Genomic DNA, 72089 nt, shown 5'->3' on the forward strand with positions numbered 1-72089 from the left:
GATAGGTGCAGGGTGAAAAGCATAATCAGCAGAGAGATAAACCCTAGTTGGAATTTCACTGACTGGCATATACAACGGCAGTATGGCTGGCCATCCAAAAGAATATCACCAGCAGGAAATACCCGCAGGGATAAAGTATATATAGCTGCACCCGGAAGGTGATTGGGCAGACAAAGGAATAAATTAAAACAACCTGTTAACCTAAAAAGACTAAACCAAGGATAGCAGACAATAAACGCCAAGAAAAAATGTGTATCTGATGTGGCTCAGCAGATAGAGAAGCCAAGCAAAAAGCACAGGCTCAAGGGTACGAACCCAGAAGCATGACCTTACCAATGCAGCACCACTAGTTTGTAGATACCTTCCTCACTACAAGTTGCAATATATTCTTCCTTAACCAAGTGGTAAAGTTTCAGTTACTTGTCTCGAATAGTCAATCATATAATGCAGGGATGCACCAGACCAGAATTTCCCAAGGACTAGGCACAGTCACATATTATACAGAAAGTCTCCGCCACTAAACCGGCTCCAACTTTGTTTTGTGTAACTTTGTACTTCGTTGCCCCCTGAATGCTTATTTTCCCTATTTTGTGTGTTCAGCAGACCACTATAATTGGGGTCAACTATGGCCGCTTTCAGGGTTCATGTCCATCAGTAAGCAGAGTTACTTATAGTTAGTAGGATGAGTCTGTTGTTAGCGAAGGCCCAAGTAGAGCCCAACATTGACACAATTGATTGTTTGTCAATTTTTTCCGTCTTTTACGTGGGTCTTAAAATTATCATTGCTCAGCAGTAAATGCCCAACAATATGGTGGCTTTATGGGGACAAACCATTATAGTAGCAACGCCTCTGGGTATATGAGGCAATTCATTAGATGTCTGGATTATGTAAGCTCCTTCACTTTACATGGGTGTAACTTAATTCACTTACTCAATCTTACTCTCACCTCCTACTCAGGTTGATACCCATCCTGGAAAACATAGCTTGGATAAACATCTTGCCGCCACCACCTACCGAGCTTCGAGCCAAAGTGTAGCCAACACCTTCTACACTGATGAACGGGCACGTAATTTGGGATAGTTGCTGCACAATTACTTTAATACAAAAGGAATTTAATTCCTGGATGAGGGATAGTTCCAAAAGCTTGAGGTTGTACTCATACTGATCTCTGTTAGAAGCAGAATTGTCGTAAGCACTTTGTGTAAATCTTATTAACCAAAAGCCCAAATATATAGTACTATGCAAACATTTTAGGCAGCTATGGAAAAATGCTGCCAATTTATAATGCTTTAAAAGATCTAATAATATTGATAATACATGATAATAGTTTATTTTTATCAATTAACAAAATGCAAAGTAAATGAAGAACAGAGAAATCTAAAAATGAATCAATATTTGGCGTGACCGTCTCATTGTCTTAATCATTTCTTCTTTGTACAATGGTACAAAGTCAGGGATTTTGTAAAATGTATGAGTGACCAATTATACCAAACTGGTGACAGTGATCATCATCTTAATACGGAGGTTGAAACACAGTCAGAAACAGAAACAGCTGTGTTGGAGGCTTACTACTGGATAAAGAATAGCCAAACCCTGCTACCAACAGAGAGGTTGTGGTTGACAGTCTCATATTACAGGTCATACACCATAGCAAGACTGAGCACAGCAACAAGACACAAGGTAGTTATATTTCATCAGCAAGGACTCTACCAGGCAAAGATTTCAAAGGTGACTGGGGTATCAAGATGTGATGTTCAAACTCTTTTGAAGAAGCACCAACAAATGGACCATGTTGAGGACCACAGACAGAGAGGAAGCAGTACACTTTTTGCTTACTTCCCTTCAACATTGGAAGATGTTCAGCAGTGCCATCATCTCAGAATTGGCAGCAACCAGTGAGACTCGGCTGCACCCATCTACTGATCGGAGGAGTCTTGTCAGAAGTGGTCTTCATGGAAGAATGGCAGCCAAAATGCCATACCTTCGAAATGGAAACAAGAACAAGAGATTCAACTATAGCACAAAAACACAGTAGCTTGGCGATATTTTATTTTGGGTCCTCTATGACGACATTGTACCTGACAGAAATCATACGTGGACATGTTGTCATCAGTTTTTCAGTATTCTGTATGGTAAACTACAGCTCATCCTGCAAAAAAAACAAGCCCTCATGAAAAATTTATAAAAAAAAAGTAATTGCTCTTGGAAAAAGGGGAAGAAAAAAATGAAAACCCATCTGATCCTTAAACCCTATTTGACATGAGGCGTAATAATTAGTGTTGAGCGAGTATGTTCTATTAACCCTTTCGCCGAGTATGTTCGGGCCGAGCTCCGAGTATTTACAGCTGCTCGGTGATATGGTTGAATGGCTCCCATGTGCATGATTTGCAACTGTTTGACAGTTTTATTACATGGGAGGAATGTCTATTTCTTACACATTCCTCACATGTAATAAAGCTGTCAAACAGTCGCAAATCATGCACACGGGAGCCATTCAACCATATCACCGAGCAGCTGTAAATACTCGGAGCTCGGCCCGAGCATACTCGGACAGAACATACTCACTCAACCCTAGTAATAATATGTCTCTGTGCCCTGGGCCTTAATAACCAGGTAAATATTATTACGCCTCACGTTTAATGCCGTACCGCAACCGGAGTCATTGTGATCACATTAAAATTCCGGCACCATTTTACCTCAGGGTAGATGGCATCATCATCCTGGGGGTGTCGCAACCCCCCCCCTTCCCCGCAACTACGATCGCTGTGATTGGCTGTTCAATTCTGAACAGCCAATCGCAGCATTTCTCAGTGTTTCAGGCAATCATATTGCCTGAAACACTGATGTCCAACCTAGGATCGGTGCTGTAAGAGTACCAATCTTAGGCTGGTGCCTGGCGATGCCAGGCCTTGTCTGAGCCAGCTCTGATTGGTGCAATCGACGATGACATCGATAGCACCAATCAGAGCGTGTGACCGCCGTTTGACTGCCCTGTGACCTACCTGTGACCACCCTGCACGTCCTCATAGTAGCTGAGGATTTGTACAGGGCCGTCACGCTGCTAATCTGCACTGTGCTGGGCCTTGTGGTGCCACAGAAGCCTGTGACACCACAATCGCTCTTCCTGCTGCCTGCTGCTGCATGTAAAGAAAGAAGATAGAAGAGAGAAGACATCAGTAAGAAGATCCCTGCCTGATCTCTCCTCATTCACCTCAATCCCCCTCTCCCCTCTTCCTCTCTCTTTTTACGCCCCTTCCCACCCCCTCTTTCTGTCACTGAGCGCTGATCAGTACTTGATCGCATGATTTTTGGCAGTTTTTTTTTTCATGCAACCTACAGCGGCCGAGCACTGATCAGTGACGCAAATCACTGATCAACGTCTGTGCTCGCTGTTTTCCAGGACTTTTCTGTCCATTCCCCCCCCTTTCATCACCTCTATGCACACATCCAGCAGCCTCCGAGCATCGTTCAGTGACGCAAATCTCTGATCAGCACTCGTGCTCGCTGTTTTACACCTTTTTTTTCCTCCCCCCTGTTTGTACCACCTTCGTACACACATCCAACAGCCTCCGAGCATTGATCAGTGACACAATTCACTGATCAGCACTCTTGCTCGCTGTTTTACACTTTTTCTTCTCCCCCCGTTTGCACCACTTCCGTGTGCACATCCAGCAGCTGCCAAGCGTTGATCGGTGATGCAAATCACTGATCAGCACTCATGCTCGCTGTTTTACACCTTCCCCCACCTGTTTGCACCTCCTCTGTGCACACATCCAGCAGCCGCCAAGCGTTGATCAGTGACGAAGATCACTGATCAGTACTTGTGCTTGTTCGCTACACTTTTTTTTTCACAAACATTTTTTTGTACAGGGCGGTCACGCTGTCTGATCGTGTGCTGTGCTGAGCCTTGTGGTGCCACAGAAGCCTGTGACACCACAATCACTGCTCCTGCTGCTGAAGAAGACAGAAGAAAGAAGACAACGGTAAGAATATTTTTTAATCCCTGATCCCTGCCTGATCTCTCCTCACCCCCCCCTCTTTTTACCCCCCTCCCCAACCACCCTTTCTGCCACCAAATTCTGATCAGTATTTGATCACTGATCAGTACTTGATCGCACAATTTTTGGCAGCTTTATTTTTTGTGCGCCCTGCAGCGGCCGAGCGCTGATCAGTGACCCAAGTCACTGATAAACGTCCATGCTCACTATTTTCCAGGACTTTTTTTTTGTCCTTGTCCATTTTTCTCCCTCCCATCCTTTGCACCACCTCCATTCGCACATCCAGCAGCCGATGAGCGTTGATCAGTGACACAGATCACTGCTCTGCACTCATGCTCGCTGTTTTACACTTTTTTTTTCACTGACTCCCCTCCTTGCACCACCTCCGGTTGTTGCTTTTTTTCTTTTCAGAAAAAAAAAGTTTACACCAAGCACTCTTACACACACAACTGAATAGAGTACTGACAAACACCACATACATAAAAAAAGATGTCATCCCGCTTGTCGCAAACCTGCTATTCAGTGGAGGAGGCAAATGCTTTCCTTGCCTCTGAAATAGACATTGAGGGAGAGGATCCCACCTTTCTTTATTTTTCTGACTCCTCGTCCTCGTCCTCCTCTTCCTCTTCAGGTGATGCTGAACCGCCACGAAGACGAACAAGGACAGAAGATAAACCAACGCCCCCTATCACTGACCTCGTATGGACCTCGCCCCCGAAAATTATGAGCCACTGATTCCTGATTTTGTGGCACAATCAGGAATCAAGTTTGACACCACCGGCCTCACAGAAATAGACTTTTTCAAGGTATTTTTCTCTGAGGATTTTGTAAACCTCATGGTGGGCCAAACGAATTTTTAAGCTCAATAATTTTTGGCACAAAACTGCCCATCATTTTCTAACTGGACTCCTGTAGATGCAGTAGACATGATGAAGTTTTTGGGCCTGGTCCTTCACATGGGGATACTGAAGCCAGAGGCTCAGCAATACTGGAGTGTTGACCTTTTGTATAACACTCGTGTTCCGAATGGTCATGACCCGGACACGTTTTGAGGCCATCCACAAGTTCTTGCATTACAACGATAATGGACGGTGTCCACATGAGATGACCCCAACTTTGATCGTCTTTTCAAAGTTCGGCCAGTCATCGAGCACTTCAACAAAAAGTTTGCTGAAGTGTACAAGCTCCAAAGGGACTTCTGCGTGGATGAGTTCCTAATTCATTTTAAGGGGAGGCTTGGATTCCCACAGTACCTGCCCAGTAAGAGGGCCAGGTACGGAATTAAGCTGTACAAACTATGTGAGAGTACTTCAGGGTACACCCACAAGTTTAGTGTTTATGAAGGAAGGACTCCCGTATTGAACCCCCTGAATGCCTCCCTGTCCTGGAAGTGAGTGGGAAAATTGTGTGGGATTTGGTGCACCCAACTGCTGGATCAAGGTTATCACCTCTATGTGGATAACTTTTATACCAACATCCCACTCTTCAAGTCCGTCTCTGCGCAAGGTACCACAGCCTGTGGTACTGTCCGCAAAAATCAGAGAAGATTCCTGAAGATGCTAATTGGGCAGGTGCTCAGGGGGTGAGACCAGAGCCCAATGTAGCGACAACATGCTGGTGGTCAAGTACAAGGACAAGAGGGATGTCCTCCTCTTGACCACCATACATGGTGATGGCAGCACACCCAGCACTGTACGAGGTTCCTCTACACAGGTCGTCAAACCAGACTGTGTAGTGGGGTACAACAAGTACATAGGGGTAGTTGATCTCTCTGATCAAGTCCTCCAGGCGTACAGTGCCTTGAGAAAGGCCAGGGTGTGGTACAAGAAGCTGGCCGTGCGCATCGTACAGATGGCGATGCACAACGCTTTCCTTCTATCACGATGTGCAGGCCAGACTTCTACGTCGTACCTTCAGTTCCAGGAGGTAGTGATCAAGGCCCTGATATTTGGCAGAGGTGGAGGAGCAGGCCCCAGGACTTCCGGAACTGAAGGACCTCCAATCGTACCATGCCAGCAATTCCCGGGGGAGATTCCTCAAAGCGGAAAAAAGGTAAGTCAAAAAAGAGGTGTCGAGTATGTTACAAAAGGGAAATACGCAAGGACACCATTTATCAATGTGACACCTACCCCGACAATCCTGGCGTGTGTATGAAAGAATGCTTCAGACTGTACCACACATCCATGGACTACTAAATTCAGAGTCACACAACTGAAGTATGACAACCTGACAAACACTACACAACTGACGTATGACAACCTGACGAACACCACACAACTGATGTATGACACTTCATTATAAAATTCATCAGGAATCAGTAGATCAGTTCCAAAATGGCGGGCCTTGTTGGGCATTTTCACTGTTTAGGCACATCAGGGGCTCTGCAAACACGACATGACGCCCACAGACCATTCCATCAAAGCCGGCATTCCAAAACGTCACTCCTTCTCTTCCGAGCCCTGACCTGTGCCCAAACAGTAGTTTTCTCCCACACATGGGGTATCACCATACTCAGGAGAAATTGCACAACAGATTTTGAGGTCTACTTTCTCCTGTTACCCTTGTGAAAATAATTTTTTTTTAGGCTTAAATAACAATTTTGTGGAAAAATGTGATTTTTTTTATTTTCACAAGTCAACGTTACAATTTTCTGTGAAGCACCTCTGGGTTCAAGTGCTCACCACACATCTAGATAAATTCATTGGGGGTCCAGTTTCCAAAAAGGTTGCACTTGTTGGGCATTTCCACTGTTTAGGCACATCAGGGGCTCTGCAAATGCGACATGATCCCCAATGACTATTCCATCAAAGCCTGTATTCCAAAACGTCACTCCTTACCTGACGTGCACCCAAACAGTAGTTTTCTCCCACATATGGGGAATCAGTGTACTCAGGAGAAATTGTACAACAACTTTTGAGGTTCAATTTCTCCTGTTACCCTCGTGAAAATAAAATTGCAGCTAAAAGATGATTTTTGTGGAAAAAAAGTGATTTTTTTTTCACGGCTCTACACTTTTGAGAAACACTTGGGGGTTCAAAGTGCTCACCGCACATCTAAATAAGTTCCTTAAGGGGTCTAGTTTGCAAAATTAGGTCACTTGTGGAGGGTTTCCATTGTTTAGGCACATCAGGGGCTCTCCAAATGCGACATGGCGTTCGCTCTCAATTCCAGCGAGTTTTGTGTTGAAAACGTTAAACGGTGCTCCTTAACTTCTGGTCCCTGCCGTGCACCCAAACAATGGCTTTCCCCCACATATGGGGAATCAGTGTATTCAGGAGAAATTGCACAAAAACATTTGTGGTCCAATTTCTCCTGTTACCTTTGTGAAAATAAAAAAATTGGAATCTAAAGTAAAATTTTAGTGAATAAAGTTTAAATGTTCATTTTTTCCTTTCACATTTGATTAATTGCTGTGAAACACGTGAAGGGTTAATAAACTTCTTGAATGTGGTTTTGACCACCTTGAGGGGTGCAGTTTTTAGAATGATGTCACTTTTGGGTATTTTCTGACATATGGACCCCTCAAAGTGACTTCCAATGTGATGTGGTACCTAAAAAATGTTTTTTGTAAATTTGGTTGTAAAAATTAGAAATCGCTGGTCAACTTTTAACCCTTATAACATTCTAACATTCCAAAACTGTGCTGATGTAAAGTAGATGTGTCGCCCCTGAGGGTTCGACCGCCACAGGGATACTGCACTTCTTTAATGGAGTGTAGTGTTCCTCCTCTGAGGTAAGAACAGTGCGATGGTCAGGACCCTTCCTTCACATCCAACATCACACTTCTCCCTCCAGAGGGGGCTAGAATGCACTAGGTGCTGCCCTCCTGGTTGCCGGGAGACTGGGGAACCAAGAGATAGGGGAACCATTTAGTGGGTGAGGGTGGAGGACTCACATTTTAGTGACACTTAATAATTGATATTTAATACACAGCCATTTTGGTTCATTGTCCTTTTGATGTCCTTTTCTGTCTTTTGATGGTTCTTTGACTGTTCTACTGTGACCTCCTACCCTGTAAGCGGATCCTGTGTGGGCCTGCATCGGATGGAGACACAGCCCTCGTACCTGGGCCTTGGGTCGAGGGGCAGGTTGCAGATAATGAATGTCTCAGCCCGGTCAAGGAACATGACCAAGAAGGCCCGGAGCTCAGGAGTGTAGCTCCACAGCAAATGGATCCCAGGGAGGATGCAGACGGAGCGTTATACGCCACCTGTCCTCGCCAACCTGATATATTCAGAGGGATTCCGGCTGCAAGAGGGGTACCGGCCCCCGACACCTGATCTTGCTACTCTACGTCCTGGTCAGGGAAGCCCGGTAGGCCCTGAGGATCCCACCAGGTATCGGAAGGAGTGGAGCTGCCACCCGTACCCTTTTTCTGAGAGAAGTTCAGAGGGAGACCCGGCCTATCTACACACACGCAGACAGGAAAGTACCTGGTCTGAAGTCTAGGAACACTTTGGTGCAGGGTCCTGATTTAACACTGGACTTACTCGGAGGTTGTCGGACCCCTTCGTCTCTGGTGACCGCAGAACTCCGCGAGGAGCAGGGAGTCGCCTTCCTACTTCCATCTCTTTCGTGAGTAAAGCCTTGGAAGTTCACCCCTATGGCCTCCGGACTGTTTATTCTGCACTACACCGCGCTACGCAGCACCAGATCTCCTAGACTACTACCCCTGTCATCCTGTCCCTCTGCCCTGAGGCCCTGCTCCGCCTGTGGGGAGTAGTAACAACGACAGCCGCCATAACACCATGCCTCAGCGGACTGCAGCGGCGCTGGTGGCCTTCACCAGGTGCCACAGGTGGCGTCGTCTAGATCAGCCACTCAACCCGGATAAGCCCACACCATCTCTTTTGTTTTAGTGTGACGGCCCTGGGCACGGGTCGGGTCCGGGCCACGGCTGCACCCCATCTCTACATCACAGGACCCGACTCCGAGTCCCCCATCTCCCAGGGTAGGGCTTACAGAGGACACGCGTGAGTCACACATAGACATGTGGGAAATGTTATTTATTAACTCTTTTGTGTGACATATCTCTCTGATTTAAGGGCATGAAAATTAAAATTTTGAAAATTGCAAAATTTTCTAAATTTTCGCCAAATTTCCGATTTTTTTCACAAATAAATGCAAGTGATATCGAATGAATTTTACCACAATCATGAAGTACAATATGTCACGAAAAAACATTCTCAGAATCAGGGGGATCTAATGAAGCATTCCAGAGTTATTACCTCATAAAGTGACAGTGGTCAGAATTGTAAAAATTGGCCTGGTCATTAACGTGCAAACCACCTTCGTGGGTAAAGGGGTTAAAGGGAACCTGTCATGTAAAAAAAACATGATTAACCTGCAAATACAGGTTTAATTTGCAGGTTAATTGCGTTCTGAAGCTTCCCGGCGCTGCCACTGAGAGCCCCGCTGCCTGGGAAAATGAAATTTATTCTTCCTGGCAGTCTCAGGATTTCAGTTAGGCTGGCGGCACCAGGACTGCTTCAATCACTGCTCAATACTGTAACTGCGCCCCCGGCACTGACTGACTCCCAGCTCGGCTGTCAGTCAGTGCTGGGATGTGGAGAAGCAGACACTTTTTTCAAATGATGAACAACCCCATTGAGGTATATAAAGGTCTATGATGGTGGTCAATGCCCGCTTCTACAACTACAGACAGTCCCTCTCACTCTGAAGGACTCAGCACGACCATGCATTAGTTGGTTGCACGTTGATTTACATGGTTACTGACTCATGTGTAGGCATTGCACACCCTGGCAATAACCTTAGTGTCTCAGGGGCTGCCACCAGAATGGGGAATGTCCTCACATGGCACTTGATGATTTCCTTTCATCAATGGAAGGGAACGAATAACTACTAATCTGAAACACCATCAAATAGGAAGAAGAATCAGACTCTAAATTTAGTTCATACAGAGTTGCACAGAGTATTTCCACGCAATCTGCTCCATTTCCGTTCTCAATTCTGAAGGTTTCGAAACTTTAGCAATTACACCACAAAAAAGGTTCCCTTACTTCTATTAATACAACGAGAGAAAAGCCTGTCCTCTCAGCCACCTTGTAGTTCTTCAAGAAAATATTTTTCATATTTTCCCCCCATACTTCCGCAATTTCACTTCGTTGGAATCTCTGTCCTGATTAAATTCCCGGTGATTTGGTTTCTAATAAATAAATTGTATGTTGAGCGCAAATTTTTGGATTAAAAATAAATACATTTTTCTGATAATTGAACAAAAACTTTTGAGAATATCTGTAATAATTAATTAATATATTCTTAAAATGACATTAGGCTGTATAAAGTGAATATAAAAAGTCTACACACCCCTTTAAAAATGTCAGGTTTTTGTCGTGAAGAAGAATCATACCAAGGAGAATTGTTTCAGGACTTTTCCACCTTTAATGTCTCCCATATTAATCCGTTGAGAAACAAACTGAAATCTCTTTGAATGGAAAAAAGAAACATACAGAACTAAAATAATGGAGTTGCATAAATCTGCACACTTTTATGGCACAGTCAGGCAGCCATAAAAATCAGACCGAGATCGGAACGCAATACTGGACTGGACTGGTCGCAGATCTCCCAAAATATCTGAAGCGGTCATGCTCGGATCGGGAGAGCCGCCGGCCAGTTGAAGCATTGCGGTCTCACCTTGGTCCAATTTATATGGCTATCTGGCTGCGCCCTTGAACCAATACTTTGTTGAAGAACCCCTTGAATTTCTGACAGCATTCAATCATTTTAGGTAGGAGTCTATCAGAATGGTACATCTAGAATTGGTGATCTTTGCCGGGACAAGGATATTCGGTGCAGAAGTGATGACTGGCCACCATAGAGGACCATCCTAGATGCCGGACCAGGGCAGCATGAATTGAATTACCCATCTGTACATATTATACCTTAAGGTGGCAATACATCTGAGATAGCTCCTTCATCCTTCAACTTCCTTTTCCACATGCTCTCTCAATGCTGCTTTGAAATAAAGGTTTGGGAATGTTGAAATCCAAAAAGTCATCCTGTCTTTTCTTTGACGTCAGCCATTGGGGGTTACGGCATTCCATACACATTAGAAGTAATAACTGGTTGATTGATGGGGGGCTCAACCATTGGAACTCCTACCAATCCCCAGAAATGGGCATCTGAAATGTTCTTCCTTTATTCATTGTCTATAACTGCCGGAGGTAGGTGTAAGTGTAGCACCCTGAGGATTCGGCTGCTACAGGGGTATTGCACCTCAACCCAGAGGTGTGATATTCCACTCCCGGGTAAGGATGGAGTGTGGAACTGAGCTCAGTCAGCTGCATGCACTACACACATCCCATTTCCGGAGGGCAGACCAACGGTACTCCCACTTAGAAATGTGCAGGTACGACCGAGTCTGTCCTTGGCTGGAGTGGGAGGGGGGTGGTACATCCCAGTAGTGTAGGGGCAGATAGGGGGAGCAGCCTGGGTAAAGATAGGAGCTCATTGGGTGCTGGTCACCTGAGCTCACACATAGAGGGAGTATAAAAGGTGGGAACCATCTAAGATCAGGGTCAGTCTGTCAGAGTGTAACCTGAAGAGAGCAGAAGAGCAGAGCAGCCCCAGCCCAAGAGTGAGAGAGGAGAGCAAGAAAGACCCAGAGGGGGAGAAAGAAGGAACTCTGAGACCCCAAATACAACCACAGGGTGAAGAGTTGGCAACAGGGTACCGGATCCCAAACTGGTGGGGGCTACAGCATACCTCAGCCAGAGACCGGAGGCCGTGGGCAGCATCTGCCACGGCCACCCACCATATCCACCCGGAAGGCAGACCACGAATAGGGTCAGAGAACCCAGAGGCAAAAGGGTTCGCCAACAAGAGGCCCGAGGGAGCCGGACATAGGTGGATCCCTGGTGGGGAAGGCCAGAGACGAGGACAGGACAGAACGGGAGCTCAGAACCACGCTCCAGAACTACTTGGGGGTTGGCCGAGTCCAGGACCTGGTGGACGCAGCATGGCTCGGGTGGTCACTCAAGGCCGGAGTGACCGGAACATCTGCAGTAAGTAAAGAACCCTGAACTGCACAACCCGACTCTGACTCTCATTACCATCATCCCTGCACTTCCACAACCACCATCCTCTGCACCTGACCCCCTGAGGCTATACCCCTCCCGTTGGGGGTTATACTACCTAAGCTGCACCAACACCATCAGCCTCAGCGGACCCTGCTGCAGCGGCGGCCGTAGTGACCGCAGTTCAACGGGTGGCGTAGTCGACATAAAGAACTTTAGTAACATCAGTAAGGACTGCCACACACTGAGTTTGACACCCTGGGCACGGACCGGGTCACAGCCACTCGGAGACTACAACCCCCATCTGATCCGGCTCCGGGTATTCCCTTAAAGAATATGGCCCAGGGGGCGCGTCAACTTTGGCGTAGTCGGCAGGATTACGTGCCCGCAACACCCGGGTACTGCGTGCCTGAAGAAAAGAACAAGTTTACCTCAAAAAGAAGTCTCCTGCCGGTTCCGGAGGGTCCCTGCCATCGGACTCCATCACAGATCGATTCCCGCCGGTTGTCCGCCATTAACAGCTTTTTCCCGCCATCTGCGGAGTTTCCCGCCACTGGGAGACGATTCCCGCCATTTCCAAGGATTTCCCGCCTTGGGGGAGCGGACGCCATTATGGGCGTGCCAGAGGGTGGTAAGAGGCCGCCTCCCATCGTGGGCCAGGACCGAACATGGCGCCAAAAGTGGAAACCGCCCCCACCAACAGAGACTGTGATGCTAGAGGTGTCTGTCAGCGTGAAAGAACTGCCCCTGGAGCTGACAATCACCAAGTGGCCCCGGGACCGCCCTCGAAGTGGGAGGACTGAGAACAAGAGAACAAAGATGGGTGTCGCCTGGAGCAGTCTGGAGAGAGCGCACCCGGAGACAAGAAGCCTGGAGCAGAGTCCAGAAAGAGCCTACCCGGAGATGGAGGGAGAGCCAGGCAGCACCGACCCAGTGGTCAGGAGCCTGATGCGAGCCGCTACTCCAGGCAGCACCGACCCAGTGGTCAGGAGCCTGTTGCCGGTCGCCATTCCAGAAGGCCGGCTGGAGACAGCGGGAGGAGAGCAGAGCAGCACCGACCCGTTGGTCAGGAGCCTGCTAGAAGCAACGACCCCACTAGGCTTAGTGGAGGTCTTGGCACAGCTCCCCCGAGATCGGGAGTGTGCACAGACCGCGCTGGAGGGCCTCGCACGGAGGATGGCCCGGGTGCAGCGAGAGACGTTGGCGGAGTGGAGCCGTGAGATGGCCCAGCAGACAAGAACTCGTCAGCGGAGCACGCCACCCGAGACGAGGAGACAGACCGCCTCTGAGGATGGCGCAGGAGGACTCAAGGCCGGAGACGGCGCCGAGAAGGGAGCCGAACGAATGGAGGCAGGTAAAGGGGACGTCTCTACCCCAAACCGGGAAACCGCGTACCTGCCCCAGCTCCCCGTCGCAGAGCCCGAAGTACCCCCTGCCGTGCCCGTAACCGCAACGTCACCGCCACAGACTAGGCCTCAACCGGAAGCCGCAGCCGCGACCCCTGTGACGTCACACGCCTCGACCCCGAGCGTGACCAAGCAGGAAGTACCACCAGCCTGGTCGCAAGGCCTAGTACCCCCGGGCGCCGCAATACCAACAGCGCCCCCTACCTCCGCGGAGCCACCGGCCTGGTCGCAGGGCCAAGTAGCCCAGGGCGCCGCCGTCCTTACGGTGCCCTTCACTTTCCAGGTGCCCCAGGCCTGGCCGCAAGGCCTGGGCAACCCGGGCGCCACCACCACTGCGCCCATAAAACCAAGAGCGCCGCATCTGGGAGAAGATCTGTTCGCCCAACACACATGGCCGGACGGGCAGCCCTTTGTCTGGCCCAGGGAGTACTACGAACAAGAGCTCCAAAAGAGGGCAAGGCCCATGTGTGAGCCCCTGATCCCGGCTCCAAAGCCCATAAAGAGGATCTCGCCCCCGCTAGAGGAGGCACAGTTTGAGTGGGACCCCACCGGAGAAGACCTCATGGGGTTCACTCAGGAGACTCGGGCAGCCGCAGCGGAGCGTGCAGAGTGCTGCCGGCAACAGCTCGAGGTCTTTGAGAGGGAGCGGAGAGAGAGGCGGGTCCGGGAACAACAAGCCCAAATAAAGAGCGCGGAGCAGAAGAGCCGGGCCAGGAGGAGTCCCCGTGCAGCCCATGGTCCCCCTTCCACCGGGACTGTGATCAAGTTTAATATGCAGCACGGGTGGGGCTTCATCCGAGATCACCGCACCCCAGGCGACGTCTTCGTGACAAGAAGAGACGTTGAGTCCCACCTACCGGAGGGACACAGAGGTCGTGACCTTTATATAGGGAACGAGGTCACCTTCACCCGGCACAAGTGTGCCAAAGGACCCTACGCTCTCAATGTGCATCGCCTGACGGAGGAGGAGCTACGGTGTGAGGAGGAGCAAGAGGACCCGGACGGGTCTGAAGTTAAAGTTAATCACAAAGAAAGAGCAGGAGGACGTCGTCGTTGAGTACAGCAGAGTAGAAGCTGTATATAGTTGCCCGTCGGGGCACAGTGAACTGTTACTGCTGCTAATATAGTCCCCGTTGGGACCAGAGAACTGAACTGTTAACCCGTGTGTCCCCATTCCCACTGACCGAGGACTGAGAGCGGTCATCCCTTTCCTAATACCTGGCCGAGGACTGAGAGCGGCCACATCCCTTTGTATATAGTTGCGCTTCCTAAAGCGCCCCCTACCGGTTTTATAGGAAACCATTTTCTTTAAGAGACTGTAGCACTTTACCCGGTCACAAGTTGCACCGTGACCGGAGGAACCAGAAGATAAGAAAGTTTTATATGAAAAGTTTATGCTGATATATATGGTGTTTTATATGTTTTATTATGTTGTTTATGCAAAAATTGTATGTTTTGGTGTTGTTTATATCTTGCAGCCCGAGGACGTGCTGTGATTTACCAGGGGGGAATGTAGCACCCTGAGGATTCGGCTGCTACAGGGGTATTGCACCTCAACCCAGAGGTGTGATATTCCACTCCCGGGTAAGGATGGAGTGTGGAACTGAGCTCAGTCAGCTGCATGCACTACACACATCCCATTTCCGGAGGGCAGACCAACGGTACTCCCACTTAGAAATGTGCAGGTACGACCGAGTCTGTCCTTGGCTGGAGTGGGAGGGGGGTGGTACATCCCAGTAGTGTAGGGGCAGATAGGGGGAGCAGCCTGGGTAAAGATAGGAGCTCATTGGGTGCTGGTCACCTGAGCTCACACATAGAGGGAGTATAAAAGGTGGGAACCATCTAAGATCAGGGTCAGTCTGTCAGAGTGTAACCTGAAGAGAGCAGAAGAGCAGAGCAGCCCCAGCCCAAGAGTGAGAGAGGAGAGCAAGAAAGACCCAGAGGGGGAGAAAGAAGGAACTCTGAGACCCCAAATACAACCACAGGGTGAAGAGTTGGCAACAGGGTACCGGATCCCAAACTGGTGGGGGCTACAGCATACCTCAGCCAGAGACCGGAGGCCGTGGGCAGCATCTGCCACGGCCACCCACCATATCCACCCGGAAGGCAGACCACGAATAGGGTCAGGGAACCCAGAGGCAAAAGGGTTCGCCAACAAGAGGCCCGAGGGAGCCGGACATAGGTGGATCCCTGGTGGGGAAGGCCAGAGACGAGGACAGGACAGAACGGGAGCTCAGAACCACGCTCCAGAACTACTTGGGGGTTGGCCGAGTCCAGGACCTGGTGGACGCAGCACGGCTCGGGTGGTCACTCAAGGCCGGAGTGACCGGAACATCTGCAGTAAGTAAAGAACCCTGAACTGCACAACCCGACTCTGACTCTCATTACCATCATCCCTGCACTTCCACAACCACCATCCTCTGCACCTGACCCCCTGAGGCTATACCCCTCCCGTTGGGGGTTATACTACCTAAGCTGCACCAACACCATCAGCCTCAGCGGACCCTGCTGCAGCGGCGGCCGTAGTGACCGCAGTTCAACGGGTGGCGTAGTCGACATAAAGAACTTTAGTAACATCAGTAAGGACTGCCACACACTGAGTTTGACACCCTGGGCACGGACCGGGTCACAGCCACTCGGAGACTACAACCCCCATCTGATCCGGCTCCGGGTATTCCCTTAAAGAATATGGCCCAGGGGGCGCGTCATAAGCGCCGTACTTGGCTATTTTTGTCAGTCCAATTCAGAATAACCCTTTACGGAGCCCTACTTTCACACTTTGTGGCTGGGTCTTTTTGTCTCACCTCCTGATATTTCACACCTTTTCCTTTTTTTGGTCACCGATTTGGCCCTCAATCTGTGGGTTGTCTCCCTGTTCCTTGTTTTATCACCATTATGTTTGGAAGTGTTTTTCTACTTGAATCACAATCAACAAAAGAGTATGTGAGGATAGTAAAAATCATATTACCTTCTCCACCATGGAGGAAGCAGTCTACAAAAGTCTAATCAAAGAAGAGAACAGTAATAATACCACACCCTAATTGTACATTCTGAACACCCACAAAAGTGGAAGCATTTTTATTTATTCCTGTCATGGAGACTTTTCTTTATCTTGCAGAAGTGTTGAGCAGTTGTGGAGAAGACCTCAGTCATTATCTAAAACTTATTTTAAGCATGAGATTACATATAACACTTGAGAACTTCCATTGGCATGAGTTGGCCTCAACGGAGAGTTATTATGGCTGCATCCAAAAAGTACCTTCAATGTAGTTGGTTGTTATTCCACATTGGAGGTTTATAAGCCATGGAATATCAATGGTTGGACTTTGTTGAACATCAGAATTTATCTTCAGATTGGGTTTTCAGGTTCCACATTTCTTGGAAAACATCAGCATTTCAAAGTTTAGAAGACTAACTTAATTTTGGATGACATCTCGTACTGGGTCATTTGCCACCCTCTGCTGGTCATTCTCAACTCCAGTCCTTAAAGGGGTTGTTGGCTTTGGGAAGGAAATTTTGTTTTAAATTTGTGCATTTGGGGCTAAAAATCTATTTTGAAATTGTGTTTCATCAAAAATGTTGCCTTCTAATTTCCCTGTTTTGTTCTGGCAGTCTCTTAGACAATCAATGGAGCAAAGGCCAAGCATGCGCAAATCTGCTCCATTCAAGATGGGGCACTGCACAACCGCATTAAAAAGCTCTGAGTTAGGGATCAAGGGGGGATCCAAGAGATTAGACCCTCAGTGGTCAGTACATGATCCGCTATACCATTAACAGGGGTTACCTTAAAGGAGTATTCTCAAGATTAAAGTTATTTCCTATTGACTGGATAGGGGATAATTTCTCGGACGCTGGGAGTCCAACCTCTGGGATACCCACTGATCCTGAGAACCGGAGCGGGGAAGAGCCCCATGTGAATTGAGCAGTGGTCAGTCATGCTCATTGCCATTCTTAAAGGCCGACAGAGAAAGCCGAGTGCTACTATAAGAATGAATGGAGCAGTAGTGCACATAATTGACCATTACTCTATTCACCTGGGGGTTGTCAGGATCGTCAGGGTTCCCAGCGTTCAGACCCTCAGCGATCAGGAAGTTGCCCCCTATCCAATTGATAGGGGGTAACTTCCAGATTTCAGAATACATCTTTAATACTTTAGGAATAGCCCATTAGGTCCTCCAGTCTCAGGTGTTTAAAGGGCTTAAATATCAAATTATTTGCATGGATGATGTTTGTAATATGTAGCCAATAGAAATAGATTTCTGGCCTGCTATTCAGGGAAGGAGCAGTCTTTGCTGTAGCGTGGTAGTGTCTACTAAATTGCTAACTGACAGAGGGGGAAGGAGACTGATTCTATCCCAATCCTGCTCGGCTCTTATTCACATTGTGGTCATTTTTGACACATGTAAGGTTTTAATACTAGAGGTTAGGACTGTCCTCATTGGGTACAGCTTGGCGCTCAAGGGATGACTTTTACGCTTTTTTTTAATTAAAAATCGTCATTTCTATTATTTATATGCACTATTGCTATTTACTTACTTACAGCAGGATACATGTTCATTTTGTTCCTATTTTAGGCTCTGTCGGTTTAATAAAGAGTGTGAACACGCTCCTACATGACGCATGTATACCATCTTATACTCCATTTAATCTTTTTCGGTTTTGCTTTGCAGTACATGTCGCTTTTACATGGGTAGCAAGACTAGACTTTATTGCTAACTGCCAGAGGGAGAAGGACACTGATTCTATCCAGAGCCCGCCCCCACCAGTACATACTAGTAGAATCACTAAAGAGGACAAATGGGAGGGGGGGGGGGGGGGGGGGCAAAAAATGATGTAGTATGTATGTATACATTTTATGCTAGAAATACAGCAAAATACTTGACAGCTATTATTTGCATTTCAGGACTTTCTGTGTTAAAATGATTAATAAGAAGATAACCCTTTAAAGGTTAGGACAGCCTGATCTGTTGTAGGGGAAACCTATAAATAAATCTGTATTTTACCAAAATATATAACACTTTAATATAAAAAAAAAAAACAGAGATTAAAATAGAAAAAGTTCTTTGAAAAGAAGCATCAGCAGATTTCTTAGAAATCTACAATAAATTACGAGTGAGATTAGATAACAGCCAGGAAATGGTTAAGGAAGAGTGGTCAGTAAAGTGGTCAAAGAGCAACATGGTGTGAGAAAAGAGGCATGAAAGAAATGTATCATCTCACCCGTCTGAAGAAAGTACAGTTATTATTATGTCTTACAAAAAAAAAGAAACTATGTCGTTCGACTTACTGATAATCACCTGATTACTGAGGGGCCCGAAGCTGAAAATCCAAGCGTCCAGCTATTAGAGGGGGTTGTCCAGAAGGGTGAACCCTTTAAACAGAGGACATGCATAATCTGTATCATGAAGGTAAGAGGTGTGTTGTGCGGCCTCCAATGTTTATACGGCTGAGCGGCTCCGCGTGGGCGGGGCTTCATTGTGATTGACAGGTCTGCGAAGTTACAGCCACAGCGCTCTGTAGTAAGAGAATCAAAGACAGACATCTGAATCCTTAAAGGGGGTTTCCCATCACTCCCCAATGTCTAACTACCGATCCTTAGAATGAAGGGGCCACAGTATTAGTTTACCAGGCGCATATTTTTGTTTTTTTTCACAGTTATCTCATGTTTCATCGTTTTCTGACATAAGTTCCTTTGTTGCTCATTGTGCAAAGTTTCCTAGGAAGCTGAATCTTTACTATGATGAAATGTCAAAAGTAATGTAAATCTTAAGAAAGATGTCCTTCCTCTTCATCAAGGCCCCTGTTTTTAGTTTGGGATTCCCTCTATTAGGGATATTGCAGGGAGGACACAATTTGTGTCTTCCCTGCCCTTCCTAAATTAGAGGTCTGTGGTTAGAGGGACTAAAGCCAGCTGATAGAGGAGGATACAGGGGGACTCAGGTCACAAACTTCTAGAAAAAAATCACCGTATAGTGCTATACTTATTACAAGATAGGATAAAATCACTTTTATTAGAAATAACGCTAAAATGGAACAAAACTATTCACCCAAGTGACATATGAAATAAACTATATTATCCCTAAAAAAAAGTCTACTACTTTCACCTGCCTAGCATCGGAGGTTGGCACCCTAAAAACCTACGCCAGTGGTGCCCCCGCTCCTCGACGGCTGTCCCTTCTTGCCCTATTAGGCCCTACTGATACTAAGGGACATAAAGTGCTTTGGTGCTGTAAATTCTGGGTGCAAAAGAATTTCTATTTGTCTGATAAAGTGAAAAAATGGTATATAATAAATAGCAGACCATAATATTTCAAGTGCAAAAAAATGACAATGCATAATCAGATTGGGAGAATACGTAATCTATGGCTTAATAATAGCAACAGCTACAAATAAGAATGGTGCATTCTTGCTAGGGGATATAACCCTATTAGATCACCTGATACAGCGCTACCTGACAGTAGAGGACGGCACCCTAGTTCCTGGCCCTACTAACCCTTATCTGGCCCTCAAGGGAAGGGAACCCTCCTAGATCTTTTGATAAAGTACCATTCTCACATTAATATATATATATATATATATATATATATATATATATATATATATATATACACTGCTAAAAATAAAGGGAACACTGAAATAACACATCCTAGATCTGAATGAATGAAATATTCTCATTGAATACTTTATTCTGTACAAAGTTGAATGTGCTGACAAGAAAAGCACACAAAAATCATCAATGGAAACCAAATTTATTAACCAGTGGTGGCCTGGATTTGGAGTCACCCCCAAAATTAAAGTGGAAAAACACACTACAGGCTGATCCAACTTTGATGTAATGTCCTTAAAACAAGTCAAAATGAGGCTCAGTACTGTGTGTGGCCTCCACGTGCCTGTATGACCTCCCTACAACGCCTGGGCATGCTCCTGATGAGGCTCAGTATTGTGTGTGGCCTCCACGTGCCTGTATGACCTCCCTACAACGCCTGGGCATGCTCCTGATGAGGCTCAGTATTGTGTGTGGCCTCCACGTGCCTGTATGACCTCCCTACAACGCCTGGGCATGCTCCTGATGAGGCTGAGTATTGTGTGTGGCCTCCACGTGCCTGTATGACCTCCCTACAACACCTGGGCATGCTCCTGATGAGGCTGAGTATTGTGTGTGGCCTCCACGTGCCTGTATGACCTCCCTACAACGTCTGGGCATGCTCCTGATGAGGCTGAGTATTGTGTGTGGCCTCCACGTGCCTGTATGACCTCCCTACAACGCCTGGGCATGCTCCTAATGAGGTTGCGGATGGTCTCCTGTGGGATCTCCTCCCAGACCTGGACTAAAGCATCCGCCAACTCCTGGACAGTCTGTGGTGCAACGTGACGTTGGTGGATGGAGCGAGACATGATGTCCCAGATGTGCTCAATCGGATTCAGGTCTGGGGAACGGGCGGGCCAGTCCATAGCTTCAATGCCTTCATCTTGCAGGAACTGCTGACACACTCCAGCCACATGAGGTCTGGCATTGTCCTGCATTAGGAGGAACCCAGGGCCAACCGCACCAGCATATGGTCTCACAAGGGGTCTGAGGATCTCATCCAGGTACCTAATGGCAGTCAGGCTACCTCTGGCGGGCACATGGAGGGCTGTGCGGTCCTCCATAGAAATGCCACTCACACCATTACTGACCCACTGCCAAACCGGTCATGCTGAAGGATGTTGCAGGCAGCAGATCGCTCTCCACGGCGTCTCCAGACTCTGTCACGTCTGTCACATGTGCTCAGTGTGAACCTGCTTTTATCTGTGAAGTGCACAGGGCGCCAGTGGCGACTTTGCCAATCCTGGTGTTCTGTGGCAAATGCCAAGCGTCATGCACGGTGTTGGGCTGTGAGCACAACCCCCATCTGTGGACGTCGGGCCCTCATACCACCCTCATGGAGTCGATTTCTAACCATTTGTGCAGACACATGCACATTTGTGGCCTGCTGGAGGTCATTTTGCAGGGCTCTGGCAGTGTTCCTCCTGTTCCTCCTTGCACTTGCACAAAGGCGGAGGTAGCGGTCCTGCTGCTGGGTTGTTGCCCTCCTACGGCCCCCTCCACGTCTCCTGGTGTACTGGCCTGTCTCCTGGTAGCGCCTCCAGCCTCTGGACACTACACTGACAGACACAGCAAACCTTCTTGCCACAGCTCACATTGATGTGCCATCCTGGATGAGCTGCACTACCTGAGCAACTTCTGTGGGTTGTAGAGTCCGTCTCATGCTACCACAAGTGTGAAAGCACAACCAACATTCAAAAGTGACCAAAACATCAGTCAGAAAGCATTGGTACTGAGATGTGGTCTGTGGTCCCCACCTGCAGAACCACTCCTTTATTGAGGGTGTCTTGATAATTGCCAATAATTTCCATCTAGTCTCTGTTCCATTTGCACAACAGCATGTGAAATTGAATCAGTGTTGCTTCCTAAGTGGACAGTTTGATTTCACAGAAGTTTGATTTACTTTGAGTTATATTCTGTTGTTTAAGTGTTCCCTTTATTTTTTGAGCAGTGTATGTATATATATATATATATATATATATATATATATATATATATATATATATACTGTATATATATAAAAGAGTCTCTCTATACATAAAGTGCCACATATATAGTGCTAGAGAGTTGATATAGTTCAGGCCAATATCAAAAGACTCTTAATAGCCAAATGTCTCCCAATCACCCGTTCATACGTATGTATATTAGTAAAATGAATCAGGTACTACTTTCTGCTCCCATTTATGGAGCTGGCCCCCTATCAACATCTGATTGGAGCATCAATACCAGTCAATACTTATCAGTGCTCCTTATGATGCACCTGTAATCAGACTTGTGGATATTATCAGTACTCCTTATAATGCAGCAGGTAAAAAACCTGTCAATACAATTTACACCTGTAGTAAACTCGACGCGTTTCTCCTCTCCATGAGGTTCATCAGGAGTAATAGAACAGGTAATATATAGAGGAATAACAGAAATAGCTTATCAGGAGTAATAGAACAAGTCAAAATTTACTAGATCAAGAGGATAATTTATCTAGTCAATGGTCCTTCACATGGACTCTCCATATGGGAAAGGAGGCTGTGCTCAAAGGATAGGGATGCACATATGGCAAGGAGATTGTCCAGAAGGGTGAACCTTTTAAACACAGGACATGCATAATCTGTATCATGAAGGTAAGAGACGTGTTGTGCGGCCTCCAATGTTTATACGGCTGAGCGGCTCCGCGTGGGCGGGGCTTCATTGTGATTGACAGGTCTGTGAAGTTACAGCCACAGCGCTCTGTAGTAAGAGAATCAAAGACAGACATCTGAATCCTTAAAGGGGTTTCCTATCACTCCCTAATCGATGACAGTCTAACTACCGATCCTTAGAATGAAGGGGCCATAGTATTAGTTTACCAGCGAGACGCATATTTTTGTTTATTTCCCAGTTATCTCATGTTTCATCTTTCTCACTAAGGAAAACGATAATCTTATGTTTCCATACACCTCACGCTTTCTGACATAAGTTCCTTTGTTGCTCATCGTGCAAAGTTTCCTAGGAAGCTGAATCTTTAGTATGATGAAATGTCAAAAGTAATGTAAATCTTAACGAAGTTGCCCACTACTTTTACATTGATGCCCGCACGCCGATCAGCTGTTCTCGGTGCCCTGCTGGCGGGAAGTGTTCACCTGCGGGTCTCCGCCGTCAAGTGGTAGTGGCCGCCGCCATAGGCGGATTATAATGAGGGCAATCCGGGCTACCGCCCGGGGCCCCGAGCCGGCAGGGGGCCCGCGGCTCCAGGCGGGGAGTCTAATGCCGGATTGCCCTCATTATATGTGAGGGCCGCCACGGCACATAGCGGTAGCAGTGGCGGGATGGGGGGGGCCCGAACCGCTCCCCCAGCAGCGGCCGCCGCTACTTCTTCATCGGCCGGGCCAGCACTGCAGCAGTTAACTTCCCTGTGCTGGCCCAGCCGCGTCACTGCTAGGAGACACGGCCCTGTGCGCGGCCGTGTCTCCTAGCTGTGACGTCACACAGTGCGCGCCCGGCCTGTACTGCTACTTACCACCGGAGAGGAGAGAGAGCAGGCAGGAGGAATGGAGACGGGGGATGGTGAGTGTGTGTATGTGTGTGTCTGTGTGGGCAGATGTGTGTGTGGGCAGGTGTGTGTGTGTTTGTGGGCAGGTGTCTGTGTGGGCAGGTGTGTGTGTGTGTGTGTGTGTATATGTGTGTGTGTATATGTGTGTGTGTGTGTGTGTGGGCAGGTGTGTGTGTGGGCAGGTGTGTGTGTGTTTGTGGGCAGGTGTGTGTGTGTGGGCAGGTGTGTGTGTGTGTGGGCAGGTGTGTGTGTGTGTTTGTGGGCAGGTGTATGTGTGTGTGTGTGTGTGTGGGCAGGTGTGTGTGTGTGGGGGGGCAGGTGTGTGTGTGTGTGTGGGCAGGTGTGTGTGTGTGTGGGCAGGTGTGTGTGTGTGGGCAGGTGTGTGTGTGTGGGCAGGTGTGTGTGTGTGTGTGGGCAGGTGTGTGTGTGGGCAGGTGTGTGGGGGGGGCAGGTGTGTGTGTGTGTGTGTGTGGGCAGGTGTGTGTGTGTGTGTGTGGGCAGGTGTGTGTGTGTGGGCAGGTGTGTGTGTGTGTGTGGGCAGGTGTGTGCGTGTGTGTGGGCAGGTGTGTGTGTGTGTGGGTGTGTGTGGGGGGGCAGGTGTGTGTGTGGGCAGGTGTGTGTGTATATGTGTGTGTGTATATGTGTGTGTGTGTGTGTGTCTGTGTGGGCAGGTGTGTGTATTTGTGTGTGTGTGTGTGGGCAGGTTAGAAAGTCTTGCCCTGTTGAACACTACACCTGACTTGAGGCCACCACCTCTTGGTTGTCCAATGTTCTTGCTTCTCTAGGGCTCTTCTCAGATATTCATTATACCAGCTCCCCAGAATACCAAAGCTAGGGTGGGTGACCGCGAGCCCTGGTGGTGGTCATAACTGCGGCCACCCAGGGGCAATACTCCATAACAACTATCCCCTGAGGTGGTGTAAGATGTAAGGACCTATTCACACTACATTCAGCGCTGCATTCAGGTCTTTACACAAGGCTTACAACTGAATCCCTGAAATTCAGGATTGTGCTGTCTGAAATGAGACATCTGAAAGCAGAGCAAATAGAGCCTAAAGATTCAGACTTTAGCCTCGGTTTGCCTTTGTTCAAATCAATGGCTATGTCAAGGCACATCTGAATGCCATTTTTCAGGGATTTAGATAGAAGCCTGGAAAGAGGAGATGAATGCATTGCAAAATTCAGTGTGAATAGGCCCTTATATCTGGAGTCTTGATATTGATGCCACATGCATTTTACTTGTTTTTAACTTAAAAATAAAATACACACACACAAATTATACACACACACACACACACACTATACATACACACACACTATACATACACACACATTATACACACTATACATACACACACTATACATACACACACACTATACATACACACACACTATACATACACACACACTATACATACACACACATTATACACATACACACACACAGATGTGTGTGTGGGCAGGTGTGTGTGTGTGTGTGTGGGCAGGTGTGTGTGTGTGGGCAGGTGTGTGTGTGTGTGTGTGTGATGTCTGTCTGTTTGTGTGTGTGTGTGTGTGTGTGTGTGGGCAGATGTCATTTTGTGATGTCTGTATGTATTTTTGTGTTTCAAATGTGTTTATGCGTGTCTGTATATGTTTGTGTGTGTGTATGACTGCATGCGGCCTCCTGCTGAGTATAGTTGGCGCCGTGCGGCCTCCTGATGTCTCTGGGGGGGGTGCCGTGCGGCCTCCCGCTGTGTATAGATGGCTACTTGCGGCCCCCCGCCGTGTATAGATGGCTACGTGCGGCCCCCCGCTGTGTATAGACGGCGCCGTGCGGCCCCCCGCTGTGTATAGATGGCTACGTGCGGCCCCCCGCTGAGTATAGATGTCGCCGTATGGCCTCGTGCTGTGTATAGATGGCTACGTGCAGTCTCCCGCTGAGTATAGATGGCGCTGTGCGGCCTCATGCTGTCTCTGGGGGGAGCGCCGTGCGGCATCTATACTCAGTAGGAGGCCGCACGTAGCCATCTATACACGTATACTCAGCAGGAGACCGCACTTAGCCATCTACAGTACAGACCAAAAGTTTGGACACACCTTCACATTTAAAGATTTTTCTGTATTTTCATGACTATGAAAATTGTACATTCACACTGAAGGCATCAAAACTATGAACTAACACATGTGGAATTATATACTTAACAAAAAAGTGTGAAACAACTGAAAATATGTCTTATATTCTAGGGTCTTCAAAGTAGCCACCTTTTGCTTTGATGACTGCTTTGCACACTCTTGGCATTCTCTTGATGAGCTTCAAGAGGTAGTCACCGGAAATGGTCTTCCAACAATCTTGAAGGAGTTCCCAGAGATGCTTAGCACTTGTTGGCCCTTTTGCCTTCACTCTGCGGTCCAGCTCACCCCAAACCATCTCGATTGGGTTCAGGTCTGGTGACTGTGGAGGCCAGGTCATCTGGCGTAGCACCCCATCACTCTCGCTCTTGGTCAAATAGCCCTTACACAGCCTGGAGGTGTGTTTGGGGTCATTGTCCTGTTGAAAAATAATAATAAATAATTATGGTCCAACTAAACGCAAACCGCATGGAATAGCATGCCGCTGCAAGATGCTGTGGTAGCCATGCTGGTTCAGTATGCCTTCAATTTTGAATAAATCCCCAACAGTGTCACCAGCAAAGCACCCCCACACCATCACACCTCCTCCTCCATGCTTCATGGTGGGAACCAGGCATGTAGAGTCCATCCGTTCACCTTTTCTGCGTCGCACAAAGACACGGTGGTTGGAACCAAAGATCTCAAATTTGGACTCATCAGACCAAAGCACAGATTTCCACTGGTCTAATGTCCATTCCTTGTGTTCTTTAGCCCAAACAAGTCTCTTCTGCTTGTTGCCTGTCCTTAGCAGTGGTTTCCTAGCAGCTATTTTACCATGAAGGCCTGCTGCACAAAGTCTCCTCTTAACAGTTGTTGTAGAGATGTGTCTGCTGCTAGAACTCTGTGTGGCATTGACCTGGTCTCTAATCTGAGCTGCTGTTAACCTGCGATTTCTGAGGCTGGTGACTTGGATAAACTTATCCTCAGGAGCAGAGGTGACTCTTGGTCTTCCTTTCCTGGGGCGGTCCTCATGTGAGCCAGTTTCTTTGTAGCGCTTGATGGTTTTTGCAACTGCACTTGGGGACACTTTCACAGTTTGCCCAATTTTTTGGACTGACTGACCTTCATTTCTTAAAGTAACGATGGCCACTCGTTTTTCTTTACTTAGAATTTGTATTATGGCAAGAAAAAAGCAGCTAACAGTCTATTCAGTTGGACTATCAGCTGTGTATCCACCTGACTTCTGCACAATACAACTGATGGTCCCAACCCCATTTATAAGGCAAGAAATCCCACTTATTAAACCTGACAGGGCACACCTGTGAAGTGAAAACCATTTCCGGTGACTACCTCTTGAAGCTCATCAAGAGAATGCCAAGAGTGTGCAAAGCAGTCATCAAAGCAAAAGGTGGCTACTTTGAAGAACCTAGAATATAAGACATATTTTCAGTTGTTTCACACTTTTTTGTTAAGTATATAATTCCACATGTGGTAATTCATAGTTTTGATGTCTCCAGTGTGAATGTACAATTTTCAAAGTCATGAAAATACAGAAAAATCTCTAAATGATAACGTGTGTCCAAACTTTTGGTCTGTACTGTATACGGTGCCATCTATACACAGCGGGAGGCCGCACGGCGCCATCCATACACAGCGGGAGGCCGCACGGCTCCATCTATACACAGCGGGAGGCCGCACGGCGCCATCTATTCACAGCGGGAGGCCGCACGGCGCCATCTATACACAGCGGGAGGCCGCACGGCGCCATCTATACACAGCGGGAGGCCGCACGGTGCCATCTATACACAGCGGGAGGCCGCACGGCGCCATTTATACACAGCGGGAGGCCGCACGGCGCCATCTATACACAGCGGGAGCCTCAGTGCTTTGCAAGAGCAGTCAATAAATTCTGCTTGACTAATTCTGAGCACCATAAAGTCTGGTTCGCTTCTAACCTGCTGTCTTCATTTTCAGCTTGCTGAATTCTAACTCATTTACTGTCATTCGAGACGATGCCTTTGCTGGTCTCTTTCACCTTGAATACCTGTAAGTGCTCCACTTAATGTCATATTTTTGATTCTGTTCTTCTTCATCTTATGGCATGTGCAATTGTATGAGCAAGTATTCATATGAATTTATGACCTACTTAAACCTTTGAGGACCTTAAATTTTATTCAATCAAATTTTTTTCCAGTTTAAAACTATGGGACATATATGTGCCTTGGTCCTCAAAGGGTTTTTAATGGGGCTGCAAACATAAATACGAAAAAAATAATTCAATTAGTGCTTTTTGTGTTCATTTAATTTTTATTTGAAGTCCATTTTTTTATATACCTTGAAATTAAGCCCTACCCCATGGAATGAAGCCCTACCTACATGACATCTGAGAGCTACATGGATCCCGCTTGTGAGGTGCCTGTCCGTCACTACTATTCAGTTTTAGGGTCCACTCACTAAGCCATATATTCTCTCATGCGAGAGAATAGGGCCAATTATGCTAATGACACTCGGCTCAAACTCTGTCAGAGCTTCAACTGAGTGTGATCCGATTCTCTCGCAGCACAGATATGGAGAAGATGGAGAACTTAATTTCTCCATCTTCTCCATAGTCTCTGTGAGTGTTCATCGGACTGCAATAGGATGACATCCGAGTGCAGTCCAATGTTTTACGTGCACCCGTAGACTTGTATGGGTGCACATGGTCCGAATATCGAATGAGATTATTTTCTCATGCCAATAATCGCAGATCTGCACTGTCCCATAGTATAACATAGGGCCGAGTCCTATCCGATAAAACATCACATAGCATTCGGCCATGTTATACGACAGTGTGAGCGAGCCCTTAGAGTCAAGGAATATTTACATGCAGATGATGATATTACTCTCCAAGTGTATATTATTTTAGGCGAGTTCATAGTAAATGCTTTGCCTTTTTGACATGTGATCAACTAAAGAACAAGAAAGATTTAGGACCACCCCTATAGAGAAACGGAAAATAGTTTGGAGGACTTGCATGTCCTTTTTTATTTATTATGAGAAAATCATAAAAGATCCCGTTTTTTAACCATGCTGTGACTTTCTGCTGAGGGAGAGGGAGAGAGCTGCCCTATTCAGAGTCTGTAATAAGACCTGCTGACAAAAGTGTTGAAGATACAGTCTAATGTGAATTAACAATGAAAAAAAGTTAATTTCACAAATGGCTTGTATTTTTTTTAATACAAACTTTTTTGTCTTTACAGCTCCTTTAAAGGGAATCTGTCATCAGGTTTTTGCCACCTAATCTGAGAGCAGCATAATGTAGGGTTAGAGGCACTGATTCCAGTAATGTGTCACTTACTGGGCGGCTTAGTGTTGTTTTGATAAAATCATTGATTTGTCAGAAGGTAATTATCACTAGATGACTAGTAAGTTCTGTAGGACCCCACCCCCATCACTGATCAGTAGATTTCTGTGTACACTGAGCATGGGCAGAAAGCTGCCAATCAGTGGTGTGGGCGGGGCTATACAGAGCGCAGCATTCAGAGAGCTGCTAGATCTGCAGCAGATAAAATGGTGATTTTCTCAAAATGAGAACAAGCAGCTGAAAAAGTGACACATCGCTGGAATCAGGGTATCTGCCCCTATATTGTGCTGCTCTCAGATGAGGCAGCACAATTAATATTGTGCCAAATTAATTTCCCGTGAACTATCACATGATCTATCACAGGGGATCATGTGACATGTCACGTGATAAATCAGTTGTGGGGGGGGGGGGGCGCGCCTTCTAAACTGCCCGGGGCCCTTGCTACTCTTAATCCACCCCTGGCCGCCGCGGTGTACTGCACATCCGCGTCCTATTCAATTGAATCTACCACTTGAGGGTGGAGCCCCGCAGGTGAGCACTTCCGGCTACGGATAGTGCATCAATGAAAAAGTAGTGGACGACCCCTTTAAGAAACATGTCCTTCCTCTTCATCAAGGCCCCTGTTTTTAGTTTGGGATTCCCTCTATTAGGGATATTGCAGGGAGGACACAATTTGTGTCTTCCCTGCCCTTCCTAAATTAGAGGTCTGTGGTTAGAGGGACTAAACCCAGCTGATAGAGGAGGATACAGGGGGATTCAGGTCATGAACTTCTTGCCACCCTGAGGCACAAGAAATGTTATGAATGCCCGATAAATTGGGTTCCCACCTCTAGGATCGTCACCTATTGGAAATTTTGGAATCCCGTAACACCACATTCATTTCCTTTTACCATTGATATCAAGGGAGAGGGGAACATGATTGTCCATTGTAGTTTCTCCGGAGAGAAGAGTCTTGCACAGGTTCTTAGGAACCTAAATAATTATAAACTACATTTCCCCTATTAGTGGCTTCCCGGGAGTTTCATTTATTTTGTTCCATATTAGGTTAATTTTAGATTTTAAGTTTCTGTTTTGTTGTGAATTTAGAGGAACAGTGTTTTTGTCAAAAACCCTCAGAACATAAGATGTTACCCAAAGGACTGAGCTGCCCGTCGGCTACCCTTCCCAATCAGGTTTTAATCAGTCCACTTTGGACAATTTCTTTTTATGTCGCCCAACAGTAAGTTGATCCCAGTGTGTATTGATATTGGGATTCTCAGTGATAAGTTGTTATCTATTGGGCAACCTGGAATCAAGTGCTTAACTTCTCTGCAGTGCGCCCGCAGGGGAATCGAGGTATTACACATTTCTTAATGAAATCAAAGAGCTGCTTATGTAATCTACCAGGTCCTGCAGAGAGACACTCTTAGCTGCACCTCGACTAATACATAAGTGACCCGAATAGCTAACCCCCACCACTTCTATAAAGTCAATGATTAAAAAAAAGCTCTGAATTATAAATCTTAATTGAATAATGGGGGGGATTTAGAGTTCATAAAAAATAGGTCACTAACCTGAATAAAGATATTGCGTGGCCTTTGGATTGTGGGGTCCCATACTGCTCTGGTCTCTTGGCATACATAACAGAGACATAGCATTTTATTTATTTTACTCACTTATATATCGCCATTAATTCCACAGTGCTTTACAGATATCATCATCACTGTCCCCATTGGGGCTCACAATCTACATTCCCTATCAATATGTCTTTGGAGTGTGGGAGGAAACCGGAGAACCGGAGGAAACCCACACAAACACGGGGAGAACATACAAACTCCTTGCAGATGTTGTCCTTGGTGGGATTTGAACCCAGGACAGCAAAGCAACAGTGCTAACCACTGAGCCATTGCGCTGCCCAGTAGCATACACAGCATAGTACAGAATGCTGCCTCCATTATTGTGCTTGGTTTTACCAAAGAGGACTAAAAGGATTGTGTCTACTTATTCTCCTATATGGACTTTCCATGACCATTGGGCCAACTATAACAATGAAATTTATTTGGAGAAGAAAGTTTTGCACTGGTCCATGCCACCCTGCAGTAATGGGGATAGGTGTCATGGGCCTCATAGAGGTTGCATGGTCTGTCGCCCTTGTTCTTTGGGCAGTGCCCTATGCCATGGGCATAATTTTATGGTTATGTTCACCAATGCAAAAATCTCCAACAGGGCCACCTAATACCATGGGTCTTTGTGTTGGTCTTGTCATATGGGGCAAAGGGACCTTTTGGACCCCCATAGACTCCAAGGAGTGTGACTGCAATCCATGCACCACTAGTGTTAAACCCTTACCCAAATGGCTGGAACAGTCTCCCCACCTGCCCTCTCTCTACATGGGCCTCATTGCAATCTTGGTTTGTTACTATGGCCATCGGGCAATGACCGATTGCCTGAACAGTCACCCCACCTCCAATAACCCACAATGTACCACCCATAATATCATTCTTCCATGGTTTAATAGCATAGAAATGAGTCTAGGTGTCCACTTAGTAGGTGATAACTGTGTAATCAATGGTGGTCTGACTGCTGGGACCACCACTGATCATGAGAATGGGGGGTGCCAAAGCATCTCTGTGAGCGAAGCGTTAGTGAGCATGTGCGACCACTATTACACTGTCCATAACTTTAATAAAGCAGTGGTCGCACATGCTCAGTAATGTTTTAATCACACAGTAGGCTTTAGGACCCCAGTTCTAGGGTATTGGTGGGGGTCTCGGCATTCATCAGCTGGACCCCTCAGAAATCATACATTTATCACCTACCTTGTGGATAGGTGACAACCCTCTATTAAGTTTTACCCTTGTTAGCTTCACCCTCTTCTTCCATATCTCAGTCAGTGTCCACACTTGTCAGTTTTCACATGACACCATTGGAAATGCAGAAGCTTCTTTTCCAAGATTGCAGGACAGGCATTGTGCTTCCCCTTTTCCGTTTCAAGTTTCTTTTTCTAAACGGCCGTTATTTCTTGTTTCACTGAGGGAGGAGACAGAGAACGGAGCGAACAGCAGAAGCAGAAGGTGTCACCCATACATTTCCACCCAGCCTGATGTCACGGGAAATTTTGGAGGCCAGGGTTTAAATTCCTGTAGAGGAGAGAGGAGTCATTAAAGCACAAAAAGCCTTCAAAACAGCAACTGCCTGGAGTAAAAAAAAACATAAAAAGGCACAAAGTTACAAGCAGGATATAAGAAGATAGTAGGAGAACACAGTGAAGAGAGATGGAACTGACACAGGTGCGCAGCGAGGAACCCCTGCTCCAAAATGTGCAAAGAAGCCGGACATCGTGCATCCACTGGCTCAGCATTGGCTCCTTCATCTTATTATTGGGCGCCACCATCATTTTAGCCCTGCTTCACTTCCAGATCATCCCGACTCCAAAGAAGGTGCGTGTCTCTTTAAGGACAACTTTTTCATCTATACAGATGAAGCAGAGCTGAAGTGATAAACTCGGCACTGCTGCATCCAAACATCTCCAGATCCTCTGCATTTAGAGTCATTCAACTAAATTAGCACCCTAGTACTTAAAATTAGCAGGGCATGCTTGTACTTACAGTTCCACAAAGCAGATTTACTGTGTGCAATACTTCCAGCCGCGCCTCTCGTCAGTCCGGTTTATCAAGTTTAGATATCAGCTTCCTCCATTAATTTCACATGACACAATGAGAGCTGGAACTAATCCACCGACTGTTCAGCTAATCATGGTTCCTCTTCTTTCTTTTCAGATTCAAGATGAATATCAGATGCCAGAAGTTCTTCAAATCAAGAATTATTTAGGTAAGGATGATGACCAAGATGAATTTTGGGTTGCATTAGTGGTAAGGAGGATTTCGAGTCTTCCAATGTTGCTTCTGATTCTCCATGCTCACACATCGTGCACATGTATTAATACACCCATACACTGCCGTAAGCCCATATTGTACATCTGTACGGATCTCATTTTATAGAGAGGCAAACAATGATTTTATATAGTGGCATGTGCCAACGCAAGACGAATCCAGTGCCTAATGGTAGCCCCATACAATAACCCCATAATAAAATGAGTATTCTGGGTTTTGCTCTTGAGCTGATGAGCCCCAAAAGGCAGAAACTGGTCTTTCATTTTATTTCCAAGTCAACTCATAAGATTTGTTGACGTAGCGGAAAGCCACCAAAATGGCATTTTGTAAGACAAGAATTTTGGAAGGGATACAGGCTGTGCTTGATATTGGGATATTAGGCTATGCAGGGGCGTGACTATGGGTGACAAAAAAGTTCCCAAAAGGTCTCCATATGAGGACACATTACTATTAATGATTTGTGATAGTTGATGACCCTATTAAAGATTACAGCCCAGGATATTAAAGTTACCCCGATGGGTCTGTCAATACTTCAAAAAATTTTGACAAAAGTCTGAGCTGACTCGATGTAGATGGAGATGGGAAAAATAGTGACTACACTAAATACCAGGGTAACTGTATTGACCAGAGTCTTTTTTTGTTCTTGCAGAATCAGTACCACAGACCCAAGCCATGATGGGAAAAAGGGCCGCTGCTCATTTGTTTGGTGAGTATTACGTTTCTGTATTTTCATGAATAGGGGAAGAACATTTGAGCGTCTGTTTCTGCCCTGGAGAAACTTGAACCTAATGATTCTTTTTTCTTTATCTTTGCAGGAACAAAAGAAAAAGACGACATTAAATGGGAATATAACTCCAATAATGCCTTCAAAGAACAAAGCATAAAGCTTGTCGAGAACACCTTGGAAATTCAGCAAGACGGTCTATATTTTGTCTACACCCAAGTGTTGTTCACAGGTATCAATTGCCCAAAACAGAGAGAGTTCACCCATTCGGTGCTCAAAAAGTGTGAGAATAATGAAGATCCAATAGTCATCCTCCAATCTAGTAAGTCAGTGTGCGATGCAAAATCTCAATCCCCCTGGACACAGCCAATTTATCAAGGAGGGCTTTTCAAACTTGATAAAGGAGATATAATTTCCACCGAGACTTCAAATGTTACATTTCTGGACACCTTACCTGGACAAGTCTACTTTGGGATCCTTGCTGTATAACAGGACAGTACTCTCCCGGTACCATCAAAGTTGTAAACTGAATTTGGACGGTCAACTTTCTGGTAGACTTTAGAACTTGAATTTTTATCCCTATCACTAGCAATTTTTGGAGAAGTTGGCCTTTAATGGTTACAAACCATTAGCGTACCCTTCATGTGGATGGGTCCTGCCCATGTAGGTCAAAAAATAGGTCAACTCACACACGAAAGAAGTTCTCTCCCGGTAGGAAGCTGTCTCCTGGTTGGAAGGTCTCTCCTGGTTGGAAGTCCACTGCCAGTTGATTTTCTCTCTTCGTTGGAAGTTCTCTCCCGATTCTTGGCAATTTTTTAACAATTTACTATTATTGAACTATTTATCTATTTATTTATTTATTTAACCTATACTGTAGTTTTTTGTTTTATGTGTATGTTTCTGAATATGTTGTAACACCTGCATACAATGTATGTGAGTCCATTTTGTTGATATGTAACATTAGAATCTATAAGGATCGACAAGTCACAGGAAGCCCCAGGTACACCGAGGTTTGGAACTGGAACTATTATGTAGTATAGTAGTATGATATAATTATCTCATACGGGAAACATTCTACTTCTCACACAACCTGTTTATCACGTGACTTCATACCATGCATTATAATTAAGAAATAATATTGCCATTGTCACCCCTATGGGGTATTGTCATCGCTGAATCATTCTTGGTGACATTTGAGATTTCTTTCTATTATCATGTGTGATTTGTTTTCTTTATGTTAAAAAAAAATATGGGCTCCCTTTTGTTATTTTAGGGATCCAAAAAGTGATGTCTATTGCTAAGCAATGTAGGCTGTGTGCTGTTATCATGTAACACTATTGAGGCCGGCATGGGCCTTATCATTACGGGGGCCGATTTTACGGCTTCCTTTTTCCAAAGTTTTGTTATGTATTTTGGAATTCATTTTTAATAAATGATTTTGAACTCTAACGATGTTTTTGAATGTAATTGATGTCATTTTTTAAGTTTTACGTTACATTTTTTTATTTTTTATTTTTTTATAGTCCTAAGTTGAGTCATTATTGGGGAGGGGGGAGAATTATTAAAGCAATAATCTGGCAAAACACTCTGCAAGGCCTGAGGGGTGCAGGATGACACAATGGCCCTGTTTGTTTGCTTTTTAACCCAGTTTCATAAAACACCTGTAAGTGGGGGAATCCAAAAGATGACATAGTCCACACAGTATTATGGCCCCAAGAGTCCCCACACACAGTATGATGACTCCATAGGCCCATACATACAGTATGATGCTTCCACTCTCTTCAAACAGTATGATGCTCCCCATAAAAAAGCACTGACTGACAAAAAACCTCACCTGACTTTATTTTCCTGGAGCGGGGCTCTGCTCTGTCCAGCATGTTGACTGTGTTGTCTGAGGCTCCACACAGCAGGAGCAATCTAATAACATCACCGTGCCTCAGACTCAGACCCACAGGATGAATGGTGGAGCAGCAAGCCGAGAAATCCCTGTTCCACCATTGAATTCAACTGTATCTATAACCTCAGGATGCAGATACCATTGAAATTGAGATGTTGAGGGTGAGTGGAGCACTCAGCACCGCGCCCGTCCCAACAGTAGAGTCCCATAGCAGTTGCGTGGTCTGCTGCCATTAGTGGTACACCACTGGTTTTAGGCTTGAAAGAAGACACAAATCTATCGAGTTCAACCTAGAAATTGATCCAGAGGAAACAAAAACCCCATAAGGCAGATGCTAATTGCCCCATATTAGGGCTCGTGAAACAACCGTAAAAATCGGACGAGTGCTATCCGTCGTTTTGATGGATAGCACTCATCCCAATGTTATTTTATCGCAGCATACATAAGTTGCATCCCATTATTGGATTGCACTTGACCATTTATGTCTATGGCCCCATGGTAAAAATCAGACATCAGAGTCTGGTCTAATTTTTTAATTGACTGACTGAACAGAGAAAATGGAGAAATTTCTTTTTTACTCTCCACATCCAAAAAAATTAGATCACACTGGGATGAAACTCTGATCAGAGTTTGATCAGAGTTTGATCAGAGTGTGATCAGCACCATCGGTCCAATTCTCTCGATTGAGAGAAAATCGGTTATGTGACCCTAATCTTAGGGGAAAAATTCCTTCCCTACTCTACATACAGCAATTAGATTAGTTCCCCGAATAAAAGTCCCATCACAGAATTTAGTGCCCATAACCTGTAAAGTTATATTTGTCAGCAAAGGCATCCAGGCTTCTTGATCTTGGTGTCCTGCATTTACCATCCAAGCCCTGGGAAAAAATTATATAGCGGGTGAAACAAGTATGTATTGAAAACACCACCAATCTTCTAAGTAAATATATTTTTAAAGGTGCCATTGACATGAAATTCTCACCAGATGTTGCTAACAGCCCATCCAATCCACACAGGCAAAGAAATCAAACCACAGATGTCCATAAATGAAGTTATGTGTAATAATGAGAAATGACACGGAAAAATTTTTGAAAACATGAATACATGAAGAAAGACAGGTGCAAAAAGCCATGAAAAATCATGACACCAGCTGAAATCTATCAGTATTTAGAAAGCATTCCTGCCACTTAGTGAAAAATAATATTAGCTGGTTCAATTGATGGCCTATAAAAATGTGTCTCATTACCAAGGTGCCACACAAGAAACATCTCATGATGGGTAACACCAGTGAGCTGTCTCAAGACCTTCGCAACCTTATTGTTGCAAAACATACTGATGGCATTGGTTGCAGAAGAATGTCTAAACTACTGAAGGCTCCTGTGAGCACAGTTTTGGCCATAATCCATAAGTGGAAAAAACATCATTTGACCATAAACCAGCCACGACTAGGTGCTCCCTGCAAGATTTCAAACAGAGGAGTGAAAAGAATTATCAGAAGAGTTGTCCAAGAGCTAAGGCAACCTGTGGAGAGCCAAAGAAAGACCTGGAATCAGCAGGTACAATTGTTTCAAAGAAAACTATAAGTAATGCACTCAACTATCATGGCCTGTATGCACGACTTCATTACTGAACAAAAAGCGTGTTCAAGCGCGTTTAAAGTTTGCTCACCAACATTTATACAAGCCTGTGAAATACTGGGGGAATATGGTCTGGTCTGATGAGATCAAACTTGAACTCTTTGGATGTCATAATACACACCATGTTTGGAGACCAAAAGGCACTGCATATCACCCCAAAAACACCATACCAACAGTGAAGATTGGAGGTGGGAACATCATGTTGTGGGGCTGTTTTTCAGCATACAGATCATGCAAACCTCATATAATTGAAGGAAAGATGAATGGACTAACGTATCGAGACATTCTTGATAAAAATCTGCTGCCATCTACAAGGATAATGAAGATGAAACAAGGGTGGACATTTCAGCAAGAGAATGATCTCAAACACACAACCAATGAAACTCTCAACTGGTGTCAGAGAAAGAAAACAAAGCTGCTAAAATGGCCCAACCAATCACCTAACCCGAATCCAATAGAAAATGTATGCAAGGAACTAAAGTTCAGAGTTCATAGAAGGAGTACACGGGACCTTCAGGATGTGAGGATTGTTTCTGTGGAAGAATGGGACAAAATCACACCTGAGCAATGCACACAACTAGTTTCTCCATGCAAGAGGCGTCTTGAAGCTATCATCACCAACAAAAGCTTGTGTAGAAAGTATTAAATAAATTTCACTAAGCGTGTTCAATAATTTTTCCCTGAATCATTTGTCATTATTACACCACATAACTTAATTTACTTAGAAAATTGGTGACGTGTTCAATACTTATTTCAGCCACTCTAATATACGGTGGCTGCACATCTGGGGTCAGAGGAGACTTCTACCTGGATTCTGCAGCATGCCCCTGTAGATTCACTTATAATTGGAGTTTACACATGACTGTCTAGTGAGGGCATCTCAAGGTGAAACTTGCGTTCACGGACTTATGGACATTGGTCTGATTGCCATGAATGCTTAGAGGTTTGCAGACGCTATATTGCTTGGATTTCTTGGATTTTCATCCAAGCGGCTTAGCATGACTTAGCCACCTGGAAGAAATGATCATATTGTAGATGTTCGTAGACTCGGATGGTTAATTGCTCTGTCAGGTTATCTAACATACTGGACTGTATGAAATGGTGGGCAGTCAGATTTTGGGCGCTGATTTTAATAACTTCAGGACTTGAAGTGGCAAAATTTTACATGCAAATATACATGTAAGAGCTGGTGCCAAAACATGATGCTGAGGACCCAAAAGGCAACTTTTTTTGAGGTTGAGGTGATGGAGGACCCTCACAAGTATCACATATTGTCCCGATCAGAATGCAGGTAACACAAGGACAAGACATAAGAAGCATCTGGTTGGTTGTCACTGTCGTCACCACCGTCCTTCATTACATTGTATACATGACCCACATGGACATGCTGACGCTGCTACAACCCTTGGGAGTCGTGTATAGTTTTCTTATAGTTTTTGTAAAAGAAAGCTGAAATATTATACACCTTATTGTAACTGTACACTTTGCTAAAATTAGCTAACATGTTATTTAAGGACGAGTAAAGGCAGTTTGTCAGGTTGTAAATCAAGTGGAATTACCCTTCTTAACATGATACTCCCAGAAAGTACAAAGGAGAGTACAAGACTGATTAGCATAGTAAATAAAAACTTAGACACCTCCACACACAGTACAAATAATACAGCTATTAGGATGACCACATACAGTGCCATACAGAGCCCAAATTATACAGCTATTAGGATGACCACATAACAGTGCCATACAGAGCCAAAATAATACAGCTATTACAGTGACCACATAACAGTGCCGTACAAAGTGCAAATAATATAGCTATTACAGTGTGGCCACATAACAGTGCCATACAGAGCCCAATTAATACAGCTATTAGAATGGCCACATACAGTGGCATGCTAAAGTATTCACTCCCCTTGGCATTTTTCCTGTTTTGCTACCTCACAACTTGGAATTTCACAGTTTTTTTGAGGGTCTGCATCAGTTTGTAAAGTCGGCGTCCCTGCACGCGTCCCATCGTCCTCTTCCTCGGCAGGGACGCCAACTCACTCACTGCCCCGGCCCTCGTCCTGCGAGTCCTCATCCTCCTGCTGCCTTCCGGGGTCTGCGCACGAGTTGCAGATCCCAGGGCACTGTGCTTATGACACGCCCCCTGGGCCGTAGGGTATTCGGCAGCCGGGCCTCTTACGGATGCCGGTATGGGGAAATATCACAGTGGCTGGCCCGGTCCGTGACCCAGGGCAGTCAGTAAAAAGGGGGATTTGATAGGGGATTTGGAAAGTTCGTGACGCCACCTGTGGAATGCGGCCAATGGGAGCCGCCGCTGCGGAGCAGTTCTCTGGAGCTGGTGTTATGACAGCAGGGATGGTGTGGCTCTCCACAGGTAGAGCTAGCTGCAGGGCAGTGTAGGGGTAGATGGTGGATCCTTGTAGGCGCGGACCCGGTGTCCGGTATATATCTCGGGGTGAGCCTGGTATGCTCCTCTGCCCCCTCGCTACTTCTTCCTTCTCCTCTCGCCTCCAGCCACACTCAAGGCCCTCACACGTGCTGTAGGCCTTGGCTCGCCTAAGCACAGCAGCTAGCGTGCTGCCTCTTCGCTGCTCTCTGAGCATCAGCACGCTCTCAGACGCTCTCTCAGTCTGACTTCTGCCTAGAGACAGAGCTGGCTGGCTCCACCCTTTCTATATATCCCTAATGGGCTCCCTCTGCTGGTCTGAGGTGGTAGGGTGGAGGTGTGTGAATATGTGAGGGCCTGTTGTGGAGAAGTCCATCCATGCACCCTTCTGGGTTCTGTGGCACCAATGCGCAGCAGGGCGCCACATTCCCCCCTAGTAAAACTCAGTACTCCTGGACTGAAGCATTTTTTTCTCAAACAGCTTAACAATAACATTTCTTCCCTTTATGGGAGGCACTTTTCTTGAACGTTACAGGTCACATTATAATACAATAATTACAATTATGAATAACATTAATCCAGTTACAGTATGTCCCGTAACCTGGTGTCCATTTCACCGATGAAAGAACATGAGGGACCCGCCTGAAAACCCTCAACGTAGGCCCTGGGCGTGGCTACAGGGCATAGGTGATCCAGGTGCTGGACCACGTCTTCGGCCAAGCCAAACGGGTTTTTGTTCCGTGGTCACTTAAGGGGCACTCCAGGGAGTGCAACTATATACAAGACAGTTTTTGGGCTGCTCACAGTCCTCAGCCACCGAGTCCTTTATATATACCCTTACAGGTAATTAAATAAACACATATGGGTAATTTCAGTTTATACAATAAACAATATGTAATACCCGACTGGGTAACTATTTACACTGTCAGTGTTTCTCTATCTACTCTCTATACCTGACAGGGGTCTGGCCTTTTGTGATACGCGATGACCTACGTAGTACTGGAATGCGTGTAGTGTGGATGCTTGCGCTATTTTCCGCTTTATGTGTTAGTGGACTGCAAGACTGCCTTAACCTCTCTACGGGACTGGCAAGTACACTGGTTACTGGGCCTACTGGCTCTGCTTCTACCGGTGATCCTTCTCCTGGGGATTCTTCCTGAGCAGGCTCTTCTGGGGCACTTACAGGTCTTACTTGCAGTGGAGAGTCTTCTGGCTGTTGGTAGAAGTGTAGTACAGGTATTATTACCGCTCCATCTAGTTGAGGCCAATCTGCCGGGAAATCTCCTAAGACAGTATGGAGTACTTCTTCTTTAGGCTCCTCCGGTATGGTGAGAGGCACTTCCTCCTGGGGCTTCAGCGGACTTGGGCACAACTTCTGATGGTCTCTTGATACCGTTGCAGTTGTTCTTCCTCCGCCTTTGCTAATTAGACAGGTTTTCCTATTGTCGAATCTGGAATTCAACACAGTGTAAGGTTCCCTTTCCCACTGGTCGTCAAGCTTGTGGCCTCTTCTCTTTCGTTTCAGCACAACTTCTCCAGGTGTCAAGGGTTCGGCTGGTGCACTCTTGTTGTACTGTGCTTCCTGCTTATCTCTCACCCTATTTAGACTGTCTTCGACACAGGCCTGTACTCTCTTGTACTGCTCCTGTCGGGTCACATCCCAGTCTTCAGTGGACATATCTGCTTCTGGCTCTACCACTCCAAGTTCCAGGTCCATGGGCAACTTTCCGGGTCTTGCTCTCATGAGGTACGCTGAAGTACAATTGGTGGAACTCACAGGTATGTGATTGTACAGATCTACCAGGTCAGGTTGTTGGTCTGGCCACTGGTTTCTTTCTCCTAGAGGTAAGGTCTTCAACAGGTCGATGACTATGTTATTCATCTTTTCACATAACCAATTGGTTTGGGGGTGGTACGGTGTAGTCCGGATCTTCTTGCACCCGTACAGATGGCAAAACTCTTTGAACAGCTCGGCTTCAAAGGCAGGGCCTTGATCCGTCAGCACCTTATCTGGGTATCCATGGGGCCTGCAGAAGTAGGCTTGAAACGTCCTTGCTGCAGTTTCCGCCGTCAGATCCTTGACGGGGGCTACCACCAGGAACCGGGAGTAGTGATCCACCATGGTCAGGGCATACGAGTAGCCTGACCTGCTGGGTGACAGCTTGACGTAATCCAGGGCGATGATCTCCAGGGGCTGGGTTGTCTTGATGGACTGCAGGGGTGCCTTCTGGCTGCTGTAGTCTTTTCTTCTGAGGCTACAGGGTCCACAATCCCGGCACCACCTCTCTATGGAACTCCGCATTCCAACCCAATAAACACGATTCTTGAGGAGGGTTTCCAGCTTCTTCCAGCCAAAGTGCCCTGCTTGATCGTGGTAGGCCTCCAATACCATCTGGATGTCTGTCCTGTGCACTACGATCTGCCATACTAGCTCATGGGTCCTTGTGTTGACATTCCTTCGGCACAGCTTCTCTCTATAGATGAACAGCCGGCTTCTCTCATTCCACAGTTGCTTGGCTTGGGGAGGAGCGTCCTTCTCCAGGGAGGAACCTTCCTGGGTTATCAGTTCTTTGATACGGCTGACAACCGGGTCGCTGTCCTGGGTCTCCTTCCAACTGTGATGAGGTAAAGGGTTTAGTGTCTTACCACGATACCTCCTGGAGGTGCGCTGCTCGTGGACCATCCCATTTCTGTGGAAGGCAGGTAGCTCAATTTCCTCCAGGTCATCCACTTCTTTTTCAGTGTCCGACTGGTGAGGCATTCTGGATAGGGCATCGGCATTGGCGTTCTTGTGGCCTGCCCGGTACTTGATGGTGAACTGATAGTTTGACAGCCGGGCCATCCAACGCTGTTCCATGGCTCCCAATTTGGCTGTTTTTAGATGTGTCAAGGGGTTGTTGTCAGTGTAAGCCGTGAACTTACTGAAGGCCAAGTAGTGTTCGAATCGTTCAGTGATGGCCCAGACCAAGGCCAGGAACTCCAACTTGAAGGAGCTATAGTTTTCCGGATTCCTCTCGGTTGGGCGAAGCTTCCTGCTAGCATAGGCAATCACCTTCACCTTGCCATACTGCTTCTGACTCAACACAGCTCCTAGTCCCTCGTTGCTGGCATCAGTGTACAGCAGGAAAGGTTGGCTGTAGTCAGGGTAGGCCAAGATTTCTTTGCCGGTCAGTATCTCCTTCATCACTGCAAAGGACTCAGCCTGCTCTTTACCTCACTGGAAGGGGGTGGGGTTCCTCTGTTGGACTGTCCTACCAGGAGATCTTGCAAAGGTGCTGCCTTCTTGGTGTAGTCCTTCACAAATCTCCGGTAATACCCGACCAGTCCCAGGAACTGACGTACCTCCTTGAGATTCTTCGGTTCCCGCCATTTCTGGATGGCAGTGACCTTCTCCGGGTCTGGTGCTACTCCTTCTGGACTGACAATGTGCCCCAGGTACTGAACCTTCTGTTTGAGCAGGTGGCACTTGGAAGGCTTCAATTTCATCCCATACCGGGACAACAACTCAAATACTTCCGCCAGGTGCTGCAAATGGTCCTCATACGTCTTGGAGTACACTATCACGTCATCCAGGTATAGCAGCATGGTCTCGAACTTACGGTGTCCCAAACAGCACTCCATCAATCTCTGGAACGTTCCAAGGGCATTGCAGAGTCCGAACGGCATACTGTTGAACTCGCAGAGTCCCATCAGGGTAGTGAAGGCCGTTTTCTCCCGGTCCTCTTCAGCAACTGCTACTTGCCAGTACCCACTAGTGAGCTCAAGGGTAGAGAAGTAATTTGCAGACTTTAATGCAGCCAGGGATTCCTCTATATGGGGTAAAGGGTATGCATCTTTGTGTGTTATGTGATTTACCTGTCTGTAATCTACACACATCCTCATGCTTCCATCCTTTTTCCTGACCAGGACCAGGGGAGCTGCCCAGGGGCTACAGCTATCTCTTATTACCCTTGCCTTCTTCATGTGATGCAACATTTCCTTCGCTTTCTGGTAGTGTGCTGGTGGGATTGGCCTGTAGCGTTCTTTGATGGGTGGATGGTCACCTGTGGGTATATGGTGTTGTACCCCTTTAATTCTCCCAAAATCAAGTGGGTGTTTGCTGAATACCTGCTCATATTCCTGGACCACCCTGTATACACCTTGTTTTTGATGGACAGGAGTGGCGTCAGTCCCAACATGGAGCTGTGGACACCAATCCCCCACCTGGGTTTCTGAGTCATTACCCTCCACTGTGTCTGATGATGTTAAGGACTCTACTGTGTGTATGGCCTCATCGTTTACAGTATACAACCTGGCAACCGTGGCGTATCTTGGTAACTTAACTTCATCCTCCCCACAATTTAGGAGACGCATGGGTACCCTCCCATTGCATACATCAACCACCCCCCTGGCAGTTAAGAGTGTAGGTCTGTGATCTGAGCTAATGGACTCCACTACCGCCTCGTAGTTCTGTCCCTTGAGACCTATTGCTGCCCTACACCAAATCAGCATTTCACTCATCGGGGGAATCACAATGGGTATCGGGTCTGTCACCCGTACATTACCAATTTCACCACCTGTTAGCTTTACCTGTTGCTGGTACAGGAGGGCTCGAATCTCTCTCTGGGGCACCTTCCTCTGCCCTGGTTTGGCGGTGTCAGCAATCTGTTGGAGCAAAAACAACACTTCTCCCAAACAGTTAACGACAATATTTGTACCGAGTATCATATACAAGTCTGTATCACCAGGATTAGACTCCACTACATTTAGTCCTTGATCCTTTAGTTCTGCTCTCCCCACCTTCACTGTCACATTCTTAACCCCTACTAGGTTAAGAGGAAGGCCGTTAGAGGCATACACGGAGAGGTGTGGGGCTGGCGGCTGGAGTTCATCTATGGACCAGTACCTTTTGTAGAGGACATCAGGTATGATGGTTACTTTAGATCCAGTGTCCAGCAGGGCAGGTGTCGCGATGCCATCCAGCACAATGGACAGGAAAGGTCTTCCTCCCACGAACCGATGGTACCAGCTTGATGGGCCTGCTTGATTTACTCCTGGGTGTCGGCCCTCGACCCCAGGGTTTGCTCGTTTAAAGGACAGTTCCGCACTGCATGGCCTGCCTTCTGGCAGAGGTAGCAGATGAATTCTCCTGGAGGGTGACGTTGGTCGTTGGTCCTCCCACGGGGTGGCATTGTCCTCCTCCGGGGTGGCATTGTCCTCCTACGGGGTGGCGTTGTCCTCCTTCTTCTCCTCATCCAGGGGACATCCTCAGGGCTGTCGGCGAGTAGGATCCTTCCTTCCGGCTCGGGCTCCGTCTGTAGCTGCAGGGTGCTCAGGACAGTGGCCAGGGTTTTAATTAACTGGCGCACTTCAGAGCGTAGGCTGTCCAGCTCGCTAGGAAGCACTGTTTGCATTTTTGTTTCAGCCGTTAATGAAGGAGCAGTGGGTGCTGCAGGCACTGGGGTTGCCCCACCTTGGTAACGCTGGATAGCAGTGTCTTTTGTTTCCAGAGGCTGCCGCCCCTTTATAGCCATGTCCTTAAGGGTGTCAAAGGTGGCATCTGGATGGTCTAAGGCCCACCACCGTACAGTTCTGCACTCCTCCTGGGACCTCAACCCCCGGATGAACTGTTCCGTCAGCATTTTATTTTCATTTTGTATGCTGGCTGGACTAACCTGTTTCAGGGCCCGCAGGGCTTCCTGTAAGCGCCAGGCGTAGTCCCGGACACTGTCCTCAGGTTTCTGGACACAGTGGTAGAACCTCATCTGGAGATCTGTCTCAGTGCTGTTTTCAAACACAGTTTGCAGTCTCTTAAAGAAGATGGATACTGATTCCTGGTCTGCGGCTGGCCAGGTTTCAACTTCCCGCTCTGCGGCACCAGTCAATTGTCCAAACACGACAGCGGCTCTCTGCTTACCAGTCATAGAATACATGTCTAGCACACCGCATATTTTCCTCTTGAATCTGGACATGGTGTCTGGCTTGCCATTATACTGGGGAAGCCATTTCGCTCCAGGGATATACGGCAGGGCCATGGGTATTAACGGAGTCATGACCCCTGCTGGTGGAGCGGCCGCTACGGCCTGCGCAGCGCTAGGCGCAGGTTGGGCATCAGGAGCGTTAACCGGTGCTCCGGCGGCTTGCTGGTCGTCGGCCATGGTTGCGCCCCCCTAGTGAACCGGAGCCTACCTTCTTCACTTTCTTTTTCAGGTAGGCCGCAGCTCCGCGGGCGACGGTCTTCTTCCAGGACCTTGCGTCGCTCGCGTCTGACGTCAGAGCGTCCTCTGGGCTCCTTCCAGGACCTGACGCTTCCTGGTTCGACGTCAGGGGCGAGGCGTGTCCTGGGCTTCGCGCGCTTCCAGCGGTTACGCCTCTCCGATTCCCACAGTTACGCCCCTCTTCTTCCCGCGCGGCGACAGGAAAATGACGGTTAAGGCCGGGAAATCTCGGGAATTGCGGGAAAACTTCGCCACAGTGAGTACTACAGTCTTTTAAGGTGCACAGTACCCGGTGGCAACGGGCACGCAATCCTGTTCATGACACCAAAACATGATGCGCCCCCTGGGCCGTGGGGTACTCGGCAGCCGGGCTTCTTACAGATGCCGGTATGGGGAAATATCACGGTGGCTGGCCCGGTCCATGACCCAGGGCGGTCAGTAAAAAGGGGGATTTGATAGGGGATTTGGAAAGTTCATGACGCCACCTGTGGAATGCGGCCAATGGGAGCCGCCGCTGCGGAGCAGTCCTCTGGAGCTGGTGTTACGACAGCAGGGATGGTGTGGCTCTCCACAGGTAGAGCTAGCTGCAGGGCAGTGTAGGGGTAGATGGTGGATGCTGGGGAGAGACGGTAGGACGGTCTCGGAGGAAAGACGGACACTCACACGGGGGTAAGCTTCAGTACCTTTACTGGTGATGATGCAGGCACGGTCCAGGGTACTAAGGGCGAAGGGTGCACTTTTGGACTCTCCCCAGTGAGCGGGTATAGGGCCTCCTGATCTGTGGCTTTACTCGCTAACCTTCTGGCCTGCCTGGAACTAGGCCTAGCCTGGTACTGTCTCTCTCCTTGCACCTGCTGACCTGGTGGTAGGGCCTTCTTTTGGAGATCACTCTCCCTGTACGCTGGGTCCTCTGTGACTCCTAGCCCTGGTACTGTAGTCAGCATTTGGTAGACCTGGGACCTGTAGTCCTCCAGGGGTTCCGGTGGTTCCTACTGGGAATAAATATCCCTGTAGGCGCGGACCCGGTGTCCGGTATATATCTCGGGGTGAGCCTGGTATGCTCCTCTGCCCCCTCGCTACTTCTTCCTTCTCCTCTCGCCTTCGGCCACACTCAAGGCCCTCACACGTGCTGTAGGCCTTGGCTCGCCTAAGCACTGCAGCCAGCGTGCTGCCTCTTCGTTGCTCTCTGAGCATCAGCACGCTCTTGGACTCTCTCCCAGTATGACTTCTGCCTAGAGACTGAGCTGCCTGGCTCCACCCTCCCTACATATATCCCTAACGGGCTCCCTCTGCTGATCTGAGGTGGTAGGGTGGAGGTATGTGAATGTGTGAGGGCCTCTTGTGGAGAAGTCCATCCATGCACCCTTCTGGGTTCTGTGGCACCAGTGCGCAGCAGGACACCACACTTAGGGCGCGCGCACGGTGCCGGTCTCTTAAAGACACAGCGCGCGCCATCCTAAAGAGTCCCTAGCCAATGGCTGGGAGACACTTATTATTTCCGGTGCCACCACCTGTTGACAGGTACCTGAGCAATGTTTTTAGTCAGTTAGTCTGCACACTTGCTAGTTCTCAGGTCCCCTGTCTGTTAGTACGTGAGAGTATCCACTAGTACCTGCCAGGACCCGCTTTTTCTTTCTCTTGCCTGCCTGTCTCTGCTTGTGCCTTTCAGCATCTGCCCGCCTACATACCAGCTGTACCTGCCTGCACCTGCTGTGCCCGCCTGAATAACAGGCGTACCTGCCTGCACCTGCCATGCCTGCCTGTGTAGCAGCTGTATCTGCCTGCACCTGCCAGTGCCTACCTGTATACCAGCTGTGCACCAGACGTTCATGCCTGTATACCAGCCGTTCCCACCAGCCGTCCCCACCACCACCTGCCGTTCCTGTGTTCCTGCAGTGATTGACTGTATCAGATGAGCTTTCCCTTTCTTGGCCATTACAGATTCCTGCCTCCTTGGGGAACAGCTGCTGTGTGTCTGAGGTCCGTCTTGGAGTAGCACCTGGTGTCCATTTGGAACCAAGTGTAACCCCACCATTAGGGGCTCTAGTGAAGAGTCAGGTGTTCACCTAGTTACGCCCCTCCGATGCTCTCCTTGGACCACTGCACAGTGGTTCCACCACCACTCCCGTTACAGAGTGCTCAGGCCATGGAACTGGCTGGCTCTCCACCCTCTCCAGTCTCTGATTTTTTTTGGAGGTCTCCCGTCTGAGGGACCAGCAGGACAAAATCATGTCCTACCTGCAGACTGTGATCATCCGATACCTTGACATCGGCAGCTGCATCCGTCACTGCTCAAGCTGTGGTGACCTCTGTCATGACTCTCCAGTCTACCAGCTATGTTTCTGGTTCCGGACCCCATCTGTCTGCCCCACCACATTATTACAGAGATCATCTCTGAGACTGGACTAATGATGGATCCCACCTGCCGTCCTGAAGTGGCCTTGTCTTTATGGCCTGAAAGCTATCCAGCTGTTTCTGGTATTCGCAAATTACTACCGCCAGTTGATTCCACATTTCTTCTCTCGGACTGCTACACTTTCTGCCCTGACCCATAAGGGTGCTAACCCTAAGTTATGGACTCAGGAAGCTGAAAGCGCCTTTCTTCCTTAAAACAGCCCTTCTCTGCAGCTCCAGTGCAGCATTGACCTGACAGTAATAAACAATTATTTTTGGAGGTGGATGCTTCCTCCTCAGGAACCATTCTTACTCAGAAGTGTCCAACTGGACGTGTCGTGACCTGCAGTTTCTTTTCCAAAGCTTTCTCAGATCCAGAATGCAACTACTCGATAGGCGATTGAGAACTGTTGGCGATTAAATTGGCTTTGGAGGAATGGCGCTTCCTACTTGAAGGAGTGAGTCATCCTGTAGTTGCCTATATTGACAAGAACTTAACCTATCGGCAGTCCGCACAGCAGAGCAGTCCACGTCAAGCCGCGAGGTCTTTGTTCTTCTCTCGCTTTTATTTTGTTCTCCATTTCCGGCCGGCAGACAGCAGCATCAAGGCAGATGCGGTTTCCAGGCCCTTTCTGTCTTCTGACCAAGAGGAGGAGCCTCAGCGCACCATTGAGTCCTCCAAGATGCTTACTGTCGCTCCGCTGTAATTGTCTTGGGTCCCATCCGAAAGACCTTCATCGCTGAGCCACATACAAGAGAGGTTCTTCACTGGGGTCGACGCGCCCCCAGGGCCGTGGGGTACTCGGCAGCCGGGCCTCTGGTTGCCGGGGGATATCTCGGTGGCTGGCCCGGTCCGTGACCCAGGGCGGTCAGTGAAATGGGGAAGCTTCTATTGTATGGGGTTTTTGGGATTTTTCATGACGCCACCTGTGGTGTCTAGTGAGGATCACCAGCGCTGCAACAGTCCTCTGAGGCAGATGGTAGCGCAGCTTGTGATGGAACAGCTCCCCACAGGTGGAGCAGGCCTCAGGGCAGTCTAGATAGGGATGGAGGTGCGCTGGGCATTGTAGTGCAGGGAGGGAAATGGCACCGGCGAAAGAAAGGGACTGAGGCAGCGCAGTGCAGTCATCCAAGATTTACTCACAGTTCTTAGACAGTCCACAGGAGCACAGTACTGGTGCAATCCTCCCGCGTCGCACTGCGTTCACCGGGCAGGGGTTCAGTCCTTCCTCAGGTAGCTCGGGTGTACCTGGCAGAACCCCATTTTCCTATGTACCTTTCTAGACTGACTTCATGCTGGGTCTTTACTCTCTCCTGCCCTGCGCTTCCCACTGTTAATCCTGTTCAGGTGCTTCGAGGTCCCCCCTGTCCGTCGGAGTTGCACAGACCTGCTTGACATTACTTTTGGATTGAAGTCAGGGCTTGGCTGGTGGTTATAGAAGCCAGAAGCCTCCGGTTTTTCCAGCCGAGGCTTGAAGCTGCACGACTGGGCCAGGGGCCGGTCCCCTTCTTGCGGCCTAGATCCTCCTGACACTTGGCAGGTTCGGGGTGTACAGGTGCCGCCTGCACTCGCCGTACTCCCCTAGGATCCTTTCAACAGAACGGAGCTTACTCCCTGCTCCCCTCCTGGGCCTCAGTCCTGGGCCCTTGTAGTGGAGCAGAGCTCCTACCGAGACTCTGCTCCCAGACTGTTCCTCTGAATGGTCCCTACTCCAACTCCCTCACTGTAAAGATGACTACCTATTTATATATCTACTGTATGAGTGCTCCCATGAACTACTTCCTCCACCCACACCCACTACTGGTTCCCCCTAACTTTGGGTTCCCCCCACCCCTGCCAGGGTCAGGGCTCAGCTGAAAACTACATTGCGTCTTGCCCCTCCTGCTGGCCTGGAGCAGTGTAGTGTTGGATGTAGGTGTTGGGGTTCCGTGCAGCACTCCCTCCTTACCTGAGTGAAGGGAGGCACCACACCTCTGAGTGAGGTGCAGGACCTCTGTGGTGACCGAACCCTCAGGGGCGCCACAGGGTCACTCATCTAAAGTGGCCGGTCATGCCGAACAGCAGCAAACGACTTTTCTCATTTCTCAGCATTATTTGTGGCCATCCCTGCACAAATATATTGCAGAAATCATCTAGGCTTGTCCATTCTGTGCTCAGAATAAGACTCCAAAACAGCCTCTGTCCTGTCAGTTATTTCCTCTGCCCATACTGTCAGCTCCCTGGCAGCACATCGCAATGGATTTCATCACCAATCTTCCAGTCTCGGCCGGAAGTACCGTCATTTGGGTAGTTGTAGACCGCTTCTCAAAGATGGACCACTTTACTCAGTTGTCTGGTCTCCCTTCCCCTCCTGTGCTTGCTGAGAAGATCATCCAGCATATCTTTCACCTTCAAGGGTTACCTCTTCATATTGTTTGTGATAGAGGCGCTCAGATTACATCTCGGTTCTGGAGAGCTACTTGTACGCTGCTAAATATAACCCTGGATGTCTCTTCTGCCTACCATACCCAATCCAATGGCTAGGTAGAATGAGTCAAACAATCCAGACCAACTTCCTGCGGCACTTTGTCAATACTCACCATAGTCATTGGGCCAAACTCCTGCCTTGGGCCGAACTCTCCTACAATAGCCACGTGAGGGAGTCCTCTGCTTAATCTCCATTTATTATTGTGTTTGGTCAACATCCTAATATTCTATTCCCTGTTGCTACTACCACTGACATTATTATGGCCAAAGCTCTCACCAAGGGCTTCTCCAGAATTTGGGAGGATACCAAGGCCGTTTTGGTGAAGTCTTCTGAACAGATGAGGAGACACGCAGACAAGAGGTGTCCTGTCCCACACCAGTTTCATCCTGGGGAAAAGGTTTGGCTATTTTTGAAGTTTGTCCAGCTCAAGCTACCTTCATACAAGTTGGGTCTTTGTTTTATTAGTCCTTTCGGGGTTCTCAAACAGATAAATACTGTATCCTACAAGCTCAAGCTCCCGGCTTCTTCACGTATCCCGAACTCATTCTATGTGTCTCTTCTCAAGCCTGTCATCCTAAACTCCTTCTTCAAGAACCCGGGTACCACTCCTGCTCCAGTTGGCTCTGAAGATGTCTTTGAGGTAGAGAATATTCTGGCTACTAAGAAGGTAACATGAAAAATCTTTTTTCTAGTAGATTAGAAGGGGTTCATTCCTGAGGAGAGGTCAAGGGAGCCCAAGGAGAAAATCCCCTATCCTTATGGAGAGATTTCTTGAGGGCCTGAAGAAGAGGAGGCATAAAGGGGAAGGTACTGTAGCATCAGCGTCCCTGCATGCTTCCAATCCTCCTCTCCCACGACAGTGACGTCGACTCACTCACCGCCCCTGGCCCTCGTCCTGCAGCTCCTCCTCTCCCTGCTGCATTTCGGGGTCTGTGCACGGGTCACAGATCCCCAGGTACTGTGCTTAGAGCGTGCACAGCCTTCCGGTCTCATAGAGAGACAGCATGCGCCATCCTAAAGTGTCCTCCAACAATTGCCTGGAGACAGTTATTATTTAAGGCACCCCCACCTGTTGGAAGGTGCCTGAGCAATGTGTTCAGTCAGTTAGTCTGCACGCTTGCTAGCTATCTGGTCCCCTGTCTGTTACTACCTGCCAGTACACGCTAGTTCCCTCTAGTACCTGCCAGTGCCTACCAGTACCCATTTTTTATTGCTCATTCCTGCCTGTCCCTGCTTGTGCCTTTCAGCATCTGCCTGCCTGCTTACCAACTGTACCTTCCTGCACCTGCTGTGCCCACCTGAATGCCAGCCGTACTTGCCTGCACCTTCCGTGTCCCTGCCAGCACGTGCCCTTCCTGTGTTCCTGTCATGCCCGCGTGTACCAGAAGAGCTTTTCCTTTCTAGGCTGTTGCAGCTCCCTCACCTGTTGGGGATCAGCTGTCGTGTTTCCGAGGTCCATCCTGAAGTAGCACCTGGTGTCCATCTGGAGCCAAATCTAACCGCACCATCAGGGGCTCTAGTGAAGAGTCAGGTGTTCACCTAGTTACGCCCCTCCAGGCTCTCCTTGGACCAATGCACAGTGGTTCCACCACCACTCCCATTACACAGTGCATGTCAAGAACATGCATACAACTGGGAACATTTGGTTTTCTTTTCTTTTGTGAAGCAAACAATAAGTAGGATAAATTAACTGAAAACTTCAATGTGCATAACTATCCATCCCCCTAAAGTCAGTACATTGTAGAGTCTCCTTTTGCGGCAATTACGGCTGCAAGTCACTTAGGATAAGTCTCTATGAGCTTTCCACATCTTGCCACTGGGATTTTTGCCCATTCCTAAAGGCAAAACCGCTCCAGCTCCTTTAAGTTAGATGGTTTCCTCTGCTGAACAGCAATCTTCAAGTCTGACCACAGATCTTCAATTGTATTAAGGTCTAGGCTTTGACTAGTCCAGTCAAAATATTTACACCTTTCCCTTTAAACCAATCAAGTGTTGCTTTAGCAGTATGCTTTGGGTCATTGCTTTGTTGGAAGGTGAACCGCTGTCCCAGTCTCAAACCACTGACAGACTTAAACATATTTTGCTCAAAAATATCCCTGTATTTTGCACAATCCATCTTCCCCTCAACTCGGACAATTTTCCCTGCCCCTACTGCCGAAAAAAATTGCCACAGCATGATGCTGCCACCACCATGTTTCACTGTGGGGATGGTGTTCTTACGGAGATGAGCTGTGTTGGTTTGGCGCCAGACATTGCGTTTACCTTGGTGGCCAAAAAGTTCAATTTTGATCTCATCTGACCAGATCACCTTCCTCCATATATTTGGGGAGTCTCCCACATGTCTTTGGCAAACTCAAAACAAACCGTACAATTTTTGTGTGTAAGTAAAGACTTTTTTCTGACAACTATTCCATAAAGTTAACCTCTATGGAGTGTACGGCTTATTGTGTATCCCAAATAATACAGCTGTTACAGTTGCCAGATAACAGTGCCATACAGAGCCCAAATAATATAACTCTTATAGAGAAGAAAAACTAGTGCCATAAAGAGCCCACATATTACATCTAGTATAGTGACAGTATAACAGTGCCATACAAAGCACAAATTATACATCTGTAATGAAGAGGAAATAACAGTGCCAATCAGAGCCCAAATATTATGCCTGCTACAGTGATGATATAACAAGGCCATACAGAACCCATATGATACATCTATTATGAGGACCATATAACAGTGCCATACAGAGCCCAAATAATACAACTCTTATGAAGAAGAAATAACAATGCCATATGGAGCCCAGATATTCTATAAACATGACTATGACAAGGGCTGGAGGTATTCTGTTGAACAAATAAGTGCACTGATACTCCAATTTTACTAATCTTAGGATGTTGTGGTCATGAGCTCCCACTAATATCCTCTTGGACTCTTGCCACGCATGCCAACATGGCACATTTCCAATCAATGATACTTAACAAGACAGGACTCAGAGATTCCTAATAACTGAAATCGTTAACCAATTACAAAGTCTTGGTTCCAGAACTGAATAGGATTTAGTTTTTCAACCTCCAGCCTTGTTATCGTTGTTAGGTCTCTATAAAGGTACTGTGGCAAGGTGGAACATCCCTCCAAAATGGACAGGAGCTGTCCAGGATTAAAAAAGTGAATTTATTTTAAAAAACAGCGCCCCATCTGCCCATAGGTTGTGCGTGGTATTGCTGTTTAGCCCCATTTACTTCCATGGAGCTCATCTGCGATACCACACACTACCAATGGACAGTTGAGTTGCTGTGTCTGGAAGGAAGGAGCCATGTTTTCCAATTCCGGTTCATAAGTTATATTTTAGGTATATTTTTAACTCAGTAATATAATAGAGTGTTAGCAGTAAAATACATTAGAAGTACCATAGATGAACGCGTTCTGAACCTGCCCTTCCTGTTCTGCTTAAGAAAATCCAGCATTATATCTAACAAAGAAAGCTGAAAGATCCGTGTTTGTCCTGGGCTTTCGCATAGCAGACACGAATCATCTACTTTCCGCGGACACAGTGATCAGTGCTGAGTCGGCGGTTTGACAGTCTCATGTTTCCTGTTTAGTCACAGGCGTGAATGGTCTATATTACATAGTGAATATGAATATGATTTTTTTGCCTTGTGTGTTACTCATTATTGTATCATTGTGTATCTTTTGCTTCTCCTGAAGTTAGGAATATGCTGATTCTGCAGATTGTATGGGATCAGGTAGGGGTTCTTGGGTATAATTGGAATTGGTAGACTCTGACACCTAGGGTATCATGGGGCACTGCTTAAGAGCAAGGACAGAAATACTACTGAGTATAGCAACCACTTATACCTCTAGATCAGAGGTACCAGGCACTGGGAGGACATCTGTCTATATGGTCTCCTTGTCCACTTACACATGGCCATGGGCCCCCAACCATAGTGGGTTCTGACATCTACTCTGGTTTGCCAAGTAGGATTAGGGGGCTTGGCTTTTGGACTACATCAAAGGTAACACTCCAAAGGGTTCACAGAAGTGAAGGACTCCACCACACTGGCAAATCCACCTTGTATATTAGAAGAGTTACCACCCCTAATCAAAGGAAACCACTATCTACCTGCAGGAGTTTCTAGTATCTAGCATCCGAAAAGCCTCTAGAAATCTGCAGCAAATTGAGTTGGTGTAGACAGTTGAAGTAATGATAGTCCCATGAGGAGCACCAAAGAACCTCAACATGTGAATCTTGATTTTGAGGAACAGGGTACCAAACCACCAAAAGAGATGTAACCTGGCAGTAAAATTGGAAGGTGATGCTCACATACACGCAATTGACAGTGGGAAACATCACCAAGAAGATACCCACAAGGCATCAAGCAAGATGTAAGAAGCTTCTGAGCAGCTTGAGAGTTCTATGGGAATTGAAGTGAGAGACTACCATACCTCAAAAGGGGGTCATGCTCTTTAGAATATTCTTCCGACTTCCCCATACAGATGAATGATCGGCTTAGTTGAGCGTTCTTGAGCTCTCTAAGGAGTAAAGCCCCCCATGTACACTTTAAACTAATATTGGCCAAACCTGTTAATATTGACGCGTTTGGCCAACAGTCTAATGTATATAGGGTCCTTGACAATTTATTGTTGGGGAAAATATAATTCCGACATGTCCAATTTCGGACTGCCGATCATATTATCTCGTGAAGTTAAGCAGACACCAGACATGTTTGGCAACGGATCCCTATCAGTGAACACAAGACAGCTTGGCCGAATGCAAGCAGCGATGTACGGAAAAGCTGGCTGAAATTGGCCAAACCAACATTTGGCCGACAGTTATCTAATGTGTATGGGGGGGCTTAAGTGAAGTCCAATCTCACATGGAAACAGCTTATATGCCTGAAGAGCAAACTAATCAGCGAATCTAGCTGTCTGAACCTTATTTCGCCCGACATCATCTGTCAATGGAGAGTCAAGGTCGAGGGGGTGCCATGTACATAACATGGCAAACTAATTGTAACGGGGCCGGGTGGTGGAACCTCTGTGCCTTGGAACAAGGAGGGACCCCGAGGGCAGGTGTTATTCTGGGGACGACCTTGTAATAGAGCAGGTGGCTCCCACGGGTCAGATAGCTGGGACTGACCGGAGTAGCGGCTGGACACAACAGGTAGGTAGCAGTCTCTGGGTGAGCAGGCGGGTGGTCACGGGAAGTGATGGAAGAGCAGGTAAGAGTCTCTTGGCTGGCAGGCAGGTGGTCACGGCAAGTGACGACGGAGCCTCCAGGTAGGCTAGCAGGCGGGTAGCAGGTGAGCGCTCCCAGGTGAGCGGGCTAGCCGGTACGGCAGGTAGCAGGCAGGTAACTGGCAGGTGCTTCCTGGTCCGCAGGTGGACTTGCCCATAGACAGACTGGCGGATGCAGGAGACAGACTGTCGGGCTGAAGAGAAAACAAGCAGGCAGACAGGACTGGAAGTCAGGCTGGCAACGGGACCTGAGGGCTGAAGCAGAGGTGAGTATGCTTTGCAACAACTTTGCTCGGGCACCTCCATTTTGGAGGCGGTGCCTTAAATATAGGAGGTCCTCCGGCAATTTGCCGGGGACTCCTTAGGACGGCGCGCGCGGTCCCTTTAAGAGAGGGGGAGCGTGCGCCCTAAGCACAGTGCCCGGGAAGGAGAGCGCGCCGGCAGCAGCGGGGGAAGGAGCACTGGAGGACACCGCGCCCGGAGCAGAAAGGTGAGAGGGACGGCGTCTCTGCCTAGCAGGGGGCAGAGACACCGATACTACACTAATGCTACAAGAATCGGGTTCAGCAGACGTTTAAATAAACCTGGGGGAATCGTGTAGGTCTCAAGAAGAGTTTCACATTTGGCTCATCTAACAAACTTTCAAAAAAGTTTTGTATTGTAAGAAAAATGTAACAGGAAGGAAAGACCCCATAGTTTTACATTCCACAACCATGTCTTATTCTCATTGTTGTCTATGCAATTGGTAGGGGATGGTTTGAATTGGAGTAGATCACAGGCCTCCTATAATCCATCAACGGTAGTTGAAGTCCCTAACCTCTGCCAAGGGGCGCCCTTGTATCAGGCAACAGGAACTCCAAAACACATTTTAATAGGTCGGCTCCTGACAAGACTACCCTTTGAGAGTCTTCACAGAGGTAGCAACAAGACCTCAGCCAACAAGATAAGTTAAGGTATCGGGGGTTCAGAGGGAAGTTCGTAGAAATATAAGGGGTCAATCACAAGCTGGAGATGGTGCAGTCTTGGGGAGTTTGCCCCACTTTGGCTTGTTACTGGCCACTGAACTGTTTAGAAGAAAATGAAAAAAGAGAACGCAATCAACATGGTCATGGAATATTTGGCCTCACTGGGTCCACCTGATTGGTTTCAGTCTTTACTGGAAGCCTGCTGCTCTATGATATCCATATGCCTTGTGCTTTTGAGGCAGCCTTCTTAAAGGGGTAATGTTCTTCAAGCCATATACTCAATTGTTTGCTTCCATTGTGCATTACTATTCTCGGAATTTACAAAACCCAATGTACCTTGCAGCGGAATTGTGAAAATATTTTTCACAAAGGAGTTTTATGTCTACATGTAAATATGAGACCTCAGGGAAGACGTTGCTTCACAGACCACAACATAGCTTTCATCTTACATAGTCATGGTCCTCCTAGGGCTATGAGAATCAATAGGACAGAAATAGCGATGTGATGATCTCTAGGCAAGAGAATGATTGGCAGTCAGCGGTCCAACAAACAGACGCAGCTAGGAGCTAGCGACCCTATTGGATAGGCTATGCCTGGCCCATAACGTAACTCACAAGAGCTTTACATGCTGCCAACTGACACTATTCACAGGATCTTTATGTAAAATACAGGTCACGTACCGATAGATCTAAACAGAATCATTACATTAAAGAGGTCTTCCCTAACTATCAAGTTATCCCCTATTTATTGGACAGGGAATAACTTGACAATCACTGAAGGTCTAACTGTAGGGACCCCCATTGGGGCTTTGCGATGTCCATCTTGAATGGGTACTTTCGATCTCTGCTCCAATCATTGTCTACGTGACTGTCAGAAATAAATGGAGCACAGAGCTGCGCTATTTCCATCAATCCTATTAATAATGAATTGAGAAAAAGTCCCACCACTGCTCCACTCAAGATGGACAGAGCCCCATTCTCAGGACCTCTTTAGGAATATTTACAGGACAAAATGAGGAAGGGCGGGCAAATACTTTTTCACATTATGGCATATATAGATTTTGCATAATTCTCCTTCCCCGGATGTTGGTGCTTTAGAAATTGAAGGTGCACGTAAAGGATATGGGTTCCTTCAGGGACATTTTTATTACTTGAATGCATGCATGTACAGTATTTTGGGCTAAAATAATTGTAATTGAGTTTCATTAAAAAATTTTGTTTTTTGCAGGCTTTTTGTTTCCCTGCTTATTGCTGGCTGCAGAATGAGTAAACCCGGAATCCATCTGTGAGCTGTTTAAATGGAGTGTTTGCAACTCTTTTATTGCTTTCTCCATTCCTCTGTGGTTATTTTCTGACCGCTCACCGCATCAAAGTTGAACTGAGCTTTGTTGTGGCCATAAAGCAGCTGAGAGGATCTCAGAAAAAAGTCAGTCACCTTCACGCATCCAAGTTTCATGGTCTTTGTATGGAGCACAATTTTTTGGGCACACTGAGGGTCTAGTGAAATGCAATAAAATAAAAATACTAAAGAATGTATCAATCAATCACCTATTCACCGGTGAGGCCAGTGATTGGCTTTTGCCGTCACGTGGTTGATGGACACGGCGTCACCCCTGCAGAACCAGCAGGGACCACTAGAGCGAGGGAAAAGTGGGGGTTTGAATAGGGAAAAAATATTTTCCCCAAAAAAATTTTAGAACGTTTTCTGCTCTCAGTCCAATTGTAAGAACTGTCGGACATCCCCTGTAACGCTGGTTGCCTGCAGGAGTTCTCGATTACCAACAACAGAATCGCATATTAAATACATGAGTAAACATATTCAGTTCATCCCTCTGCTGGAAACCAGTCAAAATTAGAAATCCACATTAAAAATGTAAGAAACCAGAGTGAACATTAGAAAACTAAGCTGCACATAACTCAAACAGCAAATTATCATGAAGTATTCATGAGGTGCAAGGTGCTACCCGCGCGCTCGGCCATAAATAATCGATGAGGAGAGCTGGCGGCTTCCGATTACATATAGAGCTCACTGATATATAGACATCTATAGAACTTGTCTGCACCTGCACATGTAAGTTGTGTATATTTGTGCCTGGCACAAGGTCTTACAGAAGGGATGAATTTGGTCGGCCACAATGTTTAGGTAAGCCTTGCTGTCCAATTGTCCAGCCACAATTATCAGAGGCTTCGGCAAAGAAAACATCAGTCACAATTAACCAACAACAAGGGGTCACCCATCCACAGGAATCAGGGGAGCCAGGGTGCACTCAGAAAATCTTCCCCTGATGTAACATCACCAGCCTGACATGAGGGGATCATCTATCTACAGGTATCATAGGAGCCAGGGGGAACCAAGAAAACCTTCCCCCACCATTACCTGGCAGGAGAAGGTCACCCATCCACAGCTAGCAGAAGAGCCAGGGTGCACTAAGAGAACATTCTCTTTCTGTTACGCCACGAGCCTGACAGGAGGGTATCATCTATCTACAGGTATCATATGAGCCATGGTGTACCAAGAAAGCCTTCCCCCATCATTACCTGACAGGAGAAGGTCACCCATCCACAGCTATCAGAGGAGCCAGGGTGCGCTAAGAGAACATTCCCCTTCTGTTACTCCATGAGCCTGACAGGAGGGTATCATCTATCTACAGGTATCATATGAGCCATGGTGCACCAAGAAAAGCTTCACCCATCATTACCTGACAGGAGAAGGTCACCCATCCACAGCTATCAGAGGAGCCAGGGTGCACTAAGAGAACCTTCCCCTTCTGTCACTCCACAAGCCTGACAGGAGGGTATCATCTATCTACAGGTATCATATGAGCCATGGTGCACCAAGAAAACCCTCCCCCATCATTACCTGACAGGAGAAGGTCACCCATCCACAGCTATCAGAAGAGCCAGGGTGCACTAAGAGAACCTTTCCCTGGTGTTACACCACCAGCCTGACATGAGGGCATCATCTATCTACAGGTATCATAGGAGCCAGGGGGAACCAAGAAAACCTTTCCCCACCATTACCTGGCAGGAGAAGGTCACCTGTGGTGCCCCTGAGGGTTCGACCGCCACAGGGGTACTGCATCTGACTCGCCCCCTGGGCCGTGGGGTACCCGGAACCGGGCCTTCTAGTGTACGGTGCTGATGGGGGTAGTAGTGGCAACCCGATCCCGTGGCTCGGGGTGGTCAGACCAAATGTTGGCAGTCTTTTTATCAGTGTTTTGAATGTCTGACTACGCCACCCGTGGATTGCGGTCAGGGATGACCGCCTCTGCAAGGCAGGCCGCTGAGGCTGGTGTTGGTGTGCAGCACAGAGATAGGATAACTCCCCACGGGAAGAGTGTAGCCTCAGGGCAGAGTGGGTGGATGCTGGGGGTGATAGTGCCAGCCGCAATAGTAAAAGTTCAGAGCCCGTTTCAAACAGTTCTGGGTCTTTATTGCAGATGTTATTACTGACCCAACAGGAGTACCGGTTAGGAATGGGCCTAGGTATCTGAGAGCATTCGGGCGAGCCCCACTGGTCAGGGTGAGTGTGTAGGCCTACCGTTCTCTCTATGCTCTTTCTGACTATCCCCCTCTTCGTGGTGTAATAGCCCACGTCCCTGAGCTGGCCGTGTACTTCGCCTGTATGGCTTGCGACTTGGGCCTTGGGTACCTTTTGCGTTCTCCTCTCTGTACCGGTCCCTCTGTGTGGCGGAGCCTCCAGGCTTCTTAGGCCAAGGGACCTGAAATCCCTCGCGGGTTGATTCTCTGCTGCTGGGCTTACAACCCTGACAGCCTCGGACCCCAATGTCCGGTTGGATTGGTTCTCTCAGCCAGGACCGGCTCTCGTTGCCTCTGTCCCTGGCTTGCAGTTTGTCCTCTGCCTCACGGACTCCTCAGCTACAGCTGAACTGTCCCTCCTTCTCTGGGACTAGTCTCAGTCCTGAGTTAGGTCGTCCAGTTCTCCCTAACCCTGCCCCCAGTTCCAGCTCCCCCTACTGGCCTGGGACAGGAGGTGCTGTATGCTAATGGTCCCTAACCAGGGAACCTCCCTCCTGCTCTCAGACACAGCCTTTAATATTTGTGACATCCAGGCCTGGGGTGACACATTCCCCCTAGTAAAATTTAGTACTCCGGACTAAACAGAAAACACAAATACAGGGTATAAATGACAACATAACATGTTTACAAGTACATTTTGTCCTTAAGGCCACGGCGCTTCCGTGAACGGGTATCCATATCACCCAATAAGGTGAAGTTTTCCACAGTGTGGGGACCTGTCCCTATAAACCCCAAGTTCCTGGCCTTGGGCATGGCAGCAAGGTAAAAGCTAACTACTTTGGACCACCAGGAGGCCACGGCGGACAGGTTTTTCTTCTGTGGCCATCTTCACAAGAGGGCACCAAGTGCAACTATCTACAAGACAGTTCCGGCCATTCAGTGTCCATGACCTGTCAGTCCATTGTACTAGGAAAAACTGGAAAAACAGCATTAATAACCAGGGTACAAACATAAAACATTAAATATATACTTTATATTCAGATCTTCCAGCGAGCTGGTATTTGACCCCAAGTGCTCCGGGTTGACCTGCGTAACCCACTGTCTGGTGGTGGTCTAACCTGGCTTTCCCCACTAGCATTTAGGGTACAGCTACTAGCTGGGTTTACAGGCAGGGCAGGCAGCTGTCTGCTGGTCCTTTGGTTTACCGCAGGCATGGCAGGCTCACTGTCAGCAGAAGGTTGACTCTCCTGGGCTGCTGGCATGGGTTCTTCTGCCTCCGGGGCTGCTTGTTCCTCTTGTTCTTCCTGCTCTCCTGTAAGCTCCTGCTGGGTAGGTTGAAGGAAGTGTAGGACGGGTACCACTATGGCATCATTTATCCGAGTCCAGGACCGGGGGAACTCTCCGAGAACGGTGATGACCATTTCTTCCTTTTCCACTGCGGGCTCAAGGTCATCTTGATCTTCACTTGGACTCTGCAGTTGCTCGGGGCACCGTTTTAGGTGGACTCTGGAGACAGTGCTAGTGGTTTCTCCTCCATCCTTGGTAATTACACATACCTTCGGGTTGTTGTGGTCGGATGGCAGTACTGTGTACGGGTCTCTCTCCCACTGGTCATCCAGCTTGTGAAGCTTTCTCTTCCGCTTCAGGACCTGCTCGCCAGGTTCCAGGGGACCAGCACGGGCGTGTTGGTTGAAGAGCCTCTCTTGCTTTTCTCTCGCTTGAGCCAGACTCTTCTCCACACTCTCCTGTACCTTCTTGTACTGTAGCCGCCGATCCGTATCCCAGTCCGCTTCTGGGGAGGTGTCCTCGGGTGTCAGGACTCCCATCTCCAGGTCTATCGGCAGCTTACCTGATCTTGCTCGCATCAGGTAAGCCGGGGTGCAATTGGTAGCATTCACCGGGATATGGTTGTATAAGTCTATCAGGTCCGGCAGTTTTTCCGGCCACAGGCTGCGTTCCTCCAGGGGCAACGTTTTGAGGAGATCAATGACGATATTATTCATTTTCTCACACAGCCCGTTGGCTTGCGGGTGGTAAGGCGTTGTCCGAATCTTCTTACAGCCGTAGAGGTTGCAGAACTCCTGGAAGATTTCCGCCTCGAACGCTGGACCTTGATCTGTCAAGACCTGTTCCGGATACCCGTGTGGACGGCGGAAGTGTTGTTGGAAGGCTCTGGCCGCTGTTTGGGCTGTCAAGTCTTTAACAGGAACCACCACCAGGAACCGGGAATAGTGATCCACTATTGTCAGGGCATAGACGTAGCCCGACCGGCTTGGAGCCAATTTCACATGGTCCAGAGCTACCAGCTCAAGAGGCTGCCTGGTGACGATGGGCCTCAAGGGTGTTTTCTGGCTGGTACAGTCCTTCCTTCTGAGGTGACATGAGCCACAGTCCCTGCACCACTTCTCTATGGCCCCTCTCATACCGACCCAGTAGAACCACTCTCTCAGTAGGAACTCCAGTTTCTTCCACCCGAAGTGTCCCGCTCTGTCATGGTAGGCCTCCAGGACCATTGCAGCATCTCGTCTCGGGACCACTACCTGCCAGGTCAGCTTGTGCGTCCGGTGGTTGACAAGCCTTCTGCACAGCTTTACCTTCGTAGAGGAATAGCCTGCTTTTCTCCTTCCATAACTGCTTGGCTTCCTCTAGAGCGTCCGGGCCAGGGCTAGCATCTGCCTGGGTCAACAGGTCTTTCAACAGGCGAATTGCAGGGTCACTATCTTGCATTTCAGCCCAGCCGTGGTGGGGTAAGGGGTTGAACATGACGGTGGTTAGGTCTTTGTCTCTTACCCGGTGAGAATACTGAGTGGCCCCATACCGGTGGAACGCAGGGAGCTCTACTTCCTCCAGCTCTTCTGAGTCTTCTTCTCCTTCGGGTAGGTGGGGCATTCTTGATAGGGCGTCTGCATTGGCGTTGGTTCTGCCCGCCCGGTATTTGATTGTGAAGTCATAATTTGATAGCCGGGCCATCCACCGCTGTTCTAGGGCACCTAGTCTTGCATTGTCCAGGTGTGTCAACGGGTTGTTGTCCGTGTACACAGTGAACTTTGCGGAGGCCAGGTAATGTTTAAACCATTCTGTGACGGCCCACAACACTGCCAAGAATTCTAGCTTGAAGGAGCTGTAATTCTCCGGGTTTCTCTCGGTGGGCCTCAGCTTTCGGCTGGCGTACGCAATCACCCTTTCTCTACCCTGTTGGTTCTGTAACAGTACGGCTCCCAGCCCCACATTACTAGCGTCTGTGTGGAGGATAAAAGGCTGGCCATAATCGGGGTAGGCCAGGATCTCATCCCCCGTGAGGGCCATCTTCAACTGGCGGAAGGATTCCTCTTCCGGCTTGTCCCACTTGAAGGGTGGCTTGTGACTTCTGGATTTAGACTGAGCTATCAGGAGGTCCTGCATTGGAGCTGCCATCTCTGTGAACCCGGGGATGAACCTTCGGTAGTAGCCTACCAACTGAGGAATTGCCTCACTTCTTTGATGTTAGAGGGGCTTGGCCAGTTCTTAATTACTGTAACCTTGTCGGGGTCGGGGGCTACTCCCTCTGCACTCACCACGTGTCTTAGGTACTGGACCTTCGGTTTCAACAGGTGACACTTTGAGGGTTTCACCTTCAGGCCATAGCCTGCCAGGGCTTCGACCACCTCTGCCAGGTGTTCTAGATGGTCCTCGTAGGTCTTCGAATATACAATCACGTCGTCTAAGTAAAGTAGGACCGTCTCAAAGTTTCGGTGCCCTAGACAGCATTCCATCAGCCTCTGGAAGGTCCCGGGTGCGTTGCAGAGCCCGAATGGCATACAGTTGAATTCACTTCATCCCATCGGGGTGGTGAAGGCGGTCTTCTCCTTGTCAGCCTCTGCCACAGGAACCTGCCAGTACCCGCTAGTAAGGTCCAAAGTAGAGAAGAAATTAGCTGATTTTAGTGCGGCCAAAGACTCTTCTATTCTAGGCAACGGGTATGCGTCTTTATGGGTGATACAATTGACTTGTCTATAGTCCATGCACATTCTCATGGTACTGTCTTTCTTTTTTACCAAAACTAAGGGCGCTGCCCAGGGGCTACAGCTATCTCTAATGACCCCAGCTTCTTTCATTTCTCTCAGCATCCCTTTGCGTTCTGATAGTGTGCAGGGGGTACTGTGTCTCTCTTTTATTGGTGGGTGGCTCCCCATGGGGATGTGGTGTTCTACCCCTTTCACTCTGCCGAAGTCCAGCGGGTGCTTACTAAAGATTCTCTCGTACTCCTGAACCACCCGGTAGACTCCTTGTTTTTGGTGCAGGGGAGTGGAGTCAGCACCCACATGGAGTTTCTGGCACCAGTCCTCCTTGGGTTTCTGGGAGCCATTACCCTCCACCTGAGGAGATGGAGGCAAGGGTTCCACGGCCCTGACAGCATTGTGTTCAACAATGTACAATTTGGCTAGTGTAGCGTACCGGGGCAAGTGTACTTCCCTTTCCCCAATGTTTAAGATCCGGACGGGCACCCTTCCATGGTGGACATCAACCACGCCCCGGGCTGTCAAAATGGTGGGCCTGCTGTCTGAGTACACGGGTTCTACCATGGCTTGGTAGTCTCTCCCTCTTAACCCGATTGCAGTCCGACACCAGATCATCATTTCACTTTTGGGAGGCATGGCAATGGGGAACGGGTCGGTCATCCTCACGCTACCAATCTCACCACCAGACAGTTCTCCCTGTTGCCGTCTCATCAGGGCTCTTATCTCTTTCTGGAGGATCCTCTGTTGGCTGGAGCTCGCATTCATCGCCACCTGCTGCAAAATTACAATTACTTCTGAAAGACAATTTTCAATCCCGTTAGTACCCAAGGTTATTTTAGGGTGACTTTCTCGACGGTCAATGTCCACAATGATCACTCCCTGTGCCGGCAGTTCAACTTTACCAATCTTAATGGTCATCTCTCTGAACCCCACCTGCGGCACGGGTTGACCATTGCTGGCGAAGATGCTCAAGTCATTGTCTGGATAACGGGTTATATCAGTGTCACTCCAGTACTGCTTGAAAAGTACGTAGGGGATGGTAGTTACTTGTGACCCGGTATCCAGCAGTGCACTCATGGGGATACGGTCCAGCACTACGGGTAAAACTGGGCGTCCCCCCACGTACTTATCACGCCAATTAGACGGGCCTGGGGGTTGGCCCTCTGCCCCAGGTCGGACCCATTTAAAGTACAGTACCTGGCTACGTGTCCCTGCTGGCTGCAACGGCGGCAAATCGGCTGTCCATCCTCAGTGTAACGATCGGCGGGCCTCCCTCTGAACGACGGGATCCTCCTCCGTTTGACGCCACGGGACGTCCTCCGGACTGGAAGCCAGCTTGATTGGTCCTGACGGGTCCATTTGTAATGACTGTACGGTCCTGGTCAATGCAGCAACACTCTTTGTTAGTTCTTGGACCTGATGGTGCAGGTTTGCAGGCGGGGATGAATTTAGGGCCTGCGCATCAGCCCCCACAAGGTCTGCGGGGTAGGGCGCCGCCTCCTGGTGGTACGTAATGGCGGGACGCCGGGAAGCTACAGCGCCACCCGGTGCAGGTTCTCGGAGCACCCGGATGGCCCTATCTTTGAACTGTGCAAAAGTCAAATCGGGGTTCTGTAGGGCCATGAGGCGCAGCTGAGTTCTGTGGGCGCTGGACAGCAGACCTTCTATGAACTGGTTAGTCAATAGTTTATCTGGATCCTGCACGCTGCCAGGGTCAGCTTGTTTAATTGCCCTCAGGGCTTCCTGTAAATTTAGGGCATAATCTCTGATGCTATCTTGAGCTCGCTGCTTACATCCATAGAACCGCATTTTGATTTCTGCTGAGGTACAGGTATCAAAGGTGTCCCGTAGACGGGTCAGAACCCCCCTTACAGTCCTTTTCTCCTCAGCTGTCCAAGACTTTACCTCCCGCTGGGCTGCACCAGTTAACTGCCCTATCAGTATGCTTACTTTCTGTTCTTCTGTCAGGGGATAAACTTTGAACAGGCTATACAGCCTTTCTTTAAAGTCGCCCAAGGTATGCAACTCGCCGGCATACTGTGGCAGCCAGGCCGCTCCGGGGATATAGGGCATGGAAAACGGCATCACAGCTGCAGCGGCTACGCTGGTGGTAGAGGGTCCCTCCGCGTCCGACATCTTCCGTCCCCCCTAGGTAACCGTGGCCTACCTTCCGGCGATCCTCTTCTGTAGGCCGCGGCTCCGCTCGCGATGCTCTGGGCGAGGACCTTGCGTCGCACGGTGATGACGTCGGCGTCCGCTGGATCTCCTTCCAGGACCTTGCGCAGCGTCTCAGCGTAGGGCGGGGCTTCAGGTCTCACGTGTTTTTGACGTCCACGCCCCTCTTCTTCCCACGCGGCGTCCTGAAGATGGCGCCCGATGGCGAGAAACGGCTCCGATTGGTGGGAAATGTCCCCGAATGGCGGGAAACTTCACTCAGGTATGTACAGTTATATGAAAAAGTTTGGGCACCCCTATTAATCTTAAGCTTAATGTTTTATAAAAATTGGTGTTTTTGCAACAGCTATTTCAGTTTGATATATGTAATAACTGTTGGACACAGTAATGTTTCTGCCTTGAAATGAGGTTTATTGTACTAACAGAAAATGTGCAATCTGCATTCAAACAAAATTTGACAGGTGCATAAGTATGGGTACCCTTATCATTTTCTTGTTTTAAATACTCCTACCTACTTTTTACTGACGTACTAAAGCACTTTTTTTGGTTTTGTAACCTCATTGAGCTTTGAACTTCATAGCTAGGTATATGCAATCATGAGAAAAGCTACTTAAAGTGGCCACTTGCAAGTTGTTCTCCTGTTTGAATCTCCTCTGAAGAGTGGCATCATGGGCTCCTCAAAACAACTGTCAAATGATCTGAAAACAAAGATTATTCAACATAGTTGTTCAAGGGAAGGATACAAAAAGCTGTCTCAGAGATTTAACCTGTCAGTTTCCACTGTGAGGAACATAGTAAGGAAATGGAAGAACACAGGGACAGTTCTTGTTAAGGCCAGAAGTGGCAGGCCAAGAAAAACATCAGAAAGGCAGAGAAGAAGAATGGTGAGATCAGTCAAGGACAATCCTCAGACCACCTCCAGAGAGCTGCAGCATCAACTTGCTGCAGATGGTGTCACTGTGCATCGGTAAACTATACAACGCACTTTGCACAAGGAGAAGCTGTATGGGAGAGTGATGCAAAAGAAGCCGTTTCTGCAAGCACGCCACAAACAGAGTCGGCTGAGGTATGCAAAAGCACATTTGGAGAAGCCAATTTCATTTTGGAAGAAGGTCCTGTGGACTGATGAAACCAAGATTGAGTTGTTTGGTCATACAAAAAGGCGTTATGCATGGCGGGAAAAAAAACACAGCATTCCAAGAAAAACACTTGCTACCCACAGTAAAATTTGGTGGAGGTTCCATCGTGCTTTGGGGCTGTGTGGCCAATGCCGGCACCGGGAATCTTGTTAAAGTTGAGGGATGCATGGATTCCACTCAGTATCAGCAGATTCTTGACAATAATGTTCAAGAATCAGTGATAAAGTTGAAGTTACGCAGGGGATGGATCTTTCAGCAAGACAATGATCCAAAACACCGCTCCAAATCTACTCAGGCATTCATGCAGAGGAACAATTACAATGTTCTGGAATGGCCATCCCAGTCCCCAGACCTGAATATCATTGAACATCTGTGGGATCATTTGAAGAGGGCTGTCCATGCTCGGCGACCATCAAACTTAACTGAACTGGAATTGTTTTGTAAAGAGGAATGGTCAAAAATACCTTCATCCAGGATCCAGGAACTCATTAAAAGTTACAGGAAGCGACTAGAGGCTGTTATTTTTGCAAAAGGAGGATCTACTAAATATTAATGTCACTTTTCTGGTGAGGTGCCCATACTTATGCACCTGTCAAATTTTGTTTGAATGCAGATTGCACATTTTCTGTTAGTACAATAAACCTCATTTCAAGGCAGAAACATTACTGTGTCCAACAGTTATTACATATATCAAACTGAAATAGCTGTTGCAAAAACACCAATTTTTATAAAACATTAAGCTTAAGATTAATAGGGGTGCCCAAACTTTTTCATATAACTGTATAAAGTCTTTTTCAGGCACGCAATACCCGTTTGTGGCGGGTTGGTCACAATCCTGCCAACTACGCCAAAGCTGACTCGCCCCCTGGGCCGTGGGGTACCCGGAACCGGGCCTTCTAGTGTACGGTGATGATGGGGGTAGTAGTGGCAACCCGATCCCGTGGCTCAGGGTGGTCAGACCAAATGTTGGCAGTCTTTTTATCAGTGTTTTGAATGTCCAACTACGCCACCCGTGGATTGCTGTCAGGGATGACCGCCGCTGCAAGGCAGACCGCTGAGGCTGGTGTTGGTGTGCAGCACAGGGATAGGATAACTCCCCACGGGAAGAGTGTAGCCTCAGGGCAGAGTAGGTGGATGCTGGGGGTGATAGTGCCGACCGCAATAGTAAAAGTTCAGAGCCCGTTTCAAACAGTTCTGGGTCTTTATTGCAGATGTTATTACTGACCCAACAGGAGTACCGGTTAGGAATGGGCCTGGGTATCTGAGAGGATTCGGGCGAGCCCCACTGGTCAGGGTGAGTGTGTAGGCCTACCGTTCTCTCTATGCTCTTTCTGACTATCCCCCTCTTCGTGGTGTAATAGCCCACGTCCCTGAGCTGGCCGTGTACTTCGCCTGTATGGCTTGCGACTCGGGCCTTGGGTACCTTTTGCGTTCTCCTCGCTGTACCGGTCCCTCTGTGTGGCGGAGCCTCCAGGCTTCTTAGGCCAAGGGACCTGAAATCCCTCGCGGGTTGGTTCTCTGCTGCTGGGCTTACAACCCTGACAGCCTCGGACCCCAATGTCCGGTTGGATTGGTTCTCTCAGCCAGGACCGGCTCTCGTCGCCTCTGTCCCTGGCTTGCAGTTTCTCCTCTGCCTCACGGACTCCTCAGCTACAGCTGAACTGTCCCTCCTTCTCTGGGACTAGTCTCAGTCCTGAGCTAGGTCGTCCAGTTCTCCCTAACCCTGCCCCCAATTCCAGCTTTTATAGGGGCAGCCAGCTCCCCCTACTGGCCTGGGACAGGAGGTGCTGTATGCTAATGGTCCCTAACCAGGGAACCTCCCTCCTGCTCTCAGACACAGCCTTTAATATTTGTGGCATCCAGGCCTGGGGTGACACACATCTCTTTAATGAGGTGTGGTATCTCCCCTTCGAGGTAAGGATGGTGCGGCTGACAGGACCCCACCTCTACATCCAACACTACACCTCTCCCACCTGAAGGGGGCTTATATGCACCAGTGTGCTGCCCCAGCCGGGATAAGTGGAGATGGGGGAACCAAAGTAAGGGGGAACCTAGTAGTGGGTGAGGGTGGAGGAGGAGCGAGCTGTGTCGGCAGCAAATCCTCCAGCTCGATCGGGAGCAACAGGAGAGGGAGGTTTGCTGCGAGCGCCTCGAAGTGCACGCCAAGGCTGCAAAATCGAAGGCCCGCCAGGAGGAGGCAGCACATCCAAGCCCCCGGGAGCAAGGGCAAGTCGTCCGCTTCCACCATGAGGCAGGATGGGGCTTCATAAGGAGTCCCCAGTTTGAGCAAGACGTCTTCGTCAGCCGGAGGGACGTCGAGCCGCGGCTGAAAAAGGGACACCCTGGTCGGAACCTCTTCTCGGGTGACTTTGTGTCGTACACCCACCACCACGGGGTGCGGGGGTGGTACGCCCTGGATGTTCACAAGGTGTCCAGGAGCGATGCCCCCTTGCGCTCGACAGTGGAGGACCAAACAGCCTCCGTCGGGAGGAATGAGCCTTTCCCTCGGTGGGGAGATATGGATTAAGCGGCCCCGGCGGCTGTAACTTCTACAGTTAAATTGTTTCTGTTAATGTTTTGGTTGTTATTCCATTATGTTTTCCTCCCGGATTCTAGAGACATTTGTCCCTGCGGACTTGCAGTAGGCAGACTCTTCCTTTGTAAATAGTTTGCGTCTCTTTAGGTGCTCCCTATTGGTTTTATATAAAACCGCTCTTCTACTACCTCAGACCTTGGAAGAAAAACCTGTCTGGTGTTGCTCTCCTGGAGGTCCAACTCGGGATCTTCATGCCCTGCAGCCACCCCAGTGCCTACGTTGAGGGTTTGGGACTGGTCCCTCTTACTTCTGAACTGACTCTTCCTTACTGCACTTTAACCTGTCTGTCTATGCATAATGTCTCTTGATGGTTTTATATTTTTATACTTTTGCACTATTTAAAGTTTGTAACGTTTAAGAAAAAGTGCCTCCCATAATGGGAAGATTGTTCAAATGTTATACAAAAATATAAAAAGTCTGTACCAGGTTTTGCTCTCTTTGCAGCCCGCGGACGTGCTGTGTTTCACCAGGGGGGAATGTGGCGCCCATGAGGGTTCGACCGCCACAGGGGTACTGCATCTCTTTAATGAGGTGTGGTATCTCCCCTTCGAGGTAAGGATGGTGCGGCTGACAGGACCCCACCTCTACATCCAACACTACACCTCTCCCACCTGAGGGGGGCTTACATGCACCAGTGTGCTGCCCCAGCCGGGATAAGTGGAGATGGGGGAACCAAAGTAAGGGGGAACCTTACCTTACCTGCACATTTAGGTTACACTTAATAATTCATATTTAATAAACAGCCATCTTGGGCTTAAGGTCTTTTGATTGTGATCTTCATCAATGAACGTGGTTTTCTGTGTGAACCTGCAGTTGATGGGGACACGGTCCTCGTACTCTGGCCTTGAGTCGAGGAGCGGGCAAGAGTTAACGGTTGTCTCTATCCGGTCAAGGTCCCTACCCAAGAAGGCCTGGAGCAGAGGAGTCTAGCTCCACCGCAAAAGGATCCCAGGGGGATGCAGATGGAGCGGTATACACCACCTGTCCTCGCTATTCTGGCCTAGTCAGAGGGACTCCTGCTGCAAAAGGGGTACCGGCCCCCGATATCTGACTTTGTTACTCTATGTCTCAGTCGGAGAAGCCCAGAGGCTCAGTGGATCCCACCGGGTAACAGAGCGGAGTCGCCACCTATACCCTTGTTCTGTGCATAGTCCAGAGGGAGATCCGGCCTTTCTACACACATGGATAGGAGAGGACTTAGTTTGAAGTCTAGGAACACTCTGGTGCGGGGTCCTGACTAAAGCACCTGAATTACTCGGAGGTTGTCGGACCCCCGGTCCTGGTGGCCGCAGAGCCCCGTGAGGAGCAGGGAGAAGCCTTGCAGCTGCATGCTCTACCATGAGTAAAAACCCTGGAAGTCTACCCCTATGGCCTCCGGTCTCTATTTCTGCACCGCACAGCACCAGAACTTCTCACAACTACTCCCTCCATCCGCCTCTCTGCCCTGAGGCCCTGCTCCGCCTGTGGGGAGTAGCACCATCTACAGCTGCCACTACATTCCACCTAAGAGGACTGCTGCAGCGCTGGTGGCCATCACCAGACACCACAGGTTTCGTAGTCGATAATAACCACTCAACCCTGAAAGCCCATTACACCCTTTTAAATGTGACGGCCCTGGGCACGGAACGGGTCCAGGCCACGACTGCTTCCCCAACATCTGACCCGGCTCCGAGTACCCCCATCTCTCAGGGTAGGGCTGTGAGCGTCACACACACCCATCCACAGCTATCAGAGGAGCCAGGGTGTACTAAGAGAACCTTCCCCTTCTGTTACTCCACAAGTCTGACTGACAGGAGGGTATCATCTATCTACAGGTATCATATGAGCCATGGTGCACCAAGAAAACCTTCCCCCACCATTACCTGGCAGGAGAAGGTCACCCATCCACAGCTAGCAGAAGAGCCAGGGTGCACTAAGAGAACATTCCCCTTCTGTTACTCCACA

The 72089-nt window shown here is 48.1% G+C and overlaps 1 protein-coding gene and 1 long non-coding RNA gene across 2 annotated transcripts; one reads left to right on the top strand and one right to left on the bottom strand.

Moving 5' to 3' along the window:
* Positions 1–1308: 1308 nt before the first annotated feature.
* Positions 1309–2152, bottom strand: LOC141153308 (uncharacterized). The gene is made up of 2 exons (XR_012247283.1): positions 2080–2152; positions 1309–1982 (listed from the first exon to the last, which is right to left on the bottom strand). It is a non-coding gene; the product is annotated as an uncharacterized lncRNA (long non-coding RNA).
* Positions 2153–31970: 29818 nt separating this feature from the next.
* Positions 31971–34949, top strand: LOC141153309 (tumor necrosis factor-like). Its single transcript, XM_073638024.1, has 4 exons — positions 31971–32406; positions 32746–32797; positions 33509–33565; positions 33675–34949. Exons 1-4 carry the CDS (start codon positions 32242–32244, stop codon positions 34070–34072), a joined length of 672 nt encoding a protein of 223 aa, XP_073494125.1. The 5' UTR covers positions 31971–32241; the 3' UTR covers positions 34073–34949.
* The last annotated feature ends 37140 nt before the right edge of the window (positions 34950–72089 follow it).

Source organism: Phyllobates terribilis, unplaced genomic scaffold, assembly GCF_046119375.1.
Source record: "Phyllobates terribilis strain yellow unplaced genomic scaffold, ASM4611937v1 Scaffold_7__3_contigs__length_470593459, whole genome shotgun sequence".
Lineage (NCBI taxonomy): Eukaryota > Metazoa > Chordata > Amphibia > Anura > Dendrobatidae > Phyllobates > Phyllobates terribilis.

What these genes read in the sequence shown, in the direction of transcription:
- LOC141153309 (XM_073638024.1), top strand. Translation starts at nt 32,242, where the DNA reads ATGGAACTGACACAGGTGCGCAGCGAGGAACCCCTGCTCCAAAATGTG. An exon ending in TCAAATCAAGAATTATTTAG is followed by an intron (nt 32,798 to 33,508) that starts GTAAGGATGATG and finishes TTGTTCTTGCAG; the next exon opens with AATCAGTACCACAGACCCAA. An exon ending in GGCCGCTGCTCATTTGTTTG is followed by an intron (nt 33,566 to 33,674) that starts GTGAGTATTACG and finishes TTATCTTTGCAG; the next exon opens with GAACAAAAGAAAAAGACGAC.